Genomic DNA, 70562 nt, shown 5'->3' with positions numbered 1-70562 from the left:
AAAGAAGCTTATCCAGCTTGCTCATAACATTTTCAGTAAAAATATTGCAGCCAAACTGAAGACCAATAAACTTATAACAAATAAACTGCATCAGTTTAACTCTGATCGTTTTATGAGTCCAACAACAAAAACAAACAAACAAAAAAAGAACGGCAGTGAAACCAAGTTAATCTTAAGATACTTCAGTTTTCACCTCAAAATACCTTGGATCAAATTATAGGGCTGGAAAAATCTCTTTTCCCTCCACGAACGCACGACCTCCTACGAAGAACGCCAGCTTGTTTTCTTTGCGCGCAGCTTCCACAGACGGCCAGAGTCTGTTTCTTCGGGCGCGGTCGTCAGGGGACAGATCCTCAGCCAGCTTTAGGTTGTTACGTTTCAGGTAGGTGGACTTCTTAGCAGCGCGCCAGACAGCATCGCGGTAGATCCTGGATGTAAACTGAATGATGATTCCCCTGGGTTGGTTGTTGTTGGACCTCTTGGGACCGATGCGGTGGACGGTGTCAACGACGTCGGGGAATTTATCTTGCATCTCCGGTATGACTGATCTACAGACTTTGATTACCTCCTGCCGCACGTCCTGCTTGTCCCTCTCGGTCAGACCGTAGAGCTTCAGATTCCAACGCCGTGAATAGCTCTCCAGGTGAGAGATGCGCTTTTCCTGTGCTTCAGCGATTGCTTTATATTTTTCGAGCTGTGCCTCAACACTGACAACTCTGCTCTTCATATCATTTAACTCAGCACAGACAGCATCAAATGACTCCTTAACAGCTGTGATATGTTCAGTGTTCTCTTGGACAGCTTTTTTCATCTCGGAGATGGCTATGGAGTTGTCACTCACCATTTTTTCAAGTGTCTGAACTCGAGTTAATCAACATGGTAAGTGATGAGAGCTGGGAGAGAACCGTAGATGTCTCCGTATCCGCAACTTTTCTTAGCTTACCAGCGGGAGAGGCACATGGAGTGATAGGGAGAGGGGGAAACTCTTCTTCCATCCGTGAATACTGAAGCGGTTCGGAAACTGCCTCCAAATAGTCGTGCATGGAGTCGATGAGAGTATTTTTAGTGTCGGCGGGCATCTCAGTAGCGAGAGAAGACTGAGCAGCTTGGCTAACATTAGCAAGCTTGCTAACGGAGCCGCTGTTAGCATGCAACTTCTTAGATTCGGTCTTTCTCTTCTCGGGTTTGCTCATTTTGGTTCACAAATAGATACCAAAATGAGACGTAAAAGATGACTATTGCGTAGGCGTAAATAAAGTCTCTGTTCACTGTGTGTAATATATATTTTAAAAAAGGCCAGGTTCGCAGAGCTCAGCGATACGTGACTGCTCAGAGCGCCATCTTGGGCTTCCCCCCCCCCCTCGAAGAGTCACGATTGCGTTGACTATCAAAAGTCGACGCGTTGTTTGAAGCTTTGTAAGATCCCAAAAGACGCAGGAATAAGTAGTAGGATTTAAGAGTGTAATAACGGACTGAAACAGAAGATGGCAGCACTGCATGTACAAGGATGCCAGCTGCCGTTAAACCCCGAAGAAGAAGAAGTAGCTGTGTCCCAGAATTCATAGCGCAGCCCAGCTCAGTTTCCAACAATGGCGGCAGCTAGTTAGTTTTAGTATTACTCTTATTATTCTTTATAGGTCACAAAATAAACGTTTCACATATTTTCAGGCGAGACTGTAACTGTGTAAACCTCAAATATCTGCTCAGTTTATCAAGACACCACATATTTTCAAAAGCGCTCCGACGTTTTCAGAGACGTCTGTTACCCACTAGCTCGATAGCGAGCCGGGGGCTAGGCTAACTAGAGCCGTGAGAACACCGGACTCCCGGCAAATCGTTTTCAAACCCACAGGTTAAACATATATAGGTCACTTAGATAACTTAAAAATGTTATCGTTTGGCTTTTTTTTAGTATTTTATTTGTTCCTGAGTAAATCGGTTTGGCTGAGATTAAAGTTATAGTTTCTGTGAGCAAAGCAAAACTGTTTGTGTGAAAAACTGTAAAATATAATTTCAGTGTTCTGTAAAATATAATTTCAGTGTTCTTTTTACATTTCATAAGAGTAAAATCCTTGTAGGAGTAAATGTATCCAAGCTTCTGACAGATGTGACAGATGTTTAACTTATTGTTGTTTACTTGTAGTGTACAATAAATAATCAAAAACACAGGATTATTCTGCAATGCTTCATTACTCACTAATGTTACAAATGTTGAAAGGTAAAAGTGTTCAATAAAATCCTAAATATTGCAAAATGCTGTAAGAACTCTTCTTTCGCTGCTTTAGGACACATCCCATTATATTGACTACTGTACACACACTACTTAATATTTAAGATACCAAAAATACTGGTTTCTGTGCATGCATCTGCAGTGAAGGTGTCTGTTTTGCCATGCAGCGTTTACTTACTTAGCACTCTTCTTCATTTTGACTACCATGAAGTTAAGCCAAAAAAACAAAAAAAGAAAAACGATTTTTCTGGTATCTGAAGTATAACAGTTCCCTGAACTACCTCTGATAGTGTCCTCATCATGATAATATTCCCTTTATTTATGATTAGTTATCTTTATCTTCAGAGGTCTGGGTGACAGTTTTAGTGTTTGCTTTAAAAAACAAAAAACAACAAAAACTTGAAATATATATATTCTATATACATATATAGAGATGCTCACTCCTGATTGGACACTGAGCTGCACCACCTCCTTCACTCCTCCACCTTGCTGTCCTCTGTGCTCTCTCTCCTCCATCTCCAGGGAACAAATCAGAGTCTGAGCACCAAACCTGTGGACTGTTAGTCTGCAGATAAGAAGGAAAACACACAGAATTCTCATGTTTGCCATTTTTCATACCGTATTACTATAGTATATTAGTTTACCAGTCCAACAGATTTATTTTCCCAAATGGATCATTACAGCTTTTGCCACACTGGTCCACTTGATTGTCAAAGTGTATTAGCTCTTTATTATTTCTTTCTTTTCTTTACCTTGAAATTATTACAATCAGAACGGACAGGACTGGGGATGGGAAAGAGAAAGATGAAGAAAAGAGAAGTTGGGAAGATGCTCAACAGAAGGAGATGGAAAGCAAAAAGATAGGAGAAGAGAGACACAGAGAGAGAAGACACTAAAAATCTGTTTGATCACCTGCTGGAAAAATAAAAACAAGCAAAAAGAGAAAAACACAGTAGCGAAACCACAGCAAAAACCAACATAAGCACAAGTTATAGTAAATAATAAATATCTCCACATCCCGGAAGGGCCTGATCGAGCCACAGGGGCCATAAACTGACAGTTTATTTATAACTAGAAATAATAAAGCAGTTGACGTGTTTCAGGCTGTGACTTTTAGTATCTGTTGGTACTTCATCACTTTGAATAAGTGTAAGTCAACACCAGGCCGCACTTTCAGTCTTTCCATTAAACAAATGACCAACAATCCATTGTTTTCACCATTAAACAATAAAATATGCTTCTTGACTCCTTGATGCAGGTGCCCACCTACGACCTGGTTTATTAATACTAAGCTAAAGAGGAAAGCAACTCACTGTAGTTCTCACAGCTCAGGACAAGCAGACACCTGATGTTGAGTGACTGAATGGAACTAAAACAAGAATTCATAATTATGTTTGTCTGCCATGAACACGTGATGATAAAACTCTGCATATGCAGTCAGGAGACTGATGACCTGTGAAATGAGCTGTTAGAAATGTGCAGATATGTGTAAACATTGATCAGCATTTAACATCCAGGATGGAGCAAAACTTCTGACCTGCATGTATGAGAACCTTTAATCACATCATCTTTGTAGTGAAATAGCTGATGACTCATTAAACGTTTCCATGTAATTTATCCACAGTGAAAAATATTCACTTTGCTGGATCTGAAAATCACGTGTTCATTTCATTAGACACTAGCAATACCATTAAACTGGACCTTATCATTATCATATAGCACTAAATGTGAGACTGTGTCATATAACAATCATATATATGTAATATGTGTTTGCCTGAATCTTCCAGCACAAACAGAAAGACGAGCTGTTGTCTGAGTATCAACACAAGTACACACCAGAAATCGTTCAGTAAAGACAAATTTAATAAATGAAAGCTGGTGAGAGGGCCTTTGATGTTTCTCTTTGGATCATCCTGTTGTTTGTCTCCCAGTGTCGTTACTGCTCCTCTCCTTTCAAAGACAAACACCAAATAACACCAAATGAGAGTGAATCACTTCAGAAACACTCCTGGTTATTGTGAGCAAACGTCATAACATGATGAATGTATTTACCATTTTACTGAGGGAAAATCTTCTGTGTGGAGTTTCTTCTCATCTTGGCTCTTTTTCCTGACATTTAGAAACAAGAGGCAGAAAAGAAAGAATAAAAGTTAAAACCTCAACAATTTTTTTAATGTTTGGGATGTTTTACAAACAACCTTAAACACTATTTACTACTTACCACTTTGTTCATTCTTGCTGACGTTCACTCTCCTCATCTTCTCTCTAAAGGACAAATGACAGAAAAGAGGGAATCATTTTAGTAACTTTATCAACCAGGTGAGCAGAATTTTAGATATTTATCAATATTCTGATTAAAAGCAGAGTGAATACTTATCTTTTTACGAGAAAGGGTTCAATCCGTCCTGTCTTAGGTCTTAATGTCACCTTGGCTCCTCTGTTTTCTCTGAAAAACAAAAGACAAATGGGAAGAAAAAAATTAGTAAATGATTTCAGCAACTAGAGGAAGTGTTCACTGAGGAGGAGCTGTCATAATAATATAAAATCAATATATACTTATCTTTTTTTTAATGACAGTTTACAGAGCACGCTGGCTTCGCTCCTCCCTCCGCTCCTCTCTGAAAGTTAACTGGATAAAGGATAATAACAATTAATAACATCATCAAAACAGACAAACCTGAAAGAATTGCTGATCAGAGCTGTGACAGAGTCACAGATTAGTTGGATGTATACTTATCTTTCACAATGAGAGCGTTTGCATAGACGTCTCTTCAGGTCTTTTTATTGTTTTCTTTCTGGAGAGGAAAGTGATGAGACTGATGAGGAAATACCAAATACAAAGACTGACAAAGGGAACTGAAAAAGTCTAACCAAAACCTATACTGGGGGAAAACTGTAGGAAACAGAACTACTGAGGCAAGGAAACACGAGGGGACGGAGACTAACACTCTGACAAGGGACAAAGGGAGACTGACACTATATTTACACACAGGAGGCTGATTATGGGAACTAAGGACACATAGAAACACAGCTGAACCGAATAAGAAATGAACAACAAGTCGAAACAAACTCTAATGACAGTTCAACCAGTTTCTAAACACAACAAATAACTTTCAGGATGTTTCAACAATGTGCAAAAGGAGTTCTTATCTTTTTTTGTGAGAGGGCCTTCAATGTTTCTCTTTGGATCATCCTTCCATCCATTTCTTCTGCTTAACCATTGGAGCCATCCCAGCTGTTATGGGGCCAGAGGCGGGGGTATAACCTGGACAGGTCAGTCTAACACAGAGAAACAGACAACCATTCACACTCACATTCAACCTAACTGCATCTCTCTGGACTGTGGGATGAAGCTGGAGTACCTGGAGGGAACCACAAAGGCGCCAGGACTGTCTTGCTCTCAGATGACGCCCGTTCACGCTGCTCTGAAGACCCTCAGTTGTCTTTGGATCAAATAACACCAAATGAGAGTGAATCACTTCAGAAACACTCCTGGTTATTGTGAGCAAACGTCATAACAAGATGAATATATTCACCATTTTACTGAGGGAAAATCTTCTGTGTGGTGTTTCTTTGCAGCGTGACTCTTTTGCCTGACTTTTAGAAACAAGAGGCAGAAAAGAAAGAATAAAAGTTAAAACCTCGACGATTTTCAAATATTTTAGGACATTCTTTTAGAAACAACCTTAAGCACTATTTACTACTTACCACTTTGTTCAGGCTTGCTGACGTTCGACATGCTTCACTGTATATTATAATCTCAAGCGCTTCCTTGCTTGAGTCGGGCTCCGGATGCTGCTCTCTTCCTCCGCCTTCCTCTTAGCACGCTTTGCCGACATATTTAGAAAACGGCAGAGCACCGAAGTGAGAACTCTGCCGTCCGCGCTGTAGTCTGTTACTCTCCAGCGGTTCTTCATCTCAGTGTCCTCTGTTTGGTAAACAGTGGAGATGACTCTGGTGACGGGGAGGCCGTCGACAGTCAGGGTGCGGACACAGTTCCTCCGATCTGCCTTCAGCACAGCAAGATCTGCTTTCTCTGGAAGAACTGGAGTCAGGAAGCGTGGATGAGAGCTGGAGCCCGCAGGCGGCAGCATCATGCCAGCTGGTGAGTCCGTAGGAGGAGAAGGAGTGGTGTTCTCTCTCTGGCTCTGCCTCACATTGACAAATGGTGTCGTCACCAGGTCCCGGTGGAACCATCCTTTAAAAGGTATGCAAGGAAAGTCCTTGGACCCAGTCACCAGGTTATGGTAAAGAGTGAGGACCAGGTGAGGCATGGAGTTCAGATGGCTCCTGCTCAGTTCACGGTTCCTCAAGTTAGTGACGACCATCTGAGGTGCAGTGACTGGACTCACCAGATCAGCTACGAGAAAGCAAAGCGTGCGTCTACGTTAATCATGTGATCACACAAATTAAAGCCTGGATTTAAATTGTCCAGACATGGCTTTACATCATCATAAGCTCTTCCACACACAAACAGTAAGAAGCGCCCAGCAGAACTCATTGTTTATGAAAGCCTTCACATTTTTCACCTGGTAAAAGTTTTCATGTGGTGTAAGGCTGCGTGGATTTTCACTGAGGTTTTAATACGCATTCACATTAAGGAGTAATATCTTCATATTAGTTGAGCATCGATATTTTGAGGATAAAGCAGCTACATTTAGGTGAGAAACCTCCCACCTCCTTATTGCAGGCACACACTGTTTCAATCTCAAACTCATCCTGCAACTCTGTGAACTTTTAAAACTCCAGCTTCTCCAGCTTTACACATTCACAATCTATGAAACGTTCACGTATAACTCAGCGCCAGCAGCCCAAACATGTCAACTCAAACCCTCTACATGCAAAAACGGCCGCGCGCTGACGTCAGCGTCCTCCAACGCCTTAAGTCGTTAGCAATTAAAAAACAACATGGCGCCATCTTTATAGCGTACTGGCACATGTTAAAATTGATGTTACTCAAGTATGAAACATCTCATCCTAAATGTTAACACTCATGAAGTCCTACTTCCAAACAATAAAAGACAAAAATCTAAGTTGTATTTGTTTGCTAGCACTCTGACATATTAGCCTGCTGTACTCACCATAGCGTTGATCTAACACCTCCTCAATGAAAAGGGAGAGCAGGTGCATCTCGCGACTCAAGTTTGAAGAAGTCATTTTGCAAATCCTTCTTGAAGATTTTCAAACGTTAGCTGTAGCTTGAAAAATCCGAGTTTTCACAGCACTAGTGGGAAAAAGCTCCTGTTTGCGCTCAAACGTGAAACCCGAATTCCACTTTTGCCTCCTGCTTTTATACCTGCACTCAAACACGTCATCATCACCATGACACCCAGGGTCACCGAAAATCAATTTTATTTATTTAAAAAAAAGTTCGTCTAATTATCATAGTTTTTAAAATATATATATATTTCTCATTTTATTTTACTGCTTTATTCATCCTTTTTAAAAAATATATTGCCAAACTTTGTCGTTTTAATTCTTTAAAAAATCATTAATTCACCAGTTTACAAAAATGAAGATCGATATCTGAAATTTAAATTAATAAATAAATAATTACAATTGATAATGGGTTTTTAGCATTAAAGAATAGTTTTTCAATGCGCTTTAAATGTTATCAGAGCCGATGTTGTGCCAAAAAGTGATCGCAGTCCAAAAAGTGATTTACGGTATTGAAACGTTTGTTTGTGTCATGACATTTGTAAACAGTTGATGTTTAAGGTGCAGTTCATGTGGAAGCCAGAGGAGGGTGGTGTTGTGCGCATAATACAAAGTGATGGCGAAACCTAAAAGACGGTGTCATGTCTGCTCCCTGAAGCAATCTCATAACAGTTTCAATCTATTTCAAGCCAATTAGCACATTTCTGTTATGAAGTGCAATCATTTTTTGGCAGTAAACTTAAATCCTTTTATTATGAATATCACATTCTCAGATTTTCAAGAGAGACCAGACCAATAGGACAGCAGAAATCACAAAAATATATAAATAACAGTTTTATAAAGATTAAAACAGTAAAAAAAAAAAAAAGACTGGAATGATTATGATGTATAACACAGAATATGTACAATAACAGAGTTATAAACACACCTAGAACACACGTGATACTTTTATTTCATCTATAACCTCTGTGCAAATTTTGTTGACTGCAAAGTGTTTATGAATATGTTTTTAAAAGCTGGTTATCTGACTGTCAGTTAATAGCAATTAAAAAGAAAGCTGATTTTTATTTAAAAAACCCTGAAAACATCACACATGTACAAACAACACACAATTATTGTAGATTCTTCAAAGCCTCCTTATATTCAACACTTGGGTAGGTGGTGTTATACATGCCCTCACAGCACATCAGTCCTCCTGTTTTCACCTTGTCACCTTCATTAAGCTGCTCTCTTTCTACAGAAGGCCCACCGCATGCATGGGGGGGAGGGGGGGGGGGGCGGGGGATACCGTGGGCCAGGGCTGTGGCATCTAATGTCTGGTTGTCAGTGTCCTTTGGAAAAGCAAGTGATTGTCCTCAAATCAGATGTCCCAGCAGATTGATCTAGTTTGCCATGCTGGCAAAAGACCAATACACCAAGACAAACAGCCATTTATGCTTTTTACACAGACAGCCCATTTTTTTTCTATTTAACTAGAAGAATTGTTGTACCACACATTAAAGTTTCAAATCAGTGAAAAAGCAATCGTGCCAAAGAAATGTCATGTGTTTGTTTAAGATGACTGCAATTATGGTATTAACAGAAAACACACATCTCTGTCTCTTTTCTTTTCTGTTTAGTGTTCCACTTACCTTCTAAACTCACCAAGTACTTGCACAATCCTGAGGTTTTTAGAAAAGAACATCTCAGATTAAATAAGGAGGGGATACAGACGTTAAAACTAACCTTTATTACTATGATACAAAACAATATTAATGAAGTTGTTAAAAGTGGTACTTCTTACACACACACACACACACACACACACACACACACACACACACACACACACACACACACACACACACACACAGCTCATTACAAGTGTTTAAAAGTTTGAGTTGTCTGAAAAACTAAAGAAAGAAAAACACAAAAATGTTACAATACAAAAGTTGGAACTTTATTAACACACAGAAATACAAACTGATGGGTTGATAAATATCAAGAAGACAGTACATTTCACATAAAGACTGTGCATCATTTTAAGATGAAAAAATGCAATATGGGGTCAGCCAGAGGATTAATAATCAAAACTAAGGGATTCTGATATTAATACTGCACCGCCTCCAATCTCACTATAAGTTACATCTGTTGAACTGACTTCTTGCTAGCATTTCCAAGGAAGTCAAGATGAAAAAAATAAAACCTAAAAACAGAGGGTCCAATACATTTAACAGGAATTTGTCAAAAAGAACAACAAAAGTACTGACTGTTAATTTTTTATTTTTGACCCTGTAACTCAGTTATTAGTTTGAAAATAAACATTTGTATGTCTTCAAAAAATACTGTAAAGCTTTTGACTCTTAGGGAGTCAGGAGCTACATGACAGATGTTATTTTGAATGACTTGGATATTTGCTGTTTACCAACCGTAAGTCTGCACAACAGAAATATTGTTCTGAAACACATTAAAATACACAAGTGAAAGATGATATCTGTAATTAGAGCTGCCACGATTAGTTGAAGAGTCACGATTTTTTTTTAAAAACTTTATTTATCACATTTTAAACATACAGTCAAGTAAAACAGGGATCACATAAAAGATGACATTGTGGTAGTACAATGAGGAACAGAAAGAGTGACAAGGACAGTGAGACAAAAGTGAGTACAAAAAATAAAATAAATTAAGGGGAACATAAATAAACAAAAGTTTGCAAGAGCCAAAATCAAGTTAGCAGTTTCAATCAGATATAGATGTTAACAGTCTTGAGAGCCTTAGTGTTTTTTGATGAGGAGATTGTCCTTATATATTGTGCAAGTTCCATTTTTAATCCAAGAAGTTCAGGCTTTCTGCCGAGGACTTTGCTTTTGTGTATATGAAATTTTGCCAAAAATAAAACCAAATTTATAAAGAAGAAAGCATCATTGTCCTTGTCTTTAAAATTATAATAGCCAAAGATAACATCCTTATAGTATAGTTGAAGATTAGGGAGAACAGAGTCAGTAATAAACTTGTGGAAATCCTTCCAGAATTTACACGTAAATTTACATGACCAAAACAGATGAGAAACTGTTTCAGGTTGCTCTTGACAGAAGGTACAATTTACATTTATTTCAGCCATAAATTTGGACAAATATTGTTTGGTAGGGTAAAACTTATGAATCAACTTAAAGGAAATCTCTTTAATTTTGTTTGTTAAGAAAAACCTTTGTGGTAAAGTCCAAACTTTTTTCCATTCAATATCTGTTACAAAATTGGCCCAATAAAATATGGCTGATGGAACAGAGACCATTGCATCCTGAAAGAGAGATCTTATTTTGGTATTTATAGACTTATGAGAGGAAGAGCAAACATTGCCAAGAGAAGAATGTAACACATCCGGGGGAGTGACCTGTAGTGGAGCACTGTGGGAGCATCTGTGTAACATGGACAGACCAGATGGGATGGCATCGAACACTATTGAGAATTCTTTAGGCGTTATCGGTACATCTCCTGAGGAACTCAGAGTAATTATATAAGAGTCCATCTTCTCTATATAACTGACTAACCAAGATTATTCCATTATTAAACCAGTTATTTAAAAAAAAAAGTTTTATTTTTATAAATAATATTGCAGTTATTCCAAATAAAACAGTTTTGTGGAGAGAAATTGTGTTTGTAAATCAGCGCCCATGCCAAAAGAATTTGTTGATGAAAGTGAGAAAGTTTCAGTGGTATTTTTGGAATACTGTAATTGCAGAGCAGTAGGAAGTTAAGGCCGTCTAAATGAGAGAACACATGATGTGAGATAAAGTTCCAGATAGAAGTGGGATTTCTTAAATACTTTTTAATCCAGTTTATTTTAAAGGTGTTGTTAAGAGCACCGAAATCAATAAAATTTATACCTCCTTTATCATATGAATTTAAAGCTACTGATTTACGCAAGTAGTGAGTTTTATTTTTCCATAAAAAATTGTATAATAATTTGTTAATTGACTTACAGGTTGTATTATCAACATGTAGTGACTGGGCAGCATAGGTTAGACGGGAGATACCTTCAGCCTTCGATAGCAGAACTCTACCCTTCAATGACAGGTCTCGCTGTAGCCAATGATTAAAGATTTTTTGGGATTTATCTATAATAGGAATGAAGTTTGTGGAGCATCTGGATTGCTCATTTTTTATTATTTGAATTCCAAGGTATCTTACAGAGTTTCTTACAGGTATTCCATGAATTGAAGTTGCTAAACAACTTTTAACTGGTAAAAGTTCACATTTATGCAGGTTGAGTGAAAGTCCGGAGGCTTTAGAGAATGGCTGTATATTGTTAATGGCCACTGAAACTTGCGAGGCGTCTCTGAGGAAGAGAGCTGTATCGTCTGCCAGCTGACTTATGAGTATTTCTCTGTTAGCAATGACCAGGCCTTTTAAAGAACTGAGTTTAATGTGTGAATTAAGGAGTTGCACAGAAAGAAGGAATAAATATACGGATAGGGGGCAACCCTGCCTCACTCCACGCTTTAGAGAGAATCTTGGGGAAATACCAGTGGCAAGCTTTATGGAGCTGTTACTATTGGAATACAGTGTCCGAACGGCATTACAGAAGGACTGACCAAACCCAAATTTATTTAAAGCAGTAAAAATAAACTCATGCTCTAAGGAGTCGAACGCCTTTGTTGTAAAGGCTCACCTTTCAGCACATTCACTTCACCAGATGCACCTTGTTTCTTTTCCTCACCTTTGATTGGGTGTGGTGCTTCGCCTTAATTGCACTCACCTGTCACTCGTTATATAAGGACTGCACTCACCTACCCCTCACTCTTTCTTCACTCCCACATGGGGCGGCAGCTGAGAGAGAGCAGTCCATGTGTGTCTTTCTTTCCTTTATCCGTTATACAATAAAACAACAAAACCTGCAAAGATTAATGACTGCTTATTTTCATTCTAATCGGATGAGCCCATGATGACGACTACTGAAACCCTGAACCAACCTTCCTCCAAAACATGGTCCTCCGAGCCGGAGTAGCGTTAGCGTCATGGATTCACAGCAGCCATTGACTGAAGATTTGAGACATTCTGGTCGTGATAGTCGACCTCCTGCCCACCTGCAGCAGTATGACGTTCAGTATCCTGGAAGTAGAAGTGCTCGATGTGATACAGAGAGTCAAACAGAATGCCAACATAGTGACAAAGACACACATGGGCTGCAGGATCCTGTCGGAGAGTCAGAAAGACAACCAGAGACATCCCCTGCTCCTTTACCCACCAATCAAGATGAGGTGATGAGGGAACTCCTGATGACAATGAGGGAGATTAGGCAATTCATGATTCAGTTATCTCCTCCCCATTCTCACAGTTCCTCCAGATCTTCAATTCACACTGTCTCTGATGAAAGCAAATCCTCTGTTTGCGGTTTACAAGCCATTCCCCAAACACATCAGCAACATGAGCAGTTCCCAGTGATTGATCCAGCAACATGTCAATCACACTCTCAGCCCCCCCAGGTTAGCCGTCACTCTGGTGCAGTTCTGGCTGCTAGCCCTTCTTTCCCTAATTCAACAATATTAGATGCTGCAGTTCCTTCAAGTGGTTTGCCTAGACTAGTTTTTCCTACACCAGATGAGACTCCTTTTAATTTCCTGGCCACACCACTGCAAGGTCCCCACCAGATTTCATGTGTTCAACCTGCTGTTCCTCTAGATGAAGACCCCGCTCAACCTCTCGTTTGCATTCCAGAACCAAGGCAGCACCCTCCTTTAAAGCAGCAACCAGCTACATCTGATGGTTTGCATGCACAAAAACCTTCGGTACCCATTACTGCTAGTTCTAGTCACCCTGTTAGCACTAGAACACATGTGTATAAGCTTGAGGGTCCTTCTTTCCCAGACCTTACCAGAGAAGATGAGATCCAGTATAGGCTGTTACGAATGGCCCTTACTAACCTGCTTGACCCTCATGAGACAGAGCATTTCAAATATCATGTCCTTCTTGATCATCTGAAAGTAGACCAAGCTAAACGGTTAGCTATTTCCTTTTCCTATGCTCCTGACCCATACACTCAAGCCATCAAAGCTCTTGATGAGCGTTATGGGCAACCAAGACAGCTAGCATTGAAAGAGCTACGGAATATACTGGAGCTTCCTCCTATCAGAGCAGGTGATGGTCAGAGTCTTGATAATTTTGCTCTTCGTGTACAAGCTTTAGTTGGTTTGCTTAGCACTATGGGTGATCAAGGACGGACAGAACTAAATTGTGGCTCCCATGTCGATCGCCTACTTGAAAAGTTGCCCGCAGAGCATTCCGGTCGCTTCAAACGGCATATTTACAGGGAACAAGGAGATACGATGTATGACTTACCTTTGTTCTCATCCTGGTTGCAAATTGAATTCAAGTGTCAACCAAGAAAGGACAGTCCTGTTTCATCCTTTAACCAGCCACGACCTGCCCATAAGTACACCTCTCCACTCACAACAATATTACATGGGACAAATGCATCCGATCCTGTACAGGCAGCACAACCCATCATAATGACTAAGGCAAGATGTGCATATTGCTGCTCACCTGAACACCACATTAGCAAGTGCCCCGAGTTCATTAACAAGACAAAGGATGAGAAAATAAACTGGATAAGGAGAAACAAACGGTGCTGGCGTTGTGCTAGAACTCATCAGGCTGCGAAGTGTGATCTGAGGAAAGCATGTGCCACCTGCATGGAAAGACATCTACAGATCCTATGTGAGGTGAATCAGAGACCTAGAACTGAAACTGTAAGTTTCCAGATTTCTCCCATCGCACATCCAGAGAAAACTTACACAATTAATAATGCCTTCGCTACAAGTCACTTAGCACTTTCAGACCACACCTACCCCGTATCCTCTCTTCAACGGAGATACAAGCATCTTCAAGGTATCCCATTAACCTTCATTAACAAAGCAGCTCCACTACTGCTCATAGGCTCTGATCATACCCACCTTATTACGCCTATTGCACCAGTTAGACATGGACCATTTGGATCTCCTGCAGCAGTCAAAACCCGCTTAGGATGGACACTCCAAGGTCCAATCACAGACTTCCAACCCCCGAGCAGTTCCACGCATGCCCAATGTTTGTTCACATCTTCCAGTTCAGGTTCAGGAGAACCGCTCCAGCACATCCTTGTGTCCGCTGATGGCTCTGAATTCATTCAGCCACCTCATACTCGACCATCAGCAGTACCTATGTCGTCACCGGCAGTGCCACTATCACCAGTTCCACCGCCTGTGGCTGCCATTCCGCCAGTGGTCAGGGCGCTGCCTGCTCCTGCATCACCTGGTCCTGCCTCTGCCAAGCCCCGTACATTGCCCCCAGCACCTGCAAAACTGCCCAACGGTCTGCAGGTCTGGGCCTGCCGCTGCATCCCACGCGGTTGGCATTTGGACCTGCTTTGCCGTCACCGCTGGTTACATGGTCGGCCCCCTGAACTGTCTAGCCTGCATTGTCAATCTCTAGGTCAACCCCCTGAACCTATATTAGACCTGTAGCATGTCTGATTCCTCTGCCCCCGCTTTGTGAAAAAGAGCATCTCTAATCCTTTGAACATATTTCTCAGTAGAAATATGGGGGCGGCTGTTGTAAAGGCTCACCTTTCAGCACATTCACTTCACCAGATGCACCTTGTTTCTTTTCCTCACCTTTGATTGGGTGTGGTGCTTCGCCTTAATTGCACTCACCTGTCACTCGTTATATAAGGACTGCACTCACCTACCCCTCACTCTTTCTTCACTCCCACATGGGGCGGCAGCTGAGAGAGAGCAGTCCATGTGTGTCTTTCTTTCCTTTATCCGTTATACAATAAAACAACAAAACCTGCAAAGATTAATGACTGCTTATTTTCATTCTAATCGGATGAGCCCATGATGACGACTACTGAAACCCTGAACCAACCTTCCTCCAAAACAGCCTTGTAGAAATCTAAAAAAAGAATAAGACTATCATCCTGTACAAGTTCTGGGTAATCTATTATGTCTAAAATTAATCTTTTGTTTGAGATATGACGATTCTGCATGAAACCAGACTGACTCTCATCAATAACTTGATCTAATACAGGTTTCATTCTATTAGCCAGAATTTGTGCCAATATCTTATAATCATTATTCAGTAATGAGATTGGTCGCCAATTGTCTAAGAGCAAAGGATCCTTTCCTGGTTTTGGAATGAGGGTGATCAAACCTTGACATAAAGTGGGAGGGAGTGCACCTCTATCCATACTTTCCTTAAAAACTTCTAAAAGAAACGGGGCTAAACTGTCAGCGAACTGTCAGTTCCAGGTGATTTGTTAATCTTTAGATGTTTTATAGCATCTGCAACCTCAATCAAAGAAATTGATCTGTCGCAAAGCTGACTATCCTCCTCATTCAGCTGAGTAATTTTGTCTAAAGAATTTTAAAAAGTCAGACAAGCTTCAGGGCAATAACTAGAAGAATAAAGTTTGCAATAAAAGTTTGAACAATATTTTGCTATGTGCTATTTGCTATGCTCATCTAACCTGTGCTGCAGGTCAACCAGTTCTATCTTATCAGATTCACTGAGGGTGTCTATTGGTTTGGAAGTAAGGCATATGATCTTTTGTATCACTTGCGTCTCATCAGATCTTCTTTTTTTTGCTAAATCACTGCTATATTTTCTAAAGAATTTTCCAATTTCATATTTCAAAAGTTCCCAGTTACTACAAAATGTATTATTTGTGAGAGCTTTACTCCAATAAAGTTTAATGAATCTCTGAACTTCACAAATCACTTCTTTATGCTCAAGAATGGTACTATTTAACTTCCAGTAAGAGGTTTTAGTGATTAGGGAGGATGACAACGGGATCGATAAGCTAACCATTTTGTGGTCTGAGAGTGGTGTAGGATAAATATCCGTTTTAACTTTTTCTAAATCTTATAAGATAAGCCAAAAATCGATACGTGAGTGTCTGGTTTGAGTCTTATTACACCATGTATAAGCTATCTGAGACGAATGAGAATCCCTCCAAGAATCGACTAAGTTGAATCTTTGTGCAAACAGTCTTATGAATGAGTTAGAGTCTAAACTTCTAGAAGGCCATCTGTCCAAATAGCTGTTAAACACTGTATTAAAGTCTCCACCAAAAATAATAAAAGAATTGGGATATTTCGATAACCAGCGCAGTAGGCGCTCCTCCAACCTATCAAAATATAGTTTATTCTCCCTCTGACAGTTAAAACCATACACACTGACTAAAATATAGATAGAGTGTGCAGCCTCAACTATTAGAAAAATGTAATGACCATCTTTATCTATGTCAGAATTCAAGATTTTACCATTAAATCTTCCTTTAAGTATGCAGACACCAGCAGCATGCTCTGTACCATGGGACATCCACAGATCATCTCCCCATTGCGATCTCCAAAATGTTTTTTCTTGTTCTGTTGAGTGAGACTCTTGTATAAAACAGAAATCTGAATTGAACTGCTTGCAAAACAAAAAAGATAGCCTTACATTTAACATTGTTTCTTAAACCTCTTGCATTTAAAGAAATAACAGACAGAGACATAATGATAGTAACAAAAATTAAAAGTGACAAATAAGAAAAAGCTTAGACCAAGTAAATGAAGAACAGTTGAATTGGGAACCTGGTCACTTAAGAGAGTCCTATATAAGATGAGAACTGCAACCCCTGAGTAAGGAAATTGTGAACTTGAATAATAATAGGAATACAATAGCCTAAAACAATAAAACCAATGTGGTAAAAATAAATAAATAAAATAAATAAACGCTTCACATATGAGCATTGAAAGGGAGCTTAATAGAAATTTTCTTGCTCCATTTAAATAACTAATTATTCAAAAAAAGAATAAAAATAAAAAAAAATAAAAAGAAGCTTATCCAGCTTGCTCATAACATTTTCAGTAAAAATATTGCAGCCAAACTGAAGACCAATAAACTTATAACAAATAAACTGCATCAGTTTAACTCTGATCGTTTTATGAGTCCAACAACAAAAACAAACAAACAAAAAAAGAACGGCAGTGAAACCAAGTTAATCTTAAGATACTTCAGTTTTCACCTCAAAATACCTTGGATCAAATTATAGGGCTGGAAAAATCTCTTTTCCCTCCACGAACGCACGACCTCCTACGAAGAACGCCAGCTTGTTTTCTTTGCGCGCAGCTTCCACAGACGGCCAGAGTCTGTTTCTTCGGGCGCGGTCGTCAGGGGACAGATCCTCAGCCAGCTTTAGGTTGTTACGTTTCAGGTAGGTGGACTTCTTAGCAGCGCGCCAGACAGCATCGCGGTAGATCCTGGATGTAAACTGAATGATGATTCCCCTGGGTTGGTTGTTGTTGGACCTCTTGGGACCGATGCGGTGGACGGTGTCAACGACGTCGGGGGATTTATCTTGCATCTCCGGTATGACTGATCTACAGACTTTGATTACCTCCTGCCGCACGTCCTGCTTGTCCCTCTCGGTCAGACCGTAGAGCTTCAGATTCCAACGCCGTGAATAGCTCTCCAGGTGAGAGATGCGCTTTTCCTGTGCTTCAGCGATTGCTTTATATTTTTCGAGCTGTGCCTCAACACTGACAACTCTGCTCTTCATATCATTTAACTCAGCACAGACAGCATCAAATGACTCCTTAACAGCTGTGATATGTTCAGTGTTCTCTTGGACAGCTTTTTTCATCTCGGAGATGGCTATGGAGTTGTCACTCACCATTTTTTCAAGTGTCTGAACTCGAGTTAATCAACATGGTAAGTGATGAGAGCTGGGAGAGAACCGTAGATGTCTCCGTATCCGCAACTTTTCTTAGCTTACCAGCGGGAGAGGCACATGGAGTGATAGGGAGAGGGGGAAACTCTTCTTCCATCCGTGAATACTGAAGCGGTTCGGAAACTGCCTCCAAATAGTCGTGCATGGAGTCGATGAGAGTATTTTTAGTGTCGGCGGGCATCTCAGTAGCGAGAGAAGACTGAGCAGCTTGGCTAACATTAGCAAGCTTGCTAACGGAGCCACTGTTAGCATGCAACTTCTTAGATTCGGTCTTTCTCTTCTCGGGTTTGCTCATTTTGGTTCACAAATAGATACCAAAATGAGACGTAAAAGATGACTATTGCGTAGGCGTAAATAAAGTCTCTGTTCACTGTGTGTAATATATATTTTTAAAAAGGCCAGGTTCGCAGAGCTCAGCGATATGTGACTGCTCAGAGCGCCATCTTGGGCTCCCCCCCTCGAAGAGTCACGATTGCGTTGACTATCAAAAGTCGACGCGTCGTTTGAAGCTTTGTAAGATCCCAAAAGACGCAGGAATAAGTAGCAGGATTTAAGAGTGTAATAACGGACTGAAACAGAAGATGGCAGCACTGCATGTACAAGGATGCCAGCTGCCGTTAAACCCCGAAGAAGAAGAAGTAGCTGTGTCCCAGAATTCATAGCGCAGCCCAGCTCAGTTTCCAACAATGGCGGCAGCTAGTTAGTTTTAGTATTACTCTTATTATTCTTTATACTAGTGATGGGCAGATGAAGCCTCATGAAGCACTGAAGCTTTTCATCCAATTGGTTCACCCCAACGCGAAGCTTCTTGAAGCTTCATTTGCTCTAGCAGGACACCTACTGGACGTAAAAATATTAGTTGGCATGAATTTGAAGAGTGTGGCATTTTGCACACAGCCTGTAAATGTCAACAACAAAAGGAGTGTGTAAAACATGTATATTGTAGTGATGGCAGTATACTGTGTATATTTATACTGGCAGTATGGAACATGATTATTTGGAAATGCCTAAAATGGAAATGATCATATACTGTGAGGTGAGGTGTGGACAGTGGTTGTGCTTTTGTAACATTGAGGCAAGGACAGTGATTAGTGTTTAGGGGACACATCATTGGTTTTTATTTAAAAATAACAGTTTCTCCACTGTGGCAGGTCGTAGGCGATTTTTTTTTTTTCTAAACTGTCTCTAACTCTCCATCAAACGCCCACATTTTGAATGGGGTCTGAGGGGTTTATACCGCTGTCATAGCTCGCGGCAAAGTTCGAACCGCTTCCTGAACCAGTCACGTGGTACAGCCGGGCAGCGAGGCTTCGGACGTCATCATTTTCAGCTCCTCCCATAAATGAAGCAAGCCTCGATACGCGCTTCGCGGAAACGCCCCCTCCATTACTCGACACACGCTTCGAAGCCTCGATACAATACGTCACATCACTACTTTATAGGTCACAAAATAAACGTTTCACATATTTTCAGGCGAGACTGTAACTGTGTAAACCTCAAATATCTGCTCAGTTTATCAAGACACCACATATTTTCAAAAGCGCTCCGACGTTTTCGGAGACGTCTGTTACCCACTAGCTCGATAGCGAGCCGGGGGCAAGGCTCACTAGAGCCGTGAGAACACCGGACTCCTGGCAAATCGTTTTCAAACCCACCGCAGTCTTTCGCTACTCAGGTTAAACATATATAGGTCACTTAGATAACTTAAAAATGTTATCGTTTGGCTTTTTTTTAGTATTTTATTTGTTCCTGAGTAAATCGGTTTGGCTGAGATTAAAGTTATAGTTTCTGTAAGCAAAGCAAAACTGTTTATGTGAAAAACTGTAAAATATAATTTCCGTGTTCTGTAAAATATAATTTCAGTGTTCTTTTTACATTTCATAAGAGTAAAATCCTTGTAGGAGTAAATGTATCCAAGCTTCTGACAGATGTGACAGATGTTTAACTTATTGTTGTTTACTTGTAGTGTACAATAAATAACCAAAAACACAGGATTATTCTGCAATGCTTCATTACTCACTAATGTTACAAATGTTGAAAGGTAAAAGTGTTCAATAAAATCCTAAATATTGCAAAATGCTGTAAGAACTCTTCTTTCGCTGCTTTAGGACACATCCCATTATATTGACTACTGTACACACACTACTTAATATTTAAGATACAAAAAATACTGGTTTCTGTGCATGCATCTGCAGTGAAGGTGTGTGTTTTGCCATGCAGCTTTTACTTACTTAGCACTCTTCTTCATTTTGACTACCATGAAGTTAAGCCAAAAAAACAAGAAAAGAAAAACGATTTTTCTGGTATCTGAACTATAACAGTTCCCTGAACTACCTCTGATAGTGTCCTCATCATGATAATATTCCCTTTATTTATGATTAGTTATCTTTATCTTCAGAGGTGTGGGTGACAGTTTTAGTGTTTGCTTTAAAAAACAAAAAACAAAAACTTGAAATATATATATTCTATATACATATATAGAGATGCTCACTCCTGATTGGACACTGAGCTGCACCACCTTCTCCTTCACTCCTCCACCTTGCTGTCCTCTGTGCTCTCTCTCCTCCATCTCCAGGGAACAAATCAGAGTCTGAGCACCAAACCTGTGGACTGTTAGTCTGCAGATAAGAAGGAAAACACACAGAATTCTCATGTTTGCCATTTTTCATACCGTATTATTATAGTATATTAGTTTACCAGTCCAACAGATTTATTTTCCCAAATGGATCATTACAGCTTTTGCCACACTGGTCCACTTGATTGTCAAAGTGTATTAGCTCTTTATTATTTCTTTCTTTTCTTTACCTTGAAATGATTACAATCAGAACGGACAGGACTGGGGATGGGAAAGAGAAAGATGAAGAAAAGAGAAGTTGGGAAGATGCTCAACAGAAGGAGATGGAAAGCAAAAAGATAGGAGAAGAGAGACACAGAGAGAGAAGACACTAAAAATCTGTTTGATCACCTGCTGGAAAAATAAAAACAAGCAAAAAGAGAAAAACACAGTAGCGAAACCACAGCAAAAACCAACATAAGCACAAGTTATAGTAAATAATAAATATCTCCACATCCCGGAAGGGCCTGATCGAGCCACAGGGGCCATAAACTGACAGTTTATTTATAACTAGAAATAATAAAGCAGTTGACGTGTTTCAGGCTGTGACTTTTAGTATCTGTTGGTACTTCATCACTTTGAATAAGTGTAAGTCAACACCAGGCCGCACTTTCAGTCTTTCCATTAAACAAATGACCAACAATCCATTGTTTTCACCATTAAACAATAAAATATGCTTCTTGACTCCTTGATGCAGGTGCCCACCTACGACCTGGTTTATTAATACTAAGCTAAAGAGGAAAGCAACTCACTGTAGTTCTCACAGCTCAGGACAAGCAGACACCTGATGTTGAGTGACTGAATGGAACTAAAACAAGAATTCATAATTATGTTTGTCTGCCATGAACACGTGATGATAAAACTCTGCATATGCAGTCAGGAGACTGATGACCTGTGAAATGAGCTGTTAGAAATGTGCAGATATGTGTAAACATTGATCAGCATTTAACATCCAGGATGGAGCAAAACTTCTGACCTGCATGTATGAGAACCTTTAATCACATCATCTTTGTAGTGAAATAGCTGATGACTCATTAAACGTTTCCATGTAATTTATCCACAGTGAAAAATATTCACTTTGCTGGATCTGAAAATCACGTGTTCATTTCATTAGACACTAGCAATACCATTAAACTGGACCTTATCATTATCATATAGCACTAAATGTGAAACTGTGTCATATAACAATCTATATATGTAATATGTGTTTGCCTGAATCTTCCAGCACAAACAGAAAGACGAGCTGTTGTCTGAGTATCAACACAAGTACACACCAGAAATCGTTCAGTAAAGACAAATTTAATAAATGAAAGCTGGTGAGAGGGCCTTTGATGTTTCTCTTTGGATCATCCTGTTGTTTGTCTCCCAGTGTCGTTACTGCTCCTCTCCTTTCAAAGACAAACACCAAATAACACCAAATGAGAGTGAATCACTTCAGAAACACTCCTGGTTATTGTGAGCAAACGTCATAACATGATGAATGTATTTACCATTTTACTGAGGGAAAATCTTCTGTGTGGAGTTTCTTCTCATCTTGGCTCTTTTTCCTGACATTTAGAAACAAGAGGCAGAAAAGAAAGAATAAAAGTTAAAACCTCAACAATTTTTTTAATGTTTGGGATGTTTTAGAAACAACCTTAAACACTATTTACTACTTACCACTTTGTTCATTCTTGCTGACGTTCACTCTCCTCATCTTCTCTCTAAAGGACAAATGACAGAAAAGAGGGAATCATTTTAGTAACTTTATCAACCAGGTGAGCAGAATTTTAGATATTTATCAATATTCTGATTAAAAGCAGAGTGAATACTTATCTTTTTACGAGAAAGGGTTCAATCCGTCCTGTCTTAGGTCTTAATGTCACCTTGGCTCCTCTGTTTTCTCTGAAAAACAAAAGACAAATGGGAAGAAAAAAATTAGTAAATGATTTCAGCAACTAGAGGAAGTGTTCACTGAGGAGGAGCTGTCATAATAATATAAAATCAATATATACTTATCTTTTTTTTAATGACAGTTTACAGAGCACGCTGGCTTCGCTCCTCCCTCCGCTCCTCTCTGAAAGTTAACTGGATAAAGGATAATAACAATTAATAACATCATCAAAACAGACAAACCTGAAAGAATTGCTGATCAGAGCTGTGACAGAGTCACAGATTAGTTGGATGTATACTTATCTTTCACAATGAGAGCGTTTGCATAGACGTCTCTTCAGGTCTTTTTATTGTTTTCTTTCTGGAGAGGAAAGTGATGAGACTGATGAGGAAATACCAAATACAAAGACTGACAAAGGGAACTGAAAAAGTCTAACCAAAACCTATACTGGGGGAAAACTGTAGGAAACAGAACTACTGAGGCAAGGAAACACGAGGGGACGGAGACTAACACTCTGACAAGGGACAAAGGGAGACTGACACAATATTTACACACAGGAGGCTGATTATGGGAACTAAGGACACATAGAAACACAGCTGAACCGAATAAGAAATGAACAACAAGTCGAAACAAACTCTAATGACAGTTCAACCAGTTTCTAAACACAACAAATAACTTTCAGGATGTTTCAACAATGTGTAAAATGAGTTCTTATCTTTTTTTGTGAGAGGGCCTTCAATGTTTCTCTTTGGATCATCCTTCCATCCATTTCTTCTGCTTAACCATTGGAGCCATCCCAGCTGTTATGGGGCCAGAGGCGGGGGTATAACCTGGACAGGTCAGTCTAACACAGAGAAACAGACAACCATTCACACTCACATTCAACCTAACTGCATCTCTCTGGACTGTGGGATGAAGCTGGAGTACCTGGAGGGAACCACAAAGGCGCCAGGACTGTCTTGCTCTCAGATGACGCCCGTTCACGCTGCTCTGAAGACCCTCAGTTGTCTTTGGATCAAATAACACCAAATGAGAGTGAATCACTTCAGAAACACTCCTGGTTATTGTGAGCAAACGTCATAACAAGATGAATATATTCACCATTTTACTGAGGGAAAATCTTCTGTGTGGTGTTTCTTCGCAGCGTGACTCTTTTTCCTGACTTTTAGAAACAAGAGGCAGAAAAGAAAGAATAAAAGTTAAAACCTCGACGATTTTCAAATATTTTAGGACATTCTTTTAGAAACAACCTTAAGCACTATTTACTACTTACCACTTTGTTCAGGCTTGCTGACGTTCGACATGCTTCACTGTATATTATAATCTCAAGCGCTTCCTTGCTTGAGTCGGGCTCCGGATGCTGCTCTCTTCCTCCGCCTTCCTCTTAGCACGCTTTGCCGACATATTTAGAAAACGGCAGAGCACCGAAGTGAGAACTCTGCCGTCCGCGCTGTAGTCTGTTACTCTCCAGCGGTTCTTCATCTCAGTGTCCTCTGTTTGGTAAACAGTGGAGATGACTCTGGTGACGGGGAGGCCGTCGACAGTCAGGGTGCGGACACAGTTCCTCCGATCTGCCTTCAGCACAGCAAGATCTGCTTTCTCTGGAAGAACTGGAGTCAGGAAGCGTGGATGAGAGCTGGAGCCCGCAGGCGGCAGCATCATGCCAGCTGGTGAGTCCGTAGGAGGAGAAGGAGTGGTGTTCTCTCTCTGGCTCTGCCTCACATTGACAAATGGTGTCGTCACCAGGTCCCGGTGGAACCATCCTTTAAAAGGTATGCAAGGAAAGTCCTTGGACCCAGTCACCAGGTTATGGTAAAGAGTGAGGACCAGGTGAGGCATGGAGTTCAGATGTCTCCTGCTCAGTTCACGGTTCCTCAAGTTAGTGACGACCATCTGAGGTGCAGTGACTGGACTCACCAGATCAGCTACGACAAAGCAAAGCGTGCGTCTACGTTAATCATGTGATCACACAAATTAAAGCCTGGATTTAAATTGTCCAGACATGGCTTTACATCATCATAAGCTCTTCCACACACAAACAGTAAGAAGCGCCCAGCAGAACTCATTGTTTATGAAAGCCTTCACATTTTTCACCTGGTAAAAGTTTTCATGTGGTGTAAGGCTGCGTGGATTTTCACTGAGGTTTTAATACGCATTCACATTAAGGAGTAATATCTTCATATTAGTTGAGCATCGATATTTTGAGGATAAAGCAGCTACATTTAGGTGAGAAACCTCCCACCTCCTTATTGCAGGCACACACTGTTTCAATCTCAAACTCATCCTGCGACTCTGTGAACTTTTAAAACTCCAGCTTCTCCAGCTTTACACATTCACAATCTATGAAACGTTCACGTATAACTCAGCGCCAGCGGCCCAAACATGTCAACTCAAACCCTCTACATGCAAAAACGGCCGCGCGCTGACGTCAGCGTCCTCCAACGCCTTAAGTCGTTAGCAATTAAAAAAAAACATGGCGCCATCTTTATAGCGTACTGGCACATGTTAAAATTGATGTTACTCAAGTATGAAACATCTCATCCTAAATGTTAACACTCATGAAGTCCTACTTTCAAACAATAAAAGACAAAAATCTAAGTTGTATTTGTTTGCTAGCACTCTGACATATTAGCCTGCTGTACTCACCATAGCGTTGATCTAACACCTCCTCAATGAAAAGGGAGAGCAGGTGCATCTCGCGACTCAAGTCTGAAGAAGTCATTTTGCAAATCCTTCTTGAAGATTTTCAAACGTTAGCTGTAGTTTGAAAAATCCGAGTTTTCACAGCACTAGTGGGAAAAAGCTCCTGTTTGCGCTCAAACGTGAAACCCGAATTCCACTTTTTCCTCCTGCTTTTATACCTGCACTCAAACACGTCATCATCACCATGACACCCAGGGTCACCGAAAATCAATTTTATTTATTTAAAATAAAGTTCGTCTAATTATCATAGTTTTTAAAATATATATATATATTTCTCGTTTTATTTTACTGCTTTATTCATCCTTTTTAAAAAAAATATATTGCCAAACTTTGTCGTTTTAATTCTTTAAAAAATCATTAATTCACCAGTTTACAAAAATGAAGATCGATATCTGAAATTTAAATTAATAAATAAATAATTACAATTGATAATGGGTTTTTAGCATTAAAGAATGGTTTTTCAGTGCGCTTTAAATGTTATCAGAGCCGATGTTGTGCCAAAAAGTGATCGCAGTCCAAAAAGTGATTTACGGTATTGAAACGTTTGTTTGTGTCATGACATTTGTAAACAGTTGATGTTTAAGGTGCAGTTCATGTGGAAGCCAGAGGAGGGTGGTGTTGTGCGCATAATACAAAGTGATGGCGAAACCTAAAAGACGGTGTCATGTCTGCTCCCTGAAGCAATCTCATAACAGTTTCAATCTATTTCAAGCCAGTTAGCACATTTCTGTTATGAAGTGCAATCATTTTTTGGCAGTAAACTTAAATCCTTTTATTATGAATATCACATTCTCAGATTTTCAAGAGAGACCAGACCAATAGGGCAGCAGAAATCACAAAAATAAATAAATAAATAACAGTTTTATAAAGATTAAAACAGTTAAAAAATGACTGGAATGATTATGATGTATAACACAGAATATGTACAATAACAGAGTTATAAACACACCTAGAACACACGTGATACTTTTATTTCATCTATAACCTCTGTGCAAATTTTGTTGACTGCAAAGTGTTTATGAATATGTTTTTAAAAGCTGGTTATCTGACTGTCAGTTAATAGCAATTAAAAAGAAAGCTGATTTTTATTTAAAAAACCCTGAAAACATCACACCTCTGAAGTAACACATTGTGATTCATGTACAAACAATACACAATTATTGTAGATTCTTCAAAGCCTCCTATTCAACACTTGGGTAGGTGGTGTTATACATGCCCTCACAGCACCGGCACATCAATCCTCCTGTTTTCACCTTGTCACCTTCATTAAGCTGCTCTCTTTCTACAGAAGGCCCACCGCATGCATGGGGGGGAGGGGGGGGGGATACCGTGGGCCAGGGCTGTGGCATCTAATGTCTGGTTGTCAGTGTCCTTTGGAAAAGCAAGTGATTGTCCTCAAATCAGATGTCCCAGCAGATTGATCTAGTTTGCCATGCCGGCAAAAGACCAATACACCAAGACAAACAGCCATTTATGCTTTTTACACAGACAGCCCATTTAACCAGGGAACTTGACACAATGTATTTTTTTTTCTATTTAACTAGAAGAATTGTTGTACCACACATTAAAGTTTCAAATCAGTGAAAAAGCAATCGTGCCAAAGAAATGTCATGTGTTTGTTTAAGATGACTGCAATTATGGTATTAACAGAAAACACACATCTCTGTCTCTTTTCTTTTCTGTTTAGTGTTTCACTTACCTTCTAAACTCAACAAGTACTTGCACAATCCTGAGGTTTTTAGAAAAGAACATCTCAGATTAAATAAGGAGGAGATACAGACGTTAAAACTAACCTTTATTACTATGATACAAAACAATATTAATGAAGTTGTTAAAACTGGTACTTCTTACACACACACACACACACACACACACACACACACACACACACACACACACACACACACACACACTCGGCTCATTACAAGTGTTTAAAAGTTTGAGTTGTCTGAAAAACTAAAGAAAGAAAAAGACAAAAATGTTACAATACAAAAGTTGGAACTTTATTAACACACAGAAATACAAACTGATGGGTTGATAAATATCAAGAAGACAGTACATTTCACATAAAGACTGTGCATCATTTTAAGATGAAAAAATGCAATATGGGGTCAGCCAGAGGATTAATAATCAAAACTAAGGGATTCTGATATTAATACTGCACCGCCTCCAATCTCACTATAAGTTACATCTGTTGAACTGACTTCTTGCTAGCATTTCCAATGAAGTCAAGATGAAAAAAATAAAACCTAAAAACAGAGGGTCCAATACATTTAACAGGAATTTGTCAAAAAGAACAACAAAAGTACTGACTGTTAATTTTTTTATTTTTGACCCTGTAACTCAGTTATTAGTTTGAAAATAAACGTTTGTATGTCTTCAAAAAATACTGTAAAGCTTTTGACTCTTAGGGAGTCAGGAGCTACATGACAGATGTTATTTTGAATGACTTGGATATTTGCTGTTTACCAACCGTAAGTCTGCACAACAGAAATATTGTTCTGAAACACATTAAAATACACAAGTGAAAGATGATATCTGTAATTAGAGCTGCCACGATTAGTTGAAGAGTCACGATTTTTTTTTTTAAACTTTATTTATCACATTTTAAACATACAGTCAAGTAAAACAGGGATCACATAAAAGATGACATTGTGGTAGTACAATGAGGAACAGAAAGAGTGACAAGGACAGTGAGACAAAAGTGAGTACAAAAAATAAAATAAATTAAGGGGAACATAAATAAACAAAAGTTTGCAAGAGCCAAAATCAAGTTAGCAGTTTCAATCGGTTATAGATGTTAACAGTCTTGAGAGCCTTAGTGTTTTTTGATGAGGAGATTGTCCTTATATATTGTGCAAGTTCCATTTTTAATCCAAGAAGTTCAGGCTTTCTGCCGAGGACTTTGCTTTTGTGTATATGAAATTTTGCCAAAAATAAAACCAAATTTATAAAGAAGAAAGCATCATTGTCCTTGTCTTTAAAATTATAATAGCCAAAGATAACATCCTTATAGTATAGTTGAAGATTAGGGAGAACAGAGTCAGTAATAAACTTGTGGAAAACCTTCCAGAATTTACACGTAAATTTACATGACCAAAACAGATGAGAAACTGTTTCAGGTTGCTCTTGACAGAAGGTACAATTTACATTTATTTCAGCCATAAATTTGGACAAATATTGTTTGGTAGGGTAAAACTTATGAATCAACTTAAAGGAAATCTCTTTAATTTTGTTTGTTAAGAAAAACCTTTGTGGTCAAGTCCAAACTTTTTTCCATTCAATATCTGTTACAAAATTGGCCCAATAAAATATGGCTGATGGAACAGAGACCATTGCATCCTGAAAGAGAGATCTTATTTTGGTATTTATAGACTTATGAGAGGAAAAGCAAACATTGCCAAGAGAAGAATGTAACACATCCGGGGGAGTGACCTGTAGTGGAGCACTGTGGGAGCATCTGTGTAACATGGACAGACCAGATGGGATGGCATCGAACACTATTGAGAATTCTTTAGGCGTTATCGGTACATCTCCTGAGGAACTCAGAGTAATTATATAAGAGTCCATCTTCTCTATATAACTGACTAACCAAGATTATTCCATTATTAAACCAGTTATTTAAAAAAAAGAGTTTTATTTTTATAAATAATATTGCAGTTATTCCAAATAAAACAGTTTTGTGGAGAGAAATTGTGTTTGTAAATCAGCGCCCATGCCAAAAGAATTTGTTGATGAAAGTGAGAAAGTTTCAGTGGTATTTTTGGAATACTGTAATTGCAGAGCAGTAGGAAGTTAAGGCCGCCTAAATGAGAGAACACATGATGTGAGATAAAGTTCCAGATAGAAGTGGGATTTCTTAAATACTTTTTAATCCAGTTTATTTTAAAGGTGTTGTTAAGAGCACCGAAATCAATAAAATTTATACCTCCTTTATCATATGAATTTAAAGCTACTGATTTACGCAAGTAGTGAGTTTTATTTTTCCATAAAAAATTGTATAATAATTTGTTAATTGACTTACAGGTTGTATTATCAACATGTAGTGACTGGGCAGCATAGGTTAGACGGGAGATACCTTCAGCCTTCGATAGCAGAACTCTACCCTTCAATGACAGGTCTCGCTGTAGCCAATGATTAAAGATTTTTTGGGATTTATCTATAATAGGAATGAAGTTTGTGGAGCATCTGGATTGCTCATTTTTTATTATTTGAATTCCAAGGTATCTTACAGAGTTTCTTACAGGTATTCCATGAATTGAAGTTGCTAAACAACTTTTAACTGGTAAAAGTTCACATTTATGCAGGTTGAGTGAAAGTCCGGAGGCTTTAGAGAATGGCTGTATATTGTTAATGGCCACTGAAACTTGCGAGGCGTCTCTGAGGAAGAGAGCTGTATCGTCTGCCAGCTGACTTATGAGTATTTCTCTGTTAGCAATGACCAGGCCTTTTAAAGAACTGAGTTTAATGTGTGAATTAAGGAGTTGCACAGAAAGAAGGAATAAATATACGGATAGGGGGCAACCCTGCCTCACTCCACGCTTTAGAGAGAATCTTGGGGAAATACCAGTGGCAAGCTTTATGGAGCTGTTACTATTGGAATACAGTGTCCGAACGGCATTACAGAAGGACTGACCAAACCCAAATTTATTTAAAGCAGTAAAAATAAACTCATGCTCTAAGGAGTCGAACGCCTTGTAGAAATCTAAAAAAAGAATAAGACTATCATCCTGTACAAGTTCTGGGTAATCTATTATGTCTAAAATTAATCTTATGTTGTTTGAGATATGACGATTCTGCATGAAACCAGACTGACTCTCATCAATAACTTGATCTAATACAGGTTTCATTCTATTAGCCAGAATTTGTGCCAATATCTTATAATCATTATTCAGTAAAGAGATTGGTCGCCAATTGTCTAAGAGCAAAGGATCCTTTCCTGGTTTTGGAATGAGGGTGATCAAACCTTGACATAAAGTGGGAGGGAGTGCACCTCTATCCATACTTTCCTTAAAAACTTCTAAAAGAAACGGGGCTAAACTGTCAGCGAACTGTCAGTTCCAGGTGATTTGTTAATCTTTAGATGTTTTATAGCATCTGCAACCTCAATCAAAGAAATTGATCTGTCGCAAAGCTGACTATCCTCCTCATTCAGCTGAGTCATTTTGTCTAAAGAATTTTAAAAAAAGTCAGACAAGCTTCAGGGCAATAACTAGAAGAATAAAGTTTGCAATAAAAGTTTGAACAATATTTTGCTATGTGCTATTTGCTATGCTCATCTAACCTGTGCTGCAGGTCAACCAGTTCTATCTTATCAGATTCACTGAGGGTGTCTATTGGTTTGGAAGTAAGGCATGTGATCTTTTGTATCACTTGCGTCTCATCAGATCTTCTTTTTTTTGCTAAATCACTGCTATATTTTCTAAAGAATTTTCCAATTTCATATTTCAAAAGTTCCCAGTTACTACAAAATGTATTATTTGTGAGAGCTTTACTCCAATAAAGTTTAATGAATCTCTGAACTTCACAAATCACTTCTTTATGCTCAAGAATTGTCACGGCTGCCGGCGTGAGCCGTGTGGTGTAGGAGGAAAAGGACCCAAAATGCAGGCAGTTGACTGGTGATGAGAATGAAGTTTTATTTACAGAAGTGGAGCGACTGAACAGGTAGTGAGACAAGACGAATGACTGAAAAAACCTAGACTGGGAAAACTAAATAACAAACCTAAGCATGAAACGGGGAGCGGAGAATGCAGAGAGACGTAGTTACACCGAGAAACACAGACGATCCGACGATGAACAGAAGCCAACACACACTATAAATACACACTAGGTAATGAGGAGATGACATGCAGGGGTGGACACAGCTGACACTAATGGACATGATGAGAGGCAGACCTACTGTCATGGTCCTGGGCCATGTGGGCCCAGTATTCTTAGTTTTCATGTATTTTTGTATTTTGTTCCTTATTTAGGCCATGTTTTCTGAGTTGCCCTGTTGTGTTGTTCCCTAAGTGTTTTCCCTTCATGGCTCTTCCCCCCTGTGTGCCCTCTATGTATTTATGAGCCCTCGTCTCCCTTTGTGCTTTATTCTATGTTTTCCCCAGCCCGTTATGTCTGCGTTCTCCCCGTGCTCTCTCTCCTCCTGTTTGAACCTTTGTGTACGTCCTGCTTTACTTTGCCCATCTCCCATCAGTGTTACGTTCACTCCTGCCGTGTCTTGTTATGATTAGCAGTGTCACCTGTGTTCCCCGTGTGCATCCACTTCCCCTGATCATCCCTCATGTGTATTTAGTCTCTGTGTTTCATGTAGCCTGTGTCGCGTCGTCTGTGTTATCTCCCCTACCCCTTGTCGTAGTATCCCAGCCATAGTTTGCATTTTGCTGTCTAAATCTCATTAGAGTCATAGTTTCCCAGTCTATGTTCAGGTTTTCCCTCAGTTACTTTGTTGTTCTTTTCTATGAGTTTTTCAGCCATAATAAAAGGCTCGTTTTTGTTGGAATCCACTCCTGCATCCTCGTTTGTGTTCGCACCTGGGTCCACCACACACCGTTCCGCACGGTCTGCCTCCGCAGACCTTGACAGTACGACGCGACCAGTATGGACCCAGCGACACAGAGAAGGGAGGTCGTTCAGACAGTGGAAGCGCTATGCTGTCAGTGGATGCAGCGTTCCGGGGAGGAGGATACGGAGGAGTTGCTTCACCCATTGCGGGTGAGCGTAACCGTGTTCCCCTGGCTGTGGGAGGCGCTACCCCCCCTGATTTCTGATTACCTCCGCACCATCCTCCAACCCCGTCCTCAGGAGCAGGCGCCCAGCGCACGGGCCGCGTCACCACCGTTCCGCTGTCACGCAACTTCCCCATCACCGCCTCCACCATCTTGCGGCTCCGGGGTGATTAAAGTTGGCTCACTGAGACTCGGACGCAACCTGGGGTCGCTACCATCCATGCCTTCGTACACGAGCCGCTCACCCTCGCCGTTTCGTTCGGACTTCGCTTCTCCAGCCTCCTTTCTGGCACGGATGTGGTCGGAGGATGAGGAGCCAGCCGTCACAGCTATCAATGTTGTGTCAACAGCCGCTGCTAGGAGGAAGCGGCGCCTTCGTCGCCGCCGCACGTCAGCGCAGCCCGAGTCCGGGGTGTCGTCAGAGCAGTCGCCTGGGCCGGAACCGCTGGCCGAAGCCGCCTCCGAGTCCGTGTCAGCAGTGATTTTCGGCTCTGAGGAGATGTCCCCACAAATCATTGCCCGGGACATCGCCGAACGGGAGCAGGTGGTTCTCGCGGAGCTGGAGGAGAAGCTCCGGTGGGAGCCGTGGCTGACCCCCGACTGTGAGCAAGTCTTTCGGGGAACGCGCCTCGCTCTCGGGGGTCCCCGGAGTTGCCAGGGACTTCCACCGCTCACCCCGCCCGCTTCCACGGATAGAAAGAAGCAGCACTCTCGCCGCCGGCGCTCTGAGCCCCTCACAGTTCAGTCAGCTCCCTCGCAGCCACCCTCAGTTCAGTTAGCTCCCTCGCAGCCACCCTCAGTTCAGTTAGCTCCCTCGCAGCCACCCTCAGTTCAGTTAGCTCCCTCGCAGCCACCCTCAGTTCAGTTAGCTCCCTCGCAGCCACCCTCAGTTCAGTTAGCTCCCTCGCAGCCACCCTCAGTGCAGTCTCCAGTGCCGCCTGCAGCGCAGCCACCCTCAGTGCAGTCTCCAGTGCCGCCTGTAGCGCAGGCCCCAGTAGCTCCAGTGCCGCCTGTAGCGCAGGCCCCAGTAGCTCCTGTAGCCCAGTCCCCGATAGCAGTACGGTTCGCTGGTCAGCTTCACATTCAGCCAGGGGTCTCAAATCTCTCTGGCTCTGCATCAGCTCCTGCTGGGAGCTCGGATGAGCTCATCCAGGACTCCGCGGCTCCCACGCCGCCATCTACCTCGTCAGCTGGAGGGTCCGAGGGGCCCGTTCAGCCACCTGTCTCCGCTGGAGGGCCCGGGGAGCCCATCCAGCCACCTGTCTCTGCTGGAGGGCCCGAGGAGCCTGTTCAGCCTCCTTCCTCGTCAGCTGGGGGTTCTGGAAAACCGCACCAGCCTCATGCCACGTCAGCTGGAGGGTCCGAGGAGCCCGTTCAGCCTCACGCCTCGTCTGCTGGAGGGCCCGAGGAGCCCATCCAGCCACCTTCTGCTACGCCTGGTCCAGCCTCAGAGCCTTCGTCCGCTGCAGCCTCAGAGCCTTCGTCCGCTGCAGCCTCAGAGCCTTCGTCCGCTGCAGCCTCAGAGCCTTCGTCCGCTGCAGCCTCAGAGCCTTCGTCTGCTGCAGCTCCGGCCTGTGCTTCGTCTGCTGCAGCTCCGGCCTGTGCTTCGTCTGCTGCAGCCTCAGAGCCTTCATCCTCTGCAGCTCCGGCCTGTGCTTCGTCTGGCCCAGCCTCAGAGTCTTCGTCCTCGTCTGGCCCAGCCTCAGAGTCTTCGTCCTCGTCTGGCCCAGCCTCAGAGTCTTCGTCCTCGTCTGGCCCAGCCTCAGAGTCTTCGTCCTCGTCTGGCCCAGCCTCAGAGTCTTCGTCCTCTGCTTCGTCTGGCCCAGCCTCAGAGTCTTCGTCCTCTGCTTCGTCTGGCCCAGCCTCAGAGTCTTCGTCCTCTGCTTCGTCTGGTCCAGCCTCAGCGTCTTCAGCCTGTGCTTCGTCTGGTCCAGCCTCAGCGTCTTCAGCCTGTGCTTCGTCTGGTCCAGCCTCAGCGTCTTCAGCCTGTGCTTCGTCTGGTCCAGCCTCAGCCTGTGCTTCGTCTGGTCCTGTGCCCACCGGGCCATGGCCAGCACGCCTGACACTGGAGAGCCGCCGCTGCCTTCCGCGCGGCCGGCCTCCTGAACTGCTCCGTCGTCTCCTTCGCCGCCGCCGCTGCCTTCCGCGCGGCCGGCCCCCTGAACTGCTCCGTCGTCTCCTCCGCCGCCGCCGCTGCCTTCCGCGCGGCCGGCCCCCTGAACTGCTCCGTCGTCTCCTTCGCCGCCGCCGCTGGCTTCCGCGCGGCTGGCCTCCGGACCAGCTCTGCCACCCGCCTGGTCGGCCCCCCGACCGTGTGACCCGTGGACTCTGGGGCCTGTGGGCTCTGGGTCGGCCCCCTGAACTTTGTTTTGACTATGGTCATGTGCTCCCGTGTTTTCTGTTGTTTATTTTGTTTCCCGTTCTGGTCCCTCCGTCCTGGTCCCCCGCCTCCCGCCCTGGGTGGGTTGTTTTCTGTTTTTGTTTTGGTTTCTCGGGTTTGGGCTGTCGGGTGCCAGCCCTTTAGGGGGGGGTGGTGTCATGGTCCTGGGCCATGTGGGCCCAGTATTCTTAGTTTTCATGTATTTTTGTATTTTGTTCCTTATTTAGGCCATGTTTTCTGAGTTGCCCTGTTGTGTTGTTCCCTAAGTGTTTTCCCTTCATGGCTCTTCCCCCCTGTGTGCCCTCTATGTATTTATGAGCCCTCGTCTCCCTTTGTGCTTTATTCTATGTTTTCCCCAGCCCGTTATGTCTGCGTTCTCCCCGTGCTCTCTCTCCTCCTGTTTGAACCTTTGTGTACGTCCTGCTTTACTTTGCCCATCTCCCATCAGTGTTACGTTCACTCCTGCCGTGTCTTGTTATGATTAGCAGTGTCACCTGTTTTCCCCGTGTGCATCCACTTCCCCTGATCATCCCTCATGTGTATTTAGTCTCTGTGTTTCATGTAGCCTGTGTCGCGTCGTCTGTGTTATCTCCCCTACCCCTTGTCGTAGTATCCCAGCCATAGTTTGCATTTTGCTGTCTAAATCTCATTAGAGTCATAGTTTCCCAGTCTATGTTCAGGTTTTCCCTCAGTTACTTTGTTGTTCTTTTCTATGAGTTTTTCAGCCATAATAAAAGGCTCGTTTTTGTTGGAATCCACTCCTGCATCCTCGTTTGTGTTCGCACCTGGGTCCACCACACACCGTTCCGCACGGTCTGCCTCCGCAGACCTTGACACCTACAAAGTAAAACCGGAAACACCCAGACTGTTTTGCAACAAAAACACAGGGACCTGAACGGAGCACAGAGGGGAGACACAGGTAGGGATAATAAACACGACAACCAACCCAAAGAATTAATACAGAATCAGAATAAACACCAAACACAAGATGAACCCAAAAAGAAACACAAAACGCTGGGTCAACGACCCAGGATCATGACAGTACCCCCCCCCCCCCCCCCCCCCTCAAGGGCGGGCCCCAGACCGCCCAACAGAAGCACAAAAAGCGGCCAAAAACAGAAAACAACCCAACCAGGGCGGGCGGCGGGGGACCAGGAAGGAGGGACAGAGCCCAGAAAGACCCAGGAGGTCAAGTTCAGGGGGCCGACCCGGAGGCCGACAGCGCAGGAGGCCAAAACAGTTCGGTTCTGGGGGCCGACCGTGTGGACGGCAACTGCGGCGACGGGCAAACAGTTCCGGGGGCCGGCCACGCGGAAGGCAGTGGCGGCGACAGAGCAGATCCGGGGGCCGGCCACGCGGAAGGCAGTGGCGGCGTTCAGGAGGGTGCTCAGGTCCACGGTGGCGGACATGCCCAACAAGCGGCCTGACAGATGACCGACGATGTGGAGGCGGTAGTAGGGGACCTGAAGGCTGCGTGGCCCCTGCAGCCCCAGGCGAAGCGGAGGCTGGACCAGACGAAGCTGATGAGGATGACGAGGACGCTGAGGCTGGACCAGACGAAGCTGATGAGGATGACGAGGACGCTGAGGCTGGACTAGGCGAGGCTGATGAGGATGAGGAGGCTGGACCAGGCGAGGCTGATGAGGATGAGGAGGCTGGACCAGGCGAGGCTGATGAGGGTGCTGGAGCCGGACCAGGCGAGGATGAAGACACGGAGGCTGGAGCCGGACCAGGCGAGGATGAAGACACGGAGGCTGGAGCCGGACCAGGCGAGGATGAAGACACGGAGGCTGGAGCCGGACCAGACGAGGATGAAGTAGTGGCTGGACCAGACGAGGATGAAGCAGTGGCTGGACCAGACGAGGATGAAGCAGTGGCTGGACCAGACGAGGACGAAGCAGTGGCTGGACCAGACGAGGATGAAGCAGTGGCTGGACCAGGCGAAGCGGATGAAGCCAAAGCAGACGCTGGACCAGGCGAGGAGGATGAAGCCAAAGCAGACACTGGACCAGGCGAGGAGGATGCTGAAGCAGATGCTGGACCAGGCGGAGCTGATGACACTGATGAGGAGGCCGGACCAGGCGGAGCTGATGAAGCTGAAGCTGGACCAGGCGACGGCGAAGCTGATGAAGCTGAAGCTGGACCAGGCGACGGCGAAGCTGATGAAGCTGAAGCTGGACCAGGCGACGGTGTGGGTGAAGACAGGGAGGCTGCAGCTGGCGAGGATGATGAGGCTGCAGCAGGCGATGGCGTGGAAGAAGCTGCTGCTGCCCGCGGCGAGGATGATGAGGCTGCAGCTGGCGGCTGGACGGGCTCCTCGGGCCCTCCAGCTGACGAGGCAGGACGCTGGACGGGCCCCTCGGGCCCCCCAGCTGACGAGTCTTGGGGCTGGACGGGCTCCTCGGGCCCCCCAGCTGACGAGGCAGGACGCTGGACGGGCTCCTCCGGCCCCCCAGAAAAAACAGTCTCAGAACCAGTGGACACTGGAGCCCCTGGCACACACAGAACAGAACCAGCAGGTGCGGAGACCTCTGGCAGAGATTGAACAGAACCAGCAGGCACACGGGCCTCTGGCAGGGACGCAACAGAACCAGTAGGCACACGGGCCTCTGGCAAACATAAAGCAGACTGCAGCTGCACTGAGCAGTGACTCAGCTCAGGCAGCGACAGTCCAGTGCAGTCCTCAGCTGGCTTCTTAACCTCCAGGGGTCCAGAGTCAGCTGGGGGCCGAAACCCAGCCTCTGGGGAGGCCCTGGAGTGTGTCTCAGTCTCAGAACTGGCCAGCTCTTGAGGAATGTTTCCATTGTTATTGGGTTTGTCTCTCTGCTTAGAGTAAGAAGTTGTTGAACTGTCCATTATGGGTTGGCTTGCATGTACAGGAGGAGTAGGTGAAGGTGATGGCTGAACAGGTGGTGGAGCTAATAGCTGACCTGCAACCTGAGCTGGTAACTGAGCTAAGGGCAAGTGAGCAGCTGATGCTGGAGACTGAGCTAACGGCTGTGCTAACAGCTAGAAAGGCGACTGCTCCTGAACGACCTGCCCTGGCTCCTTAACCTCCAGGGGTCCAGAATCAGCTGAGGAAGGTGGCTCAGCTTCTGGGGAGGCCCCGGAGGGGGTCGCAGTCCCTTGAAAAACAGGGCTAGCTTCTCCAATCCTGGAGTCAGTATTAACCATACCCTTTAAAGCATCCTTGGATTCAGAGGGTGCATGAAGAGAGCCCCTTAAATCCCTGGGACTGGAAAAAATGGTCTCCGAAACCACAGTCTTTAATTTTGCCGCTTCAGCATTAACTGAGACAGTGATATCTGATCCTGAGCCCATAGAAACTTTGGATTCAGTCTCTGGGGTAACACTTTGCAGTTCGGAGAAAGCAGAAAGACAGTCTTTACCACTCACCACAGCTGGCTGTGTCATAATCTCAGAGTCCAGCTGAGGAGAGGAGCGCTGGCGGCGCATACGCCGTTTCTTGCGGGAGGAGGAGGCGGAGAAGACGACAGAGGAGGCTAGTGGTGATGGGGAAAAGGAAGCTGGCTCCTCATCGTCTGACCACATAGCCGCGAGGAAAGAGGCAGGTGTGTAGTGATCAGAGCGGGACGCGGAGGCTGAAGAATTCCTTGGCACCGGCACGGAAACAGCTCTCCGCGGTAAAGTCTGCTGCTGCGTTGCAGAGATCTCCATCGGCTGCGACTGCAGCGAGGCCTTCCGGGAATCGACGCGCTCTGACCGCTCCCGAGCCCGCCACGCCTCCTGGCCTCGGCTTAATTCTCCCATGAAATCTCCATAGCAGGAAAGCTCACGAAGGAAAGGATTTCCTTCGACGATCGCCTTAATAGCGTTTAGTCCAACAGAAATTGTCCGTGGGTCTGTGGCGCGGGTTATTCGGCTCATCAGACACTGTACGCGGAGAATATCTTCCTCACGGGCGGAGCCTGCGGGGTCCATAGTATGGTCGGATCGTGCTGTCACGGCTGCCGGCGTGAGCCGTGTGGTGTAGGAGGAAAAGGACCCAAAATGCAGGCAGTTGACTGGTGATGAGAATGAAGTTTTATTTACAGAAGTGAGAACAGGTAGTGAGACAAGACGAATGACTGAAAAAACCTAGACTGGGAAAACTAAATAACAAACCTAAGCATGAAACGGGGAGCGGAGAATGCAGAGAGACGTAGTTACACCGAGAAACACAGACAATCCGACGATGAACAGAAGCCAACACACACTATAAATACACACTAGGTAATGAGGAGATGACATGCAGGGGTGGACACAGCTGACACTAATGGACATGATGAGAGGCAGACCTACAAAGTAAAACCGGAAACACCCAGACTGTTTTGCAACAAAAACACAGGGACCTGAACGGAGCACAGAGGGGAGACACAGGTAGGGATAATAAACACGACAACCAACCCAAAGAATTAATACAGAATCAGAATAAACACCAAACACAAGATGAACCCAAAAAGAAACACAAAACGCTGGGTCAACGACCCAGGATCATGACAAGAATGGTACTATTTAACTTCCAGTAAGAGGTTTTAGTGATTAGGGAGGATGACAACGGGATCGATAAGCTAACCATTTTGTGGTCTGAGAGTGGTGTAGGATAAATATCCGTTTTAACTTTTTCTAAATCTTTTGAGATAAGCCAAAAATCGATACGTGAGTGTCTGGTTTGAGTCTTATTACACCATGTATAAGCTATCTGAGACGAATGAGAATCCCTCCAAGAATCGACTAAGTTGAATCTTTGTGCAAACAGTCTTATGAATGAGTTAGAGTCTAAACTTCTAGAAGGCCATCTGTCCAAATAGCTGTTAAACACTGTATTAAAGTCTCCACCAAAAATAATAAAAGAATTGGGATATTTCGATAACCAGCGCAGTAGGCGCTCCTCCAACCTATCAAAATATAGCTTATTCTCCCTCTGACAGTTAAAACCATACACACTGACTAAAATATAGATAGAGTGTGCAGCCTCAACTATTAGAAAAATGTAATGACCATCTTTATCTATGTCAGAATTCAAGATTTGACCATTAAATCTTCCTTTAAGTATGCAGACACCAGCAGCATGCTCTGTACCATGGGACATCCACAGATCATCTCCCCATTGCGATCTCCAAAATGTTTTTTCTTGTTCTGTTGAGTGAGACTCTTGTATAAAACAGAAATCTGAATTGAACTGCTTGCAAAACAAAAAAATAGCCTTACGTTTAACATTGTTTCTTAAACCTCTTGCATTTAAAGAAATAACAGACAGAGACATAATGATAGTAACAAAAATTAAAAGTGACAAATAAGAAAAAGCTTAAACCAAGTAAATGAAGAACAGTTGAACCTGGTCACTTAAGAGAGTCCTATATAAGATGAGAACTGCAACCCCTGAGTTATGGAACGCCAGGACTGCCATAATGAATTAATTAAATACACCATTAAATAATTAATTAAATGTGGCAATAATTAATTAAAATTGGAATTAATTAATTAAATAAATAGTTATGACACATGTAATTAATTAATTATTGACACATTTAATTAATTATTTATGTATTTCACATTTTAATTAATTATTGACATATTTAATTAATTATTTATGTATTTCACATTTTAATTAATTATTGCCACATTTAATTAATTAATTATTGCCACATTTAATTAATTATTTAATGGTGTATTTAATTAATTCATTATGGCAGTGCTGGCGTTCCATACTGAGTAAGGAAATTGTGAACTTGAATAATACTCGGCAGCTCGTGTGCTGACGAAGACCAGAGGGCGGGCTCACATTACACCGGTTTTAGAATCGCTGCACTGGCTCCCCGTGTGTTTCAGGATCGATTTTAAAGTTCTTTTATTGGTTTTTAAATGTCTTAATGGTCTTGGGCCTTCTTATCTCTCAGATCTGCTTTTACCATACGAACCCTCGCGGACCCTGAGGTCCTCTGGCACTGGCCTTTTGATTGTCCCTAAAGTCAGGACACATACTCACGGAGAGGCAGCTTTTCAGTGGTATGGTCCTCGTCTGTGGAACAGCCTGCCGGAGGAGCTCAGGGCCGCAGAGAACGTACATGTTTTTAAGAACAGGCTCAAGACCCACCTTTTTAATTTAGCTTTCACCTAACGTTTATTTATTTTATGCTTATTTATTCTATCCTGTTATTTTATTATTAATTCAGGTTTTACCTAATATTTATTGATTTTATTCTTATCCATTTTTTAATCTTCTTACTCTATTTATATTTATATTGTAACCCGTTCTTATTTATTTTATCATTTTACCCTGTATATAGCCTATTGTGGCATATCTCCAGTGTTTCCTCGGAGGGGGCTCTCTGCACCGGGGCTGTTATTGACCGTGACTGCTGGGTCTCTGGGGTCCTCTCAGCCTGGTTGGGGGGCTCCTTTGCCTCCCTCCGGCTGTGTGCCCAGCCCGGAGGCTGCGGTCTGTGACCGGCTCCCGGTGCAGACGGCTCTCTGTTATAATGTTTCCTCACTTGGCTCATGCGAGCCCAGCCCAATTTTTACTCTTTAAGTGTGCGCGTGTGTGTATGTGTATGTGGGTGGGGGTGGGGGGATATATGTGTATTGAGAGTGTGGGGAGTGAGTTGGAGGGTGGGGTGGGCTGCTTTTAACTATGTAAAGCACTTTGTGCTACATTTTTTCTGTATGAAAAGTGCTTTATAAATAAAGATTGATTGATTGAATAATAGGAATACAATAGCCTAAAACAATAAAACCAATGTGGTAAAAATAAATAAATAAAATAAATAAACGCTTCACATATGAGCATTGAAAGGGAGCTTAATAGAAATTTTCTTGCTCCATTTAAATAACTAATTATTCAAAAAAGAATAAAAGTAAAAAATAAAAAGAAGCTTATCCAGCTTGCTCATAACATTTTCAGTAAAAAATATTGCAGCCAAACTGAAGACCAATAAACTTATAACAAATAAACTGCATCAGTTTAACTCTGATCGTTTTATGAGTCCAACAACAAAAACAAACAAACAAAAAAAGAACGGCAGTGAAACCAAGTTAATCTTAAGATACTTCAGTTTTCACCTCAAAATACCTTGGATCAAATTATAGGGCTGGAAAAATCTCTTTTCCCTCCACGAACGCACGACCTCCTACGAAGAACGCCAGCTTGTTTTCGTTGCGCGCAGCTTCCACAGACGGCCAGAGTCTGTTTCTTCGGGCGCGGTCGTCAGGGGACAGATCCTCAGCCAGCTTTAGGTTGTTACCTTTCAGTAGGGTTGCCAACTCCCTGAAAAAAAAATAAGGGACACCTAGTGGCCAGGGCCGGGCGACCCAATTGTCTTCACCCTTCCCTGTGTGGTGAATTTTTTTAGCTCTTTTTTTTTGAGTGTGAATTTTTTTTTTTTTAACCATTTGACTTGAAGTTGATTTAAGTAGATGCATATTCTTTGTGATATGAACACATGGGAAACAAATGATCATTTATCCATTTATTTTTAACGCAAAATGACAACATTAACACAATAAAATAGGTCTCTTTCCTAAACGAAAGACTGGTACGCTTCACTTTTTGTGCAAAATGACAAAATTAACACAAGGAACTCTGTCCTGCTTAACCTAAAATTATATAAATTAATAGAAAACAATAGAAAGAAAAACATTCTTGTAACAGTGCACATTTAGTGCAATTAGAAAAGTGCAAAAAAAGTCTGTGGAACACCTGTAAACACAACATTTCTGCCTCAAAGGTATGGAACGCCAGGACTGCCATAATGAATTAATTAAATACACCATTAAATAATTAATTAAATGAGGCAATAATTAATTAAAATTGGAATTAATTAATTAAATAAATAGTTATGACACATGTAATTAATTAATTATTGACACATTTAATTAATTATTTATGTATTTCACATTTTAATTAATTATTGACACATTTAATTAATTAATTATTGACACATTTAATTAATTATTTATGTATTTCACATTTTAATTAATTATTGACACATTTAATTAATTATTGACACATTTAATTAATTATTGACACATTTAATTAATTATTTAATGATATATTTATTTATTTAATTTTGGCAGTCCTGACGCCTGGCTCTCATCATGAAATAATTTTATCTGTCAGCCTCACCCATCAAACTCAGGGGGCGGGGTTAACGCTGATCGAGTCAAAACCATTGCTTTGGCCTGGTGGCCATTGTTTCTAGCACACAACAACCTGCATGTGGAAGCTAACAGAACTGAACTTTGAAAAACCCTGTTTGTGTGTCACCAAATACCGTTTTAATATTTTTTTAGCCGAGAATGTAGTGGTTTAATCTTCATGTGTCTGGTCGGTTTGTCAAGATACAGCCTCTTTGCAAAAGTGCTTCGATGATTTCGGAGATGTCTGCCCAGCCCAGTCTCACGGCAAAGCGTGGGATAGACCCGCTCGCCTCGCAAGCAATCCCACCGACAAAGCGCAGGCCCCGGTACACAGCTGTAGTAACCCCCGCTGACTTCTTTCACTGAGGTTATATTTATCGGTGTTTTATTTCCTGATGTTCTTATGTGTCCTACGTGTTTCAGTCGCCAATTCTGAATTATAACTAACATTAAAAACATGTTTAAGGAGGCGAGAGAGCAAATCTGATCTGATCTGATCATCTGATCTTTGGGTTTTTGTTCAGTAATCAGCGTGACCTGTGTATAAACGCATAAAAGAGATAACGTTGCTGTTTCCGTCATGTAGTAACTGCTGGCTTTAACTGTACAAAGGTTGTTCGACACTATGAAACACATACAGACTTCATGATGTTCGGCTAATATTTTTATTGTGAATATTAATCATGCTGACCTCGCTCTGTACACCACGCAGCGAGGTCAGCATATCCACGATATCCTCAGCTCCATGAGTTAACACAAAGTTTCCCAGCTGACTATCTAACTTCCAACTATTCCAGAGACGTGAAAATATACAGCATAAAGAAAAGTGTAAGAGACTCAGCAGCAGATTAGAATAACAGTTATACATTTAATAAATCACCAAATGAATCCAAGAAACGAGCAAACCTGTTCCGACAATTTGAGTTTGTATTCCCTCAGCTGCAGACTCGCTGCTGTTTAAATGTTTGAAAAGGAAGATTAGATATAAAAAACGTCAAAATTAGACTCAGTCTGCCTTCACATTTGATATGAGGCCAGCACGTATAGTGGCTGTGTCCTGTTTTAAGATCATACATGTAAAATTGTTGTCTGACCTCCGTCGATCCAGCCGCTCAGAGTCCGTGGTTACCATGGTTACTGCATAAGCAGCTATAATGTAAACAGCTGGCACTGAGGAAACCTCCCGGCAGCATATGGGTGTTTATGTTTTTCACTGCAAAAGAACTGTCTGAATGGTTAACTGAAGTTAACTTGGATAAATTATAGTTAAGGAGTATCACAGATAACGCCTACGTGAGCTGTGCGACTGTTCACCACTACACTGAAATCAGCAGGCTATTACTGAAATACACGTGCTATATCATAAGCTATGATATAAATAGGGAGGTCCTATTAACATGTTTAGTTTTAAAGGACACCTTCCTGCCTTTAGTCTCATTCATGAGCAGTATTAGTTTTCTTCTAACATCCAGAAGTCTGCACCATGTGTTTCATGTTGTTTCATGTGTTTGTAACAAGCCTTTGATAGGTAAACATAACATGACCGAAAAAGCAAAAAAAAAAAAAAAAAAAGAAAGAAAGAAAAAAAGAGAGAGAGAGAGTGTTGACATAATGTTACGGCTGTGGCCATGAGGACCCTGTGTGGGCTGTTTTCTTTCTGTGTTTCTGTACTGTGCTTAAGACTCTTTCCAGGTCCCTCCCCTAATGAAGAGTAGTGAGCGGCTGATTGGACCATGGAGCGGGTGACTACCTTCAAAAAGCCGCTCTGACAGATCTACAGGGAGAGGGAGAGAGAGTGGAGCGAGCGAGCGAGTAGCTTGACAGCCGACGCGGCCCTGACCCTGACTTTCCCAGCCTGTATTTTTATTGTGTATTTGTGTGAGCGTGAATTGTGAAAGCTGCTCCTAGTGCATTAGCTGAGAGCGTAGGCACTCTTGGGCTGAAGCGGAAGGGGTGAGCCGCCTTTTCTTTTGGAACCGTTTTCTCCTGTTTTCCGGGTAGGGAGCGAGGGATAGCTCTGTCATTTGTTTGTTCTGTTTCTTTCCTAGGGTTTAGTTAGTTTTTCTCTGGTGGGACTTAGTTGGTTTTGTTTATTATTTTGGCCTGGGCTCACCCTGGAGCTATGCTTCTTTTCCTTAAATAAAATCACCTTTTTACTCACAACTGGTTTGGATGTTTGGCTTGGGAACCAGGGCGGGGATTTGTCTCTCTCTCTCCTCCAACCTTATGTGCGTCCCTACACGCCTAGACTAGGGGGCGTAACAATAAGAAGAGAAAATACTCTCAATTATGGAGACAGGCAAATGGTTCATTTATGTTTGATGTGTGTTTATTCCTCCCTAAATATCGTCGGTGAAGTTCGCCATGCACGTCAGATTTTTCTGCGCATTTTTATACCTCTGCCAACAGAGAGAGAAAAAAAATCACATTCTAACAGACAGCTGGTGCTTAGAATACAGTTGAATAACTATTAAAAAACAGATGATATTTAGATGATAGTTCAGTCTAACACATGTGCCAGTGAACCATTAAACGTCTGTGAAACTATGCAGTTATGAAACGTAACTTTAACCTCAGCCAAACCGATTTGCTCAGTTGTAAATAAAACAGCGAAGTAAACGTGACCCGACAGACAGAACCTGAGTGAATGAAGTCCAGGTTTTAACCACTGAGAGTTAAAACTCAGCTGAGGTTTCAAAGCTGTGTGCCGGTGATTGGACATCAGCCGCTGATGAAGCTGTTCGCCTAGAAAGTGCTCTGTAAGGAAACAAGCTCCAGCAGCTCTGCGCTCGGGGAAAACACTATATTTACTTATCTTGTGCAGAAAAATGCGCTGACATTGCGTTATATCGAGCACCGGCTGCCCAGTTAAACTGTGACTATCACCAGGTAACGTAGGCGTGTTTCTTGAATTAGCAGCAGGTGTTAAACAGCTGACAGATGAGGAGGAGGATGCATGCAGGTAAACTGAGGGTCTGTTGAGCTGATCGCTGGTTTCGTGAGAAAAATGTCAGCTCGTTCTTTATGTTACAGAAGCACAGAGACACAAGACCAGGCGGAAAGAGACGATCGTTCGGTGAAAATGAGAATCTGCGAATGCAACATGTGGAACACGGAGAGTGGAATATGTAAACAAACCGGTTAACGTAACCCCCTCGGTGCACTCTGCATGCTAACTGTTAGCAGAGCTAGTGAAATCTCTGAAAACATCTGAGCACTTTTGCAAACATGTTCTATGTTGACAACCTGACCAGACATACGTCGCGACATTCGCGGCTAAAACACTGTTAAAAGTGTAGCTGGTGACAGAAAAACTACACCACCACCATTGCTGCCTGTGATTTGATCTGCATTCTGGGATACCTGGCTGCCCCAAGTCTACACAAGCAATCGATTATCTAGGATCGACCTGTTTTGACTTACTTTGCACGGCAACCAATCAAATGTTAGAGAAGCTGCATGGCAGCGTTAACCCCGCCCCCTGAGTTTGACGGGTGAGGCTGACAGATAAAATTATTTCATGGTGAGAGCCAGGCGCCAGGACTGCCAAAATGAAATAAATAAATATATCATTAAATAATTAATTAAATGTGTCAATAATTAATTAATTAAATGTGTCAATAATTAATTAAAATGTGAAATACATAAATAATTAATTAAATGTGTCAATAATTAATTAATTACATGTGTCATAACTATTTAATTAATTAATTCCAATTTTAATTAATTATTGCCACATTTAATTAATTATTTAATGGTGTATTTAATTAATTCATTATGGCAGTCCTGGCGTTCCATACAAAGGCCTTGACTGTAGCTGAAAGTTGAAGTTAAAAAAAAACAACAAACTCATGAACTCAAGCTCAATGCTACATTATGTGGAAACAGACTACTTTTTCCATTTGTATTTTTTTGAGCTCTTGCTGCAGTTAGGAGTTGTTTGTCTTTCAGTACTGCAGAGTAAAACTCTGAGCAAGACATATCATAATTTAGACTGACAATGAGCTCACTTCTAATTAATTCAGTAGAACATTTGTTCCGCACATCAGTCCACTTATTCTTCATAAGAGAGAAAATCCTCTCCTCAAACCCAGTGGAAGATGGGATGCTGAGTACAAAGGATACAACAGCCTGCATATTGGGGAGGTCAGCTGCCTGAAGAATTTCCATCCACTTCTCTGCTGTTCCCTTGGACTGCCACTTTTCCTTCTCCTGATGTTCTTTGGTGAGGTGCTTCAGAAGACTGGTTGCAGTGACACACTCTTCATAACTGTTGAAAACACGCAGTTCTTTGAATCTTTGGGCTGAAGGAAGGACAATACTCGGTGTATCAATGCTCAATCAACAATCATTTATTTCCATACAATTCAACAGTCAGAGCATTACAACGTCCGGACGGGAGAGATGCTACCAGAGGGTCAGGCACATGTCTCAAAATGGTGACGGGTTGCTCAGCTTTTTATAGTCTCTAGTGGCCCCCAGCTAGTCGTAAAAGCCAAAACATCACATTTTTTCTCTGTTACAGCGCCTAAGTTATGACCTCGGCAGTTGCTTCTCTGCTTTCTGTAAGGTGGGGGTGTGGAATGTGGTCTATCTATCTCCCCTGTCTTTAGACACAGAGTCTCCTGCTTACAACCTTCTCTTCATGATTCAACAATTAAGCATGTCAAGAAAACAGTGTAACACATTCCCAGCAGATCAAGGATACAGAGTGATGCACATTTATCTAATGAACTAATATGTGACTATATTCTGTTAACTCAAAAGTATAATGAGAACTAAACTACATACAGCTCACACACTCTATATTAAAGGGTATAATGTGATCTACAGCAGTATTCTAATTCAACTACTTTGATTACATATATAAGGTAACATAAAATAACAGAATAATTTAATAATTCCCCCTTTTGATCTCTGAAAGAGATCACTTACAACCTGCACTCCAGGGTCGCAAGGTCCAGGTTTTCTTGATCCTGAGGCCCTCTGTCCCCCTTTAACGGGTGGACCATATGGGGGATGACCTCTGTATTCACGCAGTTCAGATGCAAGCAAAGTTAGATTTACAACCATAACAGCAGTTACAGATGACACTCCCATCACTCCCCATTTTCCCACAGCTTTATTTTGGTACTCCAGTTTTCCACCCCCCTTTTAATGCCCCCTTATACCTTTCAAATGTACTTAGACTAGAACCTCTGTCTAAGGAGCTTTTAACCTTTATTTTTATTGCTGCAGCTACCAGTGTCTTCCAGTTGGGTGATTCTCAGCTTCTTTCTTCGACCTCCGGGGTTAGACCACCCTTTAGTCATTGCACAGTTCTGGGGATTATTCGGCCCTGAGTTCAAACAAAGATCTGTGTGTTTTGGGTTCACCGGCGTGTCCCCCTTTTTGCCAAGAGCCTCTTGAACCTCGTTGGTCTGGTGTTCCTGGTTTTCGCCAACCCCTTCATGGTTATTGCTGTGTTTGTGGGATCCATCTTCTCCAGGAGCCCAAACGTCATGACACTTGACCCCAGTTGCTGTCTCGGCAGTCCCTACATCTGTCCCTGCTGTGAAGGGTCCTCACATCTCCGGGTCCCCGTCTGGTGTCTGTTCCTTTCTCTGCAAGAGACATAAAACCAAAACACCTCTCTCCCTAGCCTTGATAATCTAATATTGTTATCCATTGTTCTTCTAATGATTCAAATTTGGTTTAAAATATTATGTTCAGGACTTATTCTAATCATAATCTATGTGTGTGTAAAAGAAATAAAAATTAGTGAACCCTTTCTAAGTCTAACACATTATAAGCTTAAGTTTTACCATAGCTAAATTATTAAACACAGAAATAACGTCATAAGATGTTCATAAAACCATTGTTTGATGTTCGGACTCAACTCCCCCTTCTTGACACACTCCCATGTGTCAATTCATTGGAGCTAGACACTTAAAAGAGAAGGTTAGTGACATCATATCTGGTAACTGGTCCATCCAGAGCTGTAACAGTTTGAAATGTACATACAACAAGCCAAACCACACCTTGGTCACACCAACCCTTTTCTGCCCCGAAGATGTCCAATGCCACCCTAGTATGGACTGTCAAAAGTGGCTTTAACGCTGACTATCCTGACAATCCATTTTATAACGTTTCCTGGTCAGATTTGCCAGTCTCTGCACCAGGGTTTTAAACTTTTCGCCATTTCCATTAGTTGTTATTTTTATTTAGTTTCGACTCCAGATTTTAAATTTTTACCAGTTGTAATTAGTTTTTACCAATTCTTTGCTAGTTTAGTGTAGTTTTTATTTTCTGAAAATCCTTAGTTTCAATTTAGTTTTATTTGTGTTTTGCAAAAATTAAGTGTAACAAAATCCCAGTTCCATCATATCAGTCATGCTCTTCTGGTTATCCTTGGGTGTTGAGACTAATAACTATTAACTCTTGCCGCACCGTGTGGTCCTAATTTTGGTTGGAGTGAATTGATAACCTTTTGAAGGCGATTGTTTCACACCTTTATTTAGATGTCCCAGTCCTGTTGTCTCGGGATACATCACGCTGCCTTATCTGGGGTTAGCTGTTTTCTGGGGATGCGGGTTGAGTGGGTGAGCTCTTCAAGGAGGGGGAGTGTGCTCCCCCTGATGAGGTCTTCTAGGTAAGCTAGGTTAACCTTCTTGTGTGAGCTTTTCAAGTGCACTTTAAGGTTAGTGGGACTTTTAGTTTTATAAATGTCCCTCATGACCCCCTGATGACCCAGTATTTCATTTTTGCACACTGTAGTACACATTTTAGTTTTTGCTTGTAGCTCGCATACTCTACTTGCCACTCCTCTAAGTCCTGATGTTTCTTAGAGAGGGCAACAGTACCTTTAAAATTATCTCACATGTGTGGGGGTGTGGCCTTGCCAATTGTTTTGCCCACCTTTTCAAAATGGCTGGCGTGCCCACAAGCACATTTCATGGAAAAAGAAAGGTAAGCTTGATATTTACATTTAAAATGTTTTGTTAAACTCAGATTTTTATTTTATTCTTTTTGCAAGTACCCCTCCTCGGTGGCGAGAAACTGTTGGTGTGGTCAAGTGGGTGCTCTGGAAACAAACGCTCAGGACAGAACAGTTATCAGTCATGTACTTCCTACAAATTTTGCATATGTTTTATTTCATATTGATCCTCTGAGTGTAATGGTACATTTTAATTTGAATTTATCCAAACTAAACACAATATTTTCTTTATTTACTTTGCTCTTGTTCTTTTTCAGTACCACATCCTATCAAATGTCCCTGTCGATTATATTCTACATTTAATAACTTACTATTTCAAGTGAGAACCTAAATCATGTGGACCAATGTTTATTATTGCATATCTCTATTCTGAATGTGGCCAGTCATTCATAGGTATTGTTCAATTTTGGCGATTTTCCTCTATAAAATTTAATTGACTTTTTACAGTGGCCTGCTATGGTTAATAATAACATATTCCAGTCATGAGTGATATCAATAGTTATCTCCACTGTAGCATTTGGCATTCCCAATAATATAACATGATACCTTAATCAAAACACAGCTACTATAGCACAGTTTTCTTAATGCAAACATCAGTAACTCAAAATCAGCAACCACAGTGTTAAGTCTGCAGTTCATACTTATGTGAAGCTAGAGTCTCCTCCTCCAGTCTCTCTTATCCTCCTGCTCCTGAAAAAACAAAACAAAACAAAGCGAAGCATCCACCCTTCTCTTGTCGGCTGGGTGAATTGTTTATGAATTGTTTATTGGCATTTACTAATCCTAAAGTGGGTGCAGTCATTGTCTCAGTATCAAGTTAGTCAAAACTTTTAGTCGTCAGTCCATCACAGTCCATTCACATGCATACCTCCATACACATTCATACCAGATGTTGCTGATAATGGAGTCTCCCGCGCAACCTATTCGAGCATCCATCACCAGCAAGATGACGTCATCATTTTAAAGGAAAACAATTCCTTGTTGTTTTTTGGGCCGGATTGACTCGGTGCAATCCTTTTAGACTCAGAACTTCTCAGTGTTCCCTATAAGTGAATTTCTCCCAAGCCAATTACAATCATGGAGAAGCACACTTTGCAACTGTTTACAGTAATAATATTTTATAGCGCTTTAAATTTCAATCTTTCAGGCCTTGTTTAAAGAGCTGATTGTTAAATCATGAACTCACAAAATATCAACATATCACCACCGGTGGATCACACCTCTCAGATGTTTTTTCTCCAGTGCACTGTAACAAAAACGAAAACAGACATAACCAACAAAATACTACTAAAATAACACAAACTAGGGCCCGTTGCAGACATGTCCAAGCATAAAACTATCCCTCTCTCGCTTACGAGAAAGAACACAAGCCAAAGCTCACTGATAAAATCAAGCTAGCGCTAAACAAAACCAAACAATCAACCAGAAATTCACAGGAACATTTTGCTTCCTGCCGGGACAATATTGTGTGGGAATGAGAACCTCAGGTGCCGTAACACCTTTTGTTCCTCCTTGAATTAAAACTCAATCACAGAAAATGCCGTACTCCAACCTAAACTTACACCATTAATTCATCATTTTCACTCTGTGCCACTGTTCCTCATCAGGGCTGTGTGAAGCACAGCAAAGAATTCAGTCAAGGCCTTGAGCCATAAACAGACATCACGCACAGACATTGTTTTCATAACCAAACCGTTTTAGAGCTTATTCCTAAAATCTACATAAATGCCCTCTGGGTGACATATAACACATTCTAAGTAATCAATGGAAATCAATGGCTCCTCATAAAAATTATGCATTGGGATGTTTGTGTGCAGCATTTTGCATATCAACATAAGCAAAGCATTCTTCATTGCATCAGCGTGTATGTGTGTGTGCGTGTGGATCACTCTTCATTGCACAAGCGTGTGCATGTGTATGTGTGTGCATCACTTCTCAGTGAATCAACATTCCCGTGTGTGTGTGTGTGTGTGTGTGTGTGTCATTTCTCACTCACTCAACGAGTGCGCGTGTTCATGTGTGTATTTCACTTCATTCTGAATCTGTGTGTTTGGAGACGTGTGTGTGTGTGTGTGTGTGTGTGTGTGTGTTCATCACTTTCCTGTTCTGGTGTTCTGGGTAAACCACGGCCTGAAGCATGCCCTGGGGTCCTGCCCCCCTGCTTTTTCAGTTTGTTTGCGACCATTGCTGCTGCTGCTGCTGCTCAAAATTCAGTCCATCCTGGTTCTGACCCCAATTGGGGCAGTCCTTTCTCCAGTGTCGATGTTCACCGCAGGTGAAACCTGCATCTTCTTCTGTGTTTTTGTCCATTCTGAGGTGCCTTCTGTCCTCAGTTACTCCTCTTGTCTCGGTCACGCCCTTTTTCGCCACCCGATCATCCGTGTTGGTCCATCACTGTCCTGCACAGTGTGAATGCAAAGTTATCAAGGTCAGCATTCTTTCGCTCGGCCTTACTTTTCATTCGGGCTTGGCGGGCGTCTCGTCACAGCTCTGTCAGCTGACGCAGTCTGGGAATTTTCCCCCGTGTAGTGAAACGGGCCTTAGGTTTAGTGCTCTCCGTCTCGGCTGCATGAGATCACATTCCTGCAGGTCTGTTGACATTCTCAGGTCGTTGTTGTGGGTCCAGCTGTTGCAGCATTTGGTCAGTGTCACGTATGGGGGAGAGCAGGAGTCCAGTCAGCCTCAGCTTTCAGGGCCGGCAAAGCAGCCTGTAATTAAATATGTATAGAAAAAACAAAAACAAAACAAAACAAAAACAAACAAAAAACAAAAACAAACGAACAGGAAAATGTTGTTGTGTTGGCTGTGTTATTCAGAGGGGAGGCAATGGGGCCAGGCCCTGTGTCAGCCTTCTCTCCCCCTTTTTTTGTTTTTTGTCTCCCGATATAATCAACTCCTAACCCACCAAGTTGACAGGACAACATGCACCTGTTAAAATTCTTAAGATCATGTTTAAAAACCCAAAAAAGGAATTTTCTTTCATTCAGTAATCACTTTTATTAATCAATCAACAGAAAACATGTCACAATTTGAATCTTTTAACCACTAAATTTGTTGTGTCTTGCCTGGTTGGTTAGACCAGTGTTCCTTTTTTTTTTTTTTTTTTTTTTTAGTTAAATTGTTGTCCTGCAACCCAGAGGGTTTCTTTGTCAGTAATGTATAGACTTCATCATTTAAGTATGTTAATTTTTCTTTGACCTTGCTGGAAAATCTTCACGTGTTCATGAGTGTAAGCTGTTTCTTCATTGCGTGTATGTGCATTTGTATAAAAGGAGGTTAATTTTATCTTTTCTCAAACTAGGCGTTACCTTAAAAGGAGCCTTTCTCTCAGATTTCTCTGCTTGTGTGTGTTTTTGTTTCACCTTTTTGTTGTGATGCTCCGGACGCCTTCCCAACCTCCACAAGTCCGTTGGCCCCAATTTTATGTGTTAAAACTTCTCTTAATTTCTCCTCTAATTCTCTCCTCGCTGCTGTCTTTTTCACAGCTGCTGATTCGTGCTGGGTGTGGTTCCCATTACCTATAATTTTGCTTCGGTCGCTGTGCTTGTGGGGGCAGTTGGTCCAGGTCCGCAGCTTCCTGTATTAACACACTAAGAGATTTATTTAATTTCATTTTCATCACTGTTAAACAGATAAGCAGGCAACCCGCCTACCTTGACAGCGTAAACTGTACGCCAGTCTCCCAACACATTCCTCTCTCTACTCCTCCATAATTCTCCACTGCACACCTCTTACTATCTCTCCTTTTTATTTTTATTACACCACAGAGTAATACACCCAATTATGCCCGTCTATCTCTATGTGGCTCCAAATTCCCTCTTTATTTTAATTTCACACTCGTCAGGGGACAGGCACACAACAATTTCAACCACTGAAACGAGGAATTCAACCTTTTTATATTTCTTTACTAATCTAGACTCAACGTTTGTTCGCAAAATGTGTCTTGTTCTAGTCCGGAATAAATGTGAACCCGTGATTACACGGCCGTTCCAGTGTTATTTCCGTAGCTATGCGGGGGCCCTCACCTCCCCAAGTCACCACCTCGGCACCCGGACAACGCCGGTCCTGGCCACGCGTCCACGGACAGGAGGGTCGCCACTCCTAGGGCAAAGTTCCACAGGTACACTAGGCATCAACCTTTGATCCTAAAATGTGTATTTGCTCTAATGTCCTCCTAATCAAACACATTAACCGTCACTGTCACTGTGTTCACGCTTCACACTCCACACAAAAAACACACTCAGAGCGCGCCTCACTCACACTCTCACTCAGTGCGCGCTTTACCCACAAGACAGCACCCAGAGCGCGCTTCGCAGCTTCACACACACTCTCTCACCCAGAGCGCGCTTTGACACTCACACACAACACTTTTCCTCAGCGGGAATTTTACACAGAAACCTCTGAGCTCAACTATTAGATCTTCTTAAAGCACACTGCACCATAGACCAAAATACCCCTTTCTCTGCGATTATGACCGCCACCACGGGGCAAAGTCGCATCATAAAAGTGATGCTTGCATCCCCGAAGTTATACCTGACATCATAAACCAGGTGTTGCTATTTACTTAAATTTTTACTTTGTATTATGGCCGCAGCCCTTTATACTCGACTGACGCCACAAACCACCGTCAAAACCTCTATCAAATGTACTAAAACTAGCACCAACCACTACTGCACTTCACGGCCGCACCACCGGAACACGCCGTATCATAAACCAAACCTACGGACGTGTTTCGCTCTCGCGTTGCCAGCGTCCAACTGCACCGTGAAGCCAGCATCTGCTTGTCCTTAAATCAACTTCTATTTCATAGCCGGCAAAAGCCAGGACATCACTGACACCATAAACAAAATAAACAAACCTCGACTTCAATGTACTGAACTAATGGCCGCGTCTTCAGAATAAATTCTAATGTATTATTGCTACAGAAGCCAGTATTAGACTAAATTAAATGTGGAAGGTAAAGTGGCTGCATCTAGTCCAACGTAGTATGTTATTAGTATCTCGGTAGAAGCAGATTACTGCAACTAGACCAACGTAGTATGTTATTAGTATCTCGGTAGAAGCAGTTTATTTAACACACTGGAATTCAGCCTCAACTTATGTTGTTAGTATCTTGCGCCAAAAACCAGACACCGACAAATTTACTGTGAAAATACATGTGACTCAGTGAACAGATTAATTTGGAAAGCCCAATATGCACATTTGGTATTTATAATACAACAGGCTGTGCTTACCTTTTTATTTTTGGACCGGTCCTCTGTTCACCTCGCCTCACGATCTCACCAAAGGTCAAATCTACACCTCCTCAGCACACCAAAGATCCGGGTCACACGGCACCAAGTTGTTGAAAACACGCAGTTCTTTGAATCTTTGGGCTGAAGGAAGGACAATACTCGGTGTATCAATGCTCAATCAACAATCATTTATTTCCAGCCACTCCACTGGTTGCAGTGACACACTCTTCATAACGCTCATCCATAGAGATGTTTAACCTGCCAATAGAGATGAGAAGTTGACCTAAATCCTAAGTGGTACATAGAACATTTACAGTGGTAAATAAATGGAAAAAATGTATTGTATATGTTTATAACGTTGTATAGCATTTAAACAATACAATAAGTATAGTTTATTTATTATGTATTTATCCATCCTTATATTAAGTATATGAACTCCTTCAATTTGTAAAATAGTGTATAAAAGATTGCATGCGTGTGTATATACACTCCAAACAAAGTTAATGATTATGGTTTTATTTATATATGTTATCTATCAATTGTATTTGTTTATTTTTAACCATCAATACTATTAAAACATGGTTTATCATTTCACTGCTAAATGTTTTATTCTTACCTGCCAGCCAGGTGAAGCCGTTCAATGATCTTCTCCATGTCATCAAAGGAAATCTTCCCAGATGCTAGAGAGAGGGGCTGCAGGTGGAAAAGCCAGTTTTCTTCTGAAAAGTCAAACCACTTCCAGACATAACTGATGGCAGTGTCTAGGAAGGCTGTAAACTCCTGCCTGGCACCATCAGCATCAGATGGCGAGAGATGCTGGAGCTTTTGTCTTGTTAGGTACCCGTAGAACCCATCATCTCTTCTCTGAATAAGTCTTGTCAGGAAACACTCCATGATGGAATAGAGGTCAACAGACGTGGTTACATTCTTCTCCAGTTTTTTCACCACTTCTTTAAACAGACACATGACATTATTACAGAAGAGGAGGTAGACTTCCACAATGTCTGCCTCTCCCTCAACTCCAGCAGCATCTTCTGTCAACTTCAGCAATTCCTTCAGGCGCCTTGGACATTCCTCACCAATGCTGATGAGATATGACTTCAGCGGGTCCCAGTTCTGCAGCAGGCGGGTGATTGCAGGGTTGAGTGACAGCCATCTCGTCACAACATGGCGCAGGATATCATGGAATTCAACGTCACAAAATTCACAGAACTCTTTCAGGGACTCTCTCCTTTTGGCAGAGGTGGAAAAGAAGCTGTATATCTTCAGGACAATATTTTCCACATCTACTGAGAGCTTGTCCAGGGCTTTTTTCACAGTGTTATGAACAATATGTGCATGGCAGTTGCCACGAAGGATCTCACTGTTGGTCTCTTTCAATTTTGTGAAGACTGAGTTGTGGATGCCATAATTTACATTTGCATTGTCAGCACTGAATGCAGAAACCTGATCTAAGGATAGCCCCACGTTTTCAAGAGAGCTTTGTATTATTTTTACTATTCCCTCTGCAGACTCATCTGGATTTTCAACAAAATCCAACATCTTGTTGACAACTCCAGCCTCTGGTGTAAAAAACTGCAAGGCCAAGGGAAACATCTTCCGATTTCCCTTGTTTGAAGCATCAGTGTGAAGAGAGAATGGGAGTGGAGTTGCACCACTTTTCAATTTTTTGATCACCTCTTCTATTGCCTTTGGAGACAGGACATCTGTGACAACTGCTTCAGCTTTCGTCCTCCCACAGGACATCTTTTTGGCAATACTGGAGTCATTCAGCATTCGTACAGTCAGTTTGAGTGCACAGTCACCCGAGTTATAACTTAAACCGTGCTTTACAGTGTGGTAGACATGGGTCACCTCTGCAGCAGTCACCTATAAAATAGAAATATATATATATATATATATATATATTACAGTATATCTGTATAGTTTGTGTAGTTTATCAACTGACTTTAAAGTATAAATTACGCATGCAACTTGTAAGAAATGGGTATGGTCATATATATGTATGTTTTCAATATAATGTGTATTCTTTATATATATTCAATTCAGTAATACTTTATTAATCCCAGAGGGAAATTAGGTGTTGTTGCAGCTCAGACTAATCAAGTCTTCAAAGAGTTGTTGAAGACCACAATCACTGTGGGAAGGAAGGATCTCTGCCTTGCCTTGAAACGGAAGTCTCTTCTGTGTCAATTTATTCGGGCTTTGTGGCTTCAGTTGAGGTATTATTTCAGCTTTTCTAATGCTAATCAGCTGCTCCAGTTTGTAAACCCACTTGTTCCCATGATTACGCATCATAACTCATCATCATTATTCATCTATGTATTACTTTTATGTATTAGTCATCTATTCATTGTAATCATCTATCCTTGTTTATTACACAAAACAAATTATATTATCAAACTTCTGGCCACACAGTGCTGATATTCATTGCACATGCCCATATTAACCTTAACCAGAGGGTTTAAAAAAACAACAATGTTTACATACCATATCTGCTTCTGCCGTGGCCTGGTGGACAACAAATTGGTCAAGGGTTCCTCTTTCTTTCACGCCCCTCATATTCATCATGTGCCCACAAGTAGAAGCATGCTGCTTAACGTCAGTCAGTCCACCATGGCAAATGGAAAAAGTGCGCCGGCACAATGTGCAGTGCGCTTTATACGTGTTATCGCGCACTTTTCCCAGCCAGTTGTTTTCATTTTCCCATTCCTCCCTGTATTTTTGCAACCTTTTTTTTTCTTTCTAGGAGGGGAACAAGCACTGTTGTTCAAAGGTGTACTGTCGTCCCAGAGTCGCGCCGCAGTGTCAGTGTTTGTCTCTCTGTTGGCCATGCTGATCATCTGTTGTCTTCCGGTATCTTCTCCCCACGCGACCTTTCCTCGACCAATTAGATAAGCGGTAATCTGAATTGTTATACTCGTGCTAAGTGTGCTGTCAGCTCATTGGTATCAGAGCAGGAGAGGGGCTGGGAATTATGTTTTCAAACAAAGCGTTAAATCCATTAACATTTATAGACTTTTTGTGATTCTCACTGTATTACGGGACAAAGTGCGTCCCTTATTAGCTCAATACCGGACGTGTACTTTTGTTTCTAAATACGGGACGATTCCGTATTTTAAGGGACGGTTGGCAACCCTACCTTTCAGGTAGGTGGACTTCTTAGCAGCGCGCCAGACAGCATCGCGGTAGATCCTGGATGTAAACTGAATGATGATTCCCCTGGGTTGGTTGTTGTTGGACCTCTTGGGACCGATGCGGTGGACGGTGTCAACGACGTCGGGGGATTTATCTTGCATCTCCGGTATGACTGATCTACAGACTTTGATTACCTCCTGCCGCACGTCCTGCTTGTCCCTCTCGGTCAGACCGTAGAGCTTCAGATTCCAACGCCGTGAATAGCTCTCCAGGTGAGAGATGCGCTTTTCCTGTGCTTCAGCGATTGCTTTATATTTTTCGAGCTGTGCCTCAACACTGACAACTCTGCTCTTCATATCATTTAACTCAGCACAGACAGCATCAAATGACTCCTTAACAGCTGTGATATGTTCAGTGTTCTCTTGGACAGCTTTTTTCATCTCGGAGATGGCTATGGAGTTGTCACTCACCATTTTTTCAAGTGTCTGACCTCGAGTTAATCAACATGGTAAGTGATGAGAGCTGGGAGAGAACCGTAGATGTCTCCGTATCCGCAACTTTTCTTAGCTTACCCGCGGGAGAGGCACGTGGAGTGATAGGGAGAGGGGGAAACTCTTCTTCCATCCGTGAATACTGAAGCGGTTCGGAAACTGCCTCCAAATAGTCGTGCATGGAGTCGATGAGAGTATTTTTAGTGTCGGCGGGCATCTCAGTAGCGAGAGAAGACTGAGCAGCTTGGCTAACATTAGCAAGCTTGCTAACGGAGCCGCTGTTAGCATGCAACTTCTTAGATTCGGTCTTTCTCTTCTCGGGTTTGCTCATTTTGGTTCACAAATAGATACCAAAATGAGAAGTAAAAGATGACTATTGCGTAGGCGTAAATAAAGTCTCTGTTCACTGTGTGTAATATATATTTTTAAAAAGACCAGGTTCGCAGAGCTCAGCGATATGTGACTGCTCAGAGCGCCATCTTGGGCTTTCCCCCCCCCCTCGAAGAGTCACGATTACGTTGACTATCAAAAGTCGACGCGTTGTTTGAAGCTTTGTAAGATCCCAAAAGACGCAGGAATAAGTAGCAGGATTTAAGAGTGTAATAACGGACTGAAACAGAAGATGGCAGCACTGCATGTACAAGGATGCCAGCTGCCGTTAAACCCCGAAGAAGAAGAAGCAGCTCTGTCCCAGAATTCATAGCGCAGCCCAGCTCAGTTTCCAACAATGGCGGCAGCTAGTTAGTTTTAATATTACTCTTATTATTCTTTATGGGTCACAAAATAAACGTTTCACATATTTTCAGGCGAGACTGTAGCTGTGTCAACCTCAAATATCTGCTCAGTTTATCAAGACCACATATTTTCAAAAGCGCTCCGACGTTTTCGGAGACGTCTGTTACCCACTAGCTCGATAGCGAGCCGGGGGCTAGGCTAACTAGAGCTGTGAGAACACCGGACTCCTGGCAAATCGTTTTCAAACCCACCGCAGTCTTTCGCTACTCAGGTTAAACATATATAGGTCACTTAGATAACTTAAAAATGTTATCGTTTGGCTTTTTTTTAGTATTTTATTTGTTCCTGAGTAAATCGGTTTGGCTGAGATTAAAGTTATAGTTTCTGTAAGCAAAGCAAAACTGTTTGTGTGAAAAACTGTAAAATATAATTTCCGTGTTCTGTAAAATATAATTTCAGTGTTCTTTTTACATTTCATAAGAGTAAAATCCTTGTAGGAGTAAATGTATCCAAGCTTCTGACAGATGTCACAGATGTTTAACTTATTGTTGTTTACTTGTAGTGTACAATAAATAATCAAAAACACAGGATTATTGTGCAATGCTTCATTACTCATTAATCTTACAAATGTTGAAAGGTAAAAGTGTTCAATAAAATCCTAAATATTGCAAAATGCTGTAAGAACTCTTCTTTTGCTGCTTTAGGTCACATCCCATTATATTGACTACTGTACACACACTACTTAATATTTAAGATACAAAAAATACTGGTTTCTGTGCATGCATCTGCAGTGAAGGTGTGTGTTGTTTTGCCATGCAGCTTTTACTTGCTTAGGCGCAGTCAAGCACTCTTCTTCATTTTGCCTACCATGAAGTCAAGCCAAAAAACAAAAAAAGAAAAACGATTTTTCTGGTATCTGAACTATAACAGTTCCCTGAACTACCTCTGATAGTGTCCTCATCATCATAACATTCCCTTTATTTATGATTAGTTATCTTTATCTTCAGAGGTCTGGGTGACAGTTTTAGTGTTTGCTTTAAATAACAAAAAACAACAAAAACTCAAAACAAAAACTTGAAATATATATATATTCTATATACATATATAGAGATGCTCACTCCTGATTGGACACTGAGCTGCACCACCTTCTCCTTCACTCCTCCACCTTGCTGTCCTCTGTGCTCTCTCTCCTCCATCTCCAGGGAATAAATCAGAGTCTGAGCACCAAACCTGTGGACTGTTAATCTGCAGATAAGAAGGAAAACACGCAGAATTCTCATGTTTGCCATTTTTCATACCGTATTACTATAGTATATTAGTTTACCAGTCCAACAGATTTATTTTCCCAAATGGATCATTTCAGCTTTTGCCACACTGGTCCACTTGATTGTCAAAGTGTATTAGCTCTTTATTATTTCTTTCTTTTCTTTACTTTGAAATTATTACAATCAGAACGGACAGGACTGGGGATGGGAAAGAGAAAGATGAAGAAAAGAGAAGTTGGGAAGATGCTCAACAGAAGGAGATGGAAAGCAAAAAGATAGGAGAAGAGAGACACAGAGAGAGAAGACACTAAAAATCTGTTTGATCACCTGCTGGAAAAATAAAAACAAGCAAAAAGAGAAAAACACAGTAGCGAAACCACAGCAAAAACCAACATAAGCACAAGTTATAGTAAATGATAAATATCTCCATCTCCCGGAAGGGGCCTGATCGAGCCACAGGGGCCATAAACTGACAGTTTATTTATAACTAGAAATAATAAAGCAGTTGACGTGTTTCAGGCTGTGACTTTTAGTATCTGTTGGTACTTCATCACTTTGAATAAGTGTAAGTCAACACCAGGCCGCACTTTCAGTCTTTCCATTAAACAAATGACCAACAATCCATTGTTTTCACCATTAAACAATAAAATATGCTTCTTGACTCCTTGATGCAGGTGCCCACCTACGACCTGGTTTATTAATACTAAGCTAAAGAGGAAAGCAACTCACTGTAGTTCTCACAGCTCAGGACAAGCAGACACCTGATGTTGAGTGACTGAATGGAACTAAAACAAGAATTCATAATTATGTTTGTCTGCCATGAACACGTGATGATAAAACTCTGCATATGCAGTCAGGAGACTGATGACCTGTGAAATGAGCTGTTAGAAATGTGCAGATATGTGTAAACATTGATCAGCATTTAACATCCAGGATGGAGCAAAACTTCTGACCTGCATGTATGAGAACCTTTAATCACATCATCTTTGTAGTGAAATAGCTGATGACTCATTAAACGTTTCCATGTAATTTATCCACAGTGAAAAATATTCACTTTGCTGGATCTGAAAATCACGTGTTCATTTCATTAGACACTAGCAATACCATTAAACTGGACCTTATCATTATCATATAGCACTAAATGTGAAACTGTGTCATATAACAATCTATATATGTAATATGTGTTTGCCTGAATCTTCCAGCACAAACAGAAAGACGAGCTGTTGTCTGAGTATCAACACAAGTACACACCAGAAATCGTTCAGTAAAGACAAATTTAATAAATGAAAGCTGGTGAGAGGGCCTTTGATGTTTCTCTTTGGATCATCCTGTTGTTTGTCTCCCAGTGTCGTTACTGCTCCTCTCCTTTCAAAGACAAACACCAAATAACACCAAATGAGAGTGAATCACTTCAGAAACACTCCTGGTTATTGTGAGCAAACGTCATAACATGATGAATGTATTTACCATTTTACTGAGGGAAAATCTTCTGTGTGGAGTTTCTTCTCATCTTGGCTCTTTTTCCTGACTTTTAGAAACAAGAGGCAGAAAAGAAAGAATAAAAGTTAAAACCTCAACAAGTTTTTTAATGTTTGGGATGTTTTAGAAACAACCTTAAACACTATTTACTACTTACCACTTTGTTCATTCTTGCTGACGTTCACTCTCCTCATCTTCTCTCTAAAGGACAAATGACAGAAAAGAGGGAATCAATTTAGTAACTTTATCAACCAGGTGAGCAGAATTTTAGATATTTATCAATATTCTGATTAAAAGCAGAGTGAATACTTATCTTCTTACGAGAAAGGGTTCAATCCGTCCTGTCTTAGGTCTTAATGTCACCTTGGCTCCTCTGTTTTCTCTGAAAAACAAAAGACAAATGGGAAGAAAAAAATTAGTAAATGATTTCAGCAACTAGAGGAAGTGTTCACTGAGGAGGAGCTGTCATAATAATATAAAATCAATATATACTTATCTTTTTTTTAATGACAGTTTACAGGGCACGCTGGCTTCGCTCCTCCCTCCGCTCCTCTCTGAAAGTTAACTGGATAAAGGATAATAACAATTAATAACATCATCAAAACAGACAAACCTGAAAGAATTGCTGATCAGAGCTGTGACAGAGTCACAGATTAGTTGGATGTATACTTATCTTTCACAATGAGAGCGTTTGCATAGACGTCTCTTCAGGTCTTTTTATTGTTTTCTCTCTGGAGAGGAAAGTGATGAGACTGATGAGGAAATACCAAATACAAAGACTGACAAAGGGAACTGAAAAAGTCTAACCAAAACCTATACTGGGGGAAAACTGTAGGAAACAGAACTACTGAGGCAAGGAAACACGAGGGGACGGAGACTAACACTCTGACAAGGGACAAAGGGAGACTGACACAATATTTACACACAGGAGGCTGATTATGGGAACTAAGGACACATAGAAACACAGCTGAACCGAATAAGAAATGAACAACAAGTCGAAACAAACTCTAATGACAGTTCAACCAGTTTCTAAACACAACAAATAACTTTCAGGATGTTTCAACAATGTGTAAAATGAGTTCTTATCTTTTTTTGTGAGAGGGCCTTCAATGTTTCTCTTTGGATCATCCTTCCATCCATTTCTTCTGCTTAACCATTGGAGCCATCCCAGCTGTTATGGGGCCAGAGGCGGGGGTATAACCTGGACAGGTCAGTCTAACACAGAGAAACAGACAACCATTCACACTCACATTCAACCTAACTGCATCTCTCTGGACTGTGGGATGAAGCTGGAGTACCTGGAGGGAACCACAAAGGCGCCAGGACTGTCTTGCTCTCAGATGACACCCGTTCACGCTGCTCTGAAGACCCTCAGTTGTCTTTGGATCAAATAACACCAAATGAGAGTGAATCACTTCAGAAACACTCCTGGTTATTGTGAGCAAACGTCATAACAAGATGAATATATTCACCATTTTACTGAGGGAAAATCTTCTGTGTGGTGTTTCTTTGCAGCGTGACTCTTTTGCCTGACTTTTAGAAACAAGAGGCAGAAAAGAAAGAATAAAAGTTAAAACCTCGACGATTTTCAAATATTTTAGGACATTCTTTTAGAAACAACCTTAAGCACTATTTACTACTTACCACTTTGTTCAGGCTTGCTGACGTTCGACATGCTTCACTGTATATTATAATCTCAAGCGCTTCCTTGCTTGAGTCGGGCTCCGGATGCTGCTCTCTTCCTCCGCCTTCCTCTTAGCACGCTCTGCCGACATATTTAGAAAACGGCAGAGCACCGAAGTGAGAACTCTGCCGTCCGCGCTGTAGTCTGTTACTCTCCAGCGGTTCTTCATCTCAGTGTCCTCTGTTTGGTAAACAGTGGAGATGACTCTGGTGACGGGGAGGCCGTCGACAGTCAGGGTGCGGACACAGTTCCTCCGATCTGCCTTCAGCACAGCAAGATCTGCTTTCTCTGGAAGAACTGGAGTCAGGAAGCGTGGATGAGAGCTGGAGCCCGCAGGCGGCAGCATCATGCCAGCTGGTGAGTCCGTAGGAGGAGAAGGAGTGGTGTTCTCTCTCTGGCTCTGCCTCACATTGACAAATGGTGTCGTCACCAGGTCCCGGTGGAACCATCCTTTAAAAGGTATGCAAGGAAAGTCCTTGGACCCAGTCACCAGGCTATGGTAAAGAGTGAGGACCAGGTGAGGCATGGAGTTCAGATGGCTCCTGCTCAGTTCACGGTTCCTCAAGTTAGTGACGACCATCTGAGGTGCAGTGACTGGACTCACCAGATCAGCTACGAGAAAGCAAAGCGTGCGTCTACGTTAATCATGTGATCACACAAATTAAAGCCTGGATTTAAATTGTCCAGACATGGCTTTACATCATCATAAGCTCTTCCACACACAAACAGTAAGAAGCTCCCAGCAGAACTCATTGTTTATGAAAGCCTTCACATTTTTCACCTGGTAAAAGTTTTCATGTGTGTAAGGCTGCGTGGATTTTCACTGAGGTTTTAATACGCATTCACATTAAGGAGTAATATCTTCATATTAGTTGAGCATCGATATTTTGAGGATAAAGCAGCTACATTTAGGTGAGAAACCTCCCACCTCCTTATTGCAGGCACACACTGTTTCAATCTCAAACTCATCCTGCGACTCTGTGAACTTTTAAAACTCCAGCTTCTCCAGCTTTACACATTCACAATCTATGAAACGTTCACGTATAACTCAGCGCCAGCGGCCCAAACATGTCAACTCAAACCCTCTACATGCAAAAACGGCCGCGCGCTGACGTCAGCGTCCTCCAACGCCTTAAGTCGTTAGCAATTAAAAAAAAACATGGCGCCATCTTTATAGCGTACTGGCACATGTTAAAATTGATGTTACTCAAGTATGAAACATCTCATCCTAAATGTTAACACTCATGAAGTCCTACTTCCAAACAATAAAAGACAAAAATCTAAGTTGTATTTGTTTGCTAGCACTCTGACATATTAGCCTGCTGTACTCACCATAGCGTTGATCTAACACCTCCTCAATGAAAAGGGAGAGCAGGTGCATCTCGCGACTCAAGTTTGAAGAAGTCATTTTGCAAATCCTTCTTGAAGATTTTCAAACGTTAGCTGTAGCTTGAAAAATCCGAGTTTTCACAGCACTAGTGGGAAAAAGCTCCTGTTTGCGCTCAAACGTGAAACCCGAATTCCACTTTTGCCTCCTGCTTTTATACCTGCACTCAAACACGTCATCATCACCATGACACCCAGGGTCACCGAAAATCAATTTTATTTATTTAAAATAAAGTTCGTCTAATTATCATAGTTTTTAAAATATATATATATTTCTCATTTTATTTTACTGCTTTATTCATCCTTTTTAAAAAATATATTGCCAAACTTTGTCGTTTTAATTCTTTAAAAAATCATTAATTCACCAGTTTACAAAAATGAAGATCGATATCTGAAATTTAAATGAATAAATAAATAATTACAATTGATAATGGGTTTTTAGCATTAAAGAATAGTTTTTCAGTGCGCTTTAAATGTTATCAGAGCCGATGTTGTGCCAAAAAGTGATCGCAGTCCAAAAAGTGATTTACGGTATTGAAACGTTTGTTTGTGTCATGACATTTGTAAACAGTTGATGTTTAAGGTGCAGTTCATGTGGAAGCCAGAGGAGGGTGGTGTTGTGCGCATAATACAAAGTGATGGCGAAACCTAAAAGACGGTGTCATGTCTGCTCCCTGAAGCAATCTCATAACAGTTTCAATCTATTTCAAGCCAGTTAGCACATTTCTGTTATGAAGTGCAATCATTTTTTGGCAGTAAACTTAAATCCTTTTATTATGAATATCACATTCTCAGATTTTCAAGAGAGACCAGACCAATAGGGCAGCAGAAATCACAAAAATATATAAATAACAGTTTTATAAAGATTAAAACAGTAAAAAAAAAATGACTGGAATGATTATGATGTATAACACAGAATATGTACAATAACAGAGTTATAAACACACCTAGAACACACGTGATACTTTTATTTCATCTATAACCTCTGTGCAAATTTTGTTGACTGCAAAGTGTTTATGAATATGTTTTTAAAAGCTGGTTATCTGACTGTCAGTTAATAGCAATTAAAAAGAAAGCTGATTTTTATTTTAAAAAACCCTGAAAACATCACACCTCTGAAGTAACACATTGTGATTCATGTACAAACAATACACAATTATTGTAGATTCTTCAAAGCCTCCTTATATTCAACACTTGGGTAGGTGGTGTTACACATGCCCTCACAGCACCGGCACATCAATCATCCTGTTTTCACCTTGTCACCTTCATTAAGCTGCTCTCTTTCTACAGAAGGCCCACCGCATGCATGGGGGGGGGAGGGGGGGATACCGTGGGCCAGGGCTGTGGCATCTAATGTCTGGTTGTCAGTGTCCTTTGGAAAAGCAAGTGATTGTCCTCAAATCAGATGTCCCAGCAGATTGATCTAGTTTGCCATGCCGGCAAAAGACCAATACATCAAGACAAACAGCCATTTATGCTTTTTACACAGACAGCCCATTTAACCAGGGAACTTGACACAATGTATTTTTTTTTCTATTTAACTAGAAGAATTGTTGTACCACACATTAAAGTTTCAAATCAGTGAAAAAGCAATCGTGCCAAAGAAATGCCATGTGTTTGTTTAAGATGACTGCAATTATGGTATTAACAGAAAACACACATCTCTGTCTCTTTTCTTTTCTGTTTAGTGTTTCACTTACCTTCTAAACTCACCAAGTACTTGCACAATCCTGAGGTTTTTAGAAAAGAACATCTCAGATTAAATAAGGAGGGGATACAGACATTAAAACTAACCTTTATTACTATGATACAAAACAATATTAATGAAGTTGTTAAAAGTGGTACTTCTTACACACACACACACACACACACACACACACACACACACACACAGCTCATTACAAGTGTTTAAAAGTTTGAGTTGTCTGAAAAACTAAAGAAAGAAAAAGACAAAAATGTTACAATACAAAAGTTGGAACTTTATTAACACACAGAAATACAAACTGATGGGTTGATAAATATCAAGAAGACAGTACATTTCACATAAAGACTGTGCATCATTTTAAGATGAAAAAATGCAATATGGGGTCAGCCAGAGGATTAATAATCAAAACTAAGGGATTCTGATATTAATACTGCACCGCCTCCAATCTCACTATAAGTTACATCTGTTGAACTGACTTCTTGCTAGCATTTCCAAGGAAGTCAAGATGAAAAAAATAAAACCTAAAAACAGAGGGTCCAATACATTTAACAGGAATTTGTCAAAAAGAACAACAAAAGTACTGACTGTTAATTTTTTATTTTTGACCCTGTAACTCAGTTATTAGTTTGAAAATAAACGTTTGTATGTCTTCAAAAAATACTGTAAAGCTGTTGACTCTTAGGGAGTCAGGAGCTACATGACAGATGTTATTTTGAATGACTTGGATATTTGCTGTTTACCAACCGTAAGTCTGCACAACAGAAATATTGTTCTGAAACACATTAAAATACACAAGTGAAAGATGATATCTGTAATTAGAGCTGCCACGATTAGTCGAAGAGTCACGATTTTTTTTTTAAACTTTATTTATCACATTTTAAACATACAGTCAAGTAAAACAGGGATCACATAAAAGATGACATTGTGGTAGTACAATGAGGAACAGAAAGAGTGACAAGGACAGTGAGACAAAAGTGAGTACAAAAAATAAAATAAATTAAGGGGAACATAAATAAACAAAAGTTTGCAAGAGCCAAAATCAAGTTAGCAGTTTCAATCGGTTATAGATGTTAACAGTCTTGAGAGCCTTAGTGTTTTTTGATGAGGAGATTGTCCTTATATATTGTGCAAGTTCCATTTTTAATCCAAGAAGTTCAGGCTTTCTGCCGAGGACTTTGCTTTTGTGTATATGAAATTTTGCCAAAAATAAAACCAAATTTATAAAGAAGAAAGCATCATTGTCCTTGTCTTTAAAATTATAATAGCCAAAGATAACATCCTTATAGTATAGTTGAAGATTAGGGAGAACAAAGTCAGTAATAAACTTGTGGAAATCCTTCCAGAATTTACACGTAAATTTACATGACCAAAACAGATGAGAAACTGTTTCAGGTTGCTCTTGACAGAAGGTACAATTTACATTTATTTCAGCCATAAATTTGGACAAATATTGTTTGGTAGGGTAAAACTTATGAATCGACTTAAAGGAAATCTCTTTAATTTTGTTTGTTAAGAAAAACCTTTGTGGTAAAGTCCAAACTTTTTTCCATTCAATATCTGTTACAAAATTGGCCCAATAAAATATGGCTGATGGAACAGAGACCATTGCATCCTGAAAGAGAGATCTTATTTTGGTATTTATAGACTTATGAGAGGAAGAGCAAACATTGCCAAGAGAAGAATGTAACACATCCGGGGGAGTGACCTGTAGTGGAGCACTGTGGGAGCATCTGTGTAACATGGACAGACCAGATGGGATGGCATCGAACACTATTGAGAATTCTTTAGGCGTTATCGGTACATCTCCTGAGGAACTCAGAGTCATTATAAAAGAGTCCATCTTCTCTATATAACTGACTAACCAAGATTATTCCATTATTAAACCAGTTATTTAAAAAAAAAGTTTTATTTTTATAAATAATATTGCAGTTATTCCAAATAAAACAGTTTTGTGGAGAGAAATTGTGTTTGTAAATCAGCGCCCATGCCAAAAGAATTTGTTGATGAAAGTGAGAAAGTTTCAGTGGTATTTTTGGAATACTGTAATTGCAGAGCAGTAGGAAGTTAAGGCCGTCTAAATGAGAGAACACATGATGTGAGATAAAGTTCCAGATAGAAGTGGGATTTCTTAAATACTTTTTAATCCAGTTTATTTTAAAGGTGTTGTTAAGAGCACCGAAATCAATAAAATTTATACCTCCTTTATCATATGAATTTAAAGCTACTGATTTATGCAAGTAGTGAGTTTTTTATTTTTCCATAAAAAATTGTATAATAATTTGTTAATTGACTTACAGGTTGTATTATCAACATGTAGTGACTGGGTAGCATAGGTTAGACGGGAGATACCTTCAGCCTTCGATAGCAGAACTCTACCCTTCAATGACAGGTCTCGCTGTAGCCAATGATTAAAGATTTTTTGGGATTTATCTATAATAGGAATGAAGTTTGTGGAGCATCTGGATTGCTCATTTTTTATTATTTGAATTCCAAGGTATCTTACAGAGTTTCTTACAGGTATTCCATGAATTGAAGTTGCTAAACAACTTTTAACTGGTAAAAGTTCACATTTATGCAGGTTGAGTGAAAGTCCGGAGGCTTTAGAGAATGGCTGTATATTGTTAATGGCCACTGAAACTTGCGAGGCGTCTCTGAGGAAGAGAGCTGTATCGTCTGCCAGCTGACTTATGAGTATTTCTCTGTTAGCAATGACCAGGCCTTTTAAAGAACTGAGTTTAATGTGTGAATTAAGGAGTTGCACAGAAAGAAGGAATAAATATACGGATAGGGGGCAACCCTGCCTCACTCCACGCTTTAGAGAGAATCTTGGGGAAATACCAGTGGCAAGCTTTATGGAGCTGTTACTATTGGAATACAGTGTCCGAACGGCATTACAGAAGGACTGACCAAACCCAAATTTATTTAAAGCAGTAAAAATAAACTCATGCTCTAAGGAGTCGAACGCCTTGTAGAAATCTAAAAAAAGAATAAGACTATCATCCTGTACAAGTTCTGGGTAATCTATTATGTCTAAAATTAATCTTATGTTGTTTGAGATATGACGATTCTGCATGAAACCAGACTGACTCTCATCAATAACTTGATCTAATACAGGTTTCATTCTATTAGCCAGAATTTGTGCCAATATCTTATAATCATTATTCAGTAAAGAGATTGGTCGCCAATTGTCTAAGAGCAAAGGATCCTTTCCTGGTTTTGGAATGAGGGTGATCAAACCTTGACATAAAGTGGGAGGGAGTGCACCTCTATCCATACTTTCCTTAAAAACTTCTAAAAGAAACGGGGCTAAACTGTCAGCGAACTGTTTGTAAAACTCGGCAGTAAGGCCGTCAGTTCCAGGTGATTTGTTAATCTTTAGATGTTTTATAGCATCTGCAACCTCAATCAAAGAAATTGATCTGTCGCAAAGCTGACTATCCTCCTCATTCAGCTGAGTAATTTTGTCTAAAGAATTTTAAAAAAAGTCAGACAACCTTCAGGGCAATAACTAGAAGAATAAAGTTTGCAATAAAAGTTTGAACAATATTTTGCTATGTGCTATTTGCTATGCTCATCTAACCTGTGCTGCAGGTCAACCAGTTCTATCTTATCAGATTCACTGAGGGTGTCTATTGGTTTGGAAGTAAGGCATGTGATCTTTTGTATCACTTGCGTCTCATCAGATCTTCTTTTTTTTGCTAAATCACTGCTATATTTTCTAAAGAATTTTCCAATTTCATATTTCAAAAGTTCCCAGTTACTACAAAATGTATTATTTGTGAGAGCTTTACTCCAATAAAGTTTAATGAATCTCTGAACTTCACAAATCACTTCTTTATGCTCAAGAATGGTACTATTTAACTTCCAGTAAGAGGTTTTAGTGATTAGGGAGGATGACAACGGGATCGATAAGCTA

General features: G+C 41.4%; 6 protein-coding genes across 10 annotated transcripts; all 6 read right to left on the bottom strand.

Annotated features, from left to right (window-relative positions):
• Positions 1-4075: 4075 nt before the first annotated feature.
• Positions 4076-7482, bottom strand: LOC147313663 (uncharacterized). Of its 2 annotated transcripts, none has more exons than XM_086263380.1 (6): positions 7312-7482; positions 5939-6590; positions 5593-5827; positions 4452-5509; positions 4283-4339; positions 4076-4180 (listed from the first exon to the last, which is right to left on the bottom strand). In XM_086263380.1, exons 1-2 carry the CDS (start codon positions 7385-7387, stop codon positions 5983-5985), a joined length of 684 nt encoding a protein of 227 aa, XP_086119506.1. In that variant the 5' UTR covers positions 7388-7482; the 3' UTR covers positions 4076-4180; positions 4283-4339; positions 4452-5509; positions 5593-5827; positions 5939-5982. The 2 variants fall into 2 exon arrangements, with proteins under 2 accessions (XP_086119506.1, XP_086119507.1); XM_086263381.1 differs by lacking the exon at positions 4076-4180 and having other exon boundaries at positions 4307-4339; positions 4452-4491; positions 4604-5509.
• A 2445-nt stretch (positions 7483-9927) lies between these two features.
• LOC147313662 (uncharacterized) lies at positions 9928-18803 on the bottom strand. Of its 2 annotated transcripts, none has more exons than XM_086263378.1 (2): positions 17422-18803; positions 9928-12475 (listed from the first exon to the last, which is right to left on the bottom strand). In XM_086263378.1, exon 1 carries the CDS (start codon positions 18060-18062, stop codon positions 17433-17435), a length of 630 nt encoding a protein of 209 aa, XP_086119504.1. In that variant the 5' UTR covers positions 18063-18803; the 3' UTR covers positions 9928-12475; positions 17422-17432. The 2 variants fall into 2 exon arrangements, with proteins under 2 accessions (XP_086119504.1, XP_086119505.1); XM_086263379.1 differs by lacking the exon at positions 9928-12475 and adding an exon at positions 15693-16770.
• A 5117-nt stretch (positions 18804-23920) lies between these two features.
• On the bottom strand, positions 23921-25425 carry LOC147313661 (uncharacterized). Its single transcript, XM_086263377.1, has 2 exons — positions 25250-25425; positions 23921-24528 (listed from the first exon to the last, which is right to left on the bottom strand). The coding sequence occupies exons 1-2, from the start codon at positions 25323-25325 to the stop codon at positions 23921-23923; spliced, it is 684 nt and encodes a 227-aa protein (XP_086119503.1). The 5' UTR covers positions 25326-25425.
• An 11998-nt stretch (positions 25426-37423) lies between these two features.
• LOC147313660 (uncharacterized) lies at positions 37424-38356 on the bottom strand. Its single transcript, XM_086262957.1, has one exon. It carries the CDS (start codon positions 38354-38356, stop codon positions 37424-37426), a length of 933 nt encoding a protein of 310 aa, XP_086119083.1.
• A 9346-nt stretch (positions 38357-47702) lies between these two features.
• On the bottom strand, positions 47703-59146 carry LOC147313659 (uncharacterized). Of its 3 annotated transcripts, none has more exons than XM_086263373.1 (3): positions 57254-59146; positions 55380-56632; positions 47703-55021 (listed from the first exon to the last, which is right to left on the bottom strand). In XM_086263373.1, the coding sequence occupies exons 1-3, from the start codon at positions 57332-57334 to the stop codon at positions 54949-54951; spliced, it is 1407 nt and encodes a 468-aa protein (XP_086119499.1). In that variant the 5' UTR covers positions 57335-59146; the 3' UTR covers positions 47703-54948. The 3 variants fall into 3 exon arrangements, with proteins under 3 accessions (XP_086119499.1, XP_086119498.1, XP_086119500.1); XM_086263372.1 differs by having other exon boundaries at positions 47703-53119; XM_086263374.1 differs by having other exon boundaries at positions 47703-52237.
• A 4223-nt stretch (positions 59147-63369) lies between these two features.
• On the bottom strand, positions 63370-65058 carry LOC147313658 (uncharacterized). The gene is made up of 3 exons (XM_086263375.1): positions 64888-65058; positions 63516-64167; positions 63370-63404 (listed from the first exon to the last, which is right to left on the bottom strand). The coding sequence occupies exons 1-2, from the start codon at positions 64961-64963 to the stop codon at positions 63560-63562; spliced, it is 684 nt and encodes a 227-aa protein (XP_086119501.1). The 5' UTR covers positions 64964-65058; the 3' UTR covers positions 63370-63404; positions 63516-63559.
• Positions 65059-70562: the final 5504 nt, after the last annotated feature.

This window comes from Aulonocara sp. 'chitande type north' Nkhata Bay, linkage group LG15, assembly GCF_057382095.1.
Source record: "Aulonocara sp. 'chitande type north' Nkhata Bay isolate Kocher_YH1m ecotype deep benthic linkage group LG15, A_spYH_male_GT1.1, whole genome shotgun sequence".
In the NCBI taxonomy this organism is placed as follows: Eukaryota; Metazoa; Chordata; class Actinopteri; order Cichliformes; family Cichlidae; genus Aulonocara; species Aulonocara sp. 'chitande type north' Nkhata Bay.
This window is presented reverse-complemented; position numbering and strand designations above follow the sequence as displayed.

Excerpts from the sequence above, each read along its gene's own strand:
- LOC147313663 (XM_086263380.1), bottom strand. The coding sequence starts at position 7,387 with ATGACTTCTTCAAACTTGAGTCGCGAGATGCACCTGCTCTCCCTTTTC. Across the intron at positions 6,591-7,311 it reads GGTGTTAGATCAACGCTATG|CTGATCTGGTGAGTCCAGTC; the intron begins GTGAGTACAGCA and ends GCTTTCTCGTAG.
- LOC147313662 (XM_086263378.1), bottom strand. The coding sequence starts at position 18,062 with ATGGTGAGTGACAACTCCATAGCCATCTCCGAGATGAAAAAAGCTGTC.
- LOC147313661 (XM_086263377.1), bottom strand. The coding sequence starts at position 25,325 with ATGACTTCTTCAGACTTGAGTCGCGAGATGCACCTGCTCTCCCTTTTC. Across the intron at positions 24,529-25,249 it reads GGTGTTAGATCAACGCTATG|CTGATCTGGTGAGTCCAGTC; the intron begins GTGAGTACAGCA and ends GCTTTGTCGTAG.
- LOC147313660 (XM_086262957.1), bottom strand. The coding sequence starts at position 38,356 with ATGGACCCCGCAGGCTCCGCCCGTGAGGAAGATATTCTCCGCGTACAG.
- LOC147313659 (XM_086263372.1), bottom strand. The coding sequence starts at position 57,334 with ATGATGAATATGAGGGGCGTGAAAGAAAGAGGAACCCTTGACCAATTT. Across the intron at positions 56,633-57,253 it reads CCACGGCAGAAGCAGATATG|GTGACTGCTGCAGAGGTGAC; the intron begins GTATGTAAACAT and ends TCTATTTTATAG. Across the intron at positions 53,120-55,379 it reads CGGCTTCACCTGGCTGGCAG|TGTGTTAATACAGGAAGCTG; the intron begins GTAAGAATAAAA and ends TAAATCTCTTAG.
- LOC147313658 (XM_086263375.1), bottom strand. The coding sequence starts at position 64,963 with ATGACTTCTTCAAACTTGAGTCGCGAGATGCACCTGCTCTCCCTTTTC. Across the intron at positions 64,168-64,887 it reads GGTGTTAGATCAACGCTATG|CTGATCTGGTGAGTCCAGTC; the intron begins GTGAGTACAGCA and ends GCTTTCTCGTAG.